The 72,089-nt window shown below is 40.1% G+C and overlaps 1 protein-coding gene across 3 annotated transcripts; it reads right to left on the bottom strand.

Annotated features, from left to right (window-relative positions):
* Positions 1-6,480: 6,480 nt before the first annotated feature.
* ICOS (inducible T cell costimulator) lies at positions 6,481-29,402 on the bottom strand. Of its 3 annotated transcripts, none has more exons than XM_022567482.3 (5): positions 29,301-29,402; positions 13,963-14,301; positions 13,137-13,243; positions 11,782-11,920; positions 6,481-9,451 (listed from the first exon to the last, which is right to left on the bottom strand). In XM_022567482.3, exons 1-5 carry the CDS (start codon positions 29,356-29,358, stop codon positions 9,411-9,413), a joined length of 684 nt encoding a protein of 227 aa, XP_022423190.1. In that variant the 5' UTR covers positions 29,359-29,402; the 3' UTR covers positions 6,481-9,410. The 3 variants fall into 3 exon arrangements, with proteins under 3 accessions (XP_022423190.1, XP_022423195.1, XP_022423192.1); XM_022567484.3 differs by having other exon boundaries at positions 7,086-9,451; positions 11,782-11,866; XM_022567487.3 differs by lacking the exon at positions 11,782-11,920.
* Positions 29,403-72,089: the final 42,687 nt, after the last annotated feature.

Raw genomic sequence — 72,089 nt, forward strand, 5'->3', positions numbered from 1 at the left:
ACTGACACTCTCTACTATACTACCTCCCATTCATACCCCAGTTAGACCTTAGGAAAGCCAACTCAAGGGGAAAACTTTGCAAAATAAAACAATATCTTTGTTTTATTGTTTGCAAAATAAAACAACATCCAGTATCTCTGTCTCACACTGATCCAGGATGGAGAGGACATAATAGAAATTAACATCACAGTGCTTGGAACTGTGTGATAGATCAGCTCCATCAAATAGATCAGTGTGGACCAATGGATGTCTCCTACCACCAGAAAGGATGGAGTAGGAAAGAAGATGGGTAAAAGATGAGGGTGTTAGTTAAGGACTCCCATATAAAATTTGAAACCAGAGTAGATTGAGAAAGGAGGATGAGTTAGTTCCCCCCAATATTTCCCATGTTATTTTTCTCTCATCCTTTGGGATTCATCATGAATTATATCAACCAAAACAGTGACTATCCTCCGAAAGGGAGGAGACCAGCTGTTGATCAAGGCAGTCTTGTTTCCACCTTCCACTCTCGACCACTGTGCCACCAGGGAAGCCCTCATTTCCCTTTTGAGTGTTATATTTCTGGTGCCCTAGAGATATGGTCTCAGAAATCAGGGATCTAGCCCTCATTTCCATTGACCTCTTCATTCAAAAACAGTTTTTGGCCAGACTTCTCATTTGTGGTTAGAAGGAGAAGGATCTTGGATGAAGAAGAGGGTTACACCAGTGTCTCTTGGGTCAAGGGCAGAGTGCGATATTGGGAGGACCCTGGCCCTGGAGGGCAGGCAAAGGACTTGGAGGTGGGGACAAGTCTTGGTGAAGAGGGAGGAGAATGAAAAGGAAACTGGAATTGACAAAATGGCCCCCATAGAGGCTCTCCACGGGCTGCGCACACATCCTCCTTCCTTGTCTTCTTCAGCCTCCCTCCAGGGGCGGAGAAGATGGGAGATAAGAGGGGTGAATTAATGTATAGGGAGAGGATATAGGGTCTATGAAATTGGGTTGTGTAAGATAAAGCAGGTGGGAAAACAGATAAGCAATGGTGTCAAAAATAAGAGGTGTAATTTCTAGTGCTTTCCTGATACTCACTAGGAATGTAACCGTGAGAAATCATTTTACTTCTTTAGCCCATCTACAAAGTTGGACTGTGGTTGCAGAGCCTGTGGAGATTCTGTGGTTGTTCTTTTTTTTTTTTGAGGAACGCTTCCACAATTTATTACAGAAAATGTACAGTGACTGAAGCACAGTGATGCAGCCCAGCCGGGGTCTGCCCCTGAGGAGGATGTAAAACGACACTGTTCTGCCCTCAATCCTTGGAGTCCCTACTTCATCCATAGGTGCCCCTTTATTGTATTGTAGTTTAGTGGTAAAAACTTGGGTCAAGAAGAGCTACATGAATATTTATGTTTAATTCTGTGGTTGTTCTGTTGAGCTTTATAAATACCTTTTCTTGCGATCAGATTTGATACCTCAGACCTGGCCTTCACACACATAAAATTGAATATTCTAGACATTTAAAAAATCTGGACAGTTGGATTTCTATAACATTGTGCTTAAAATCCAGAATTTTACATAAAGTTCCTTTAAGATGACAGAGTGGGATTAGGCAGGGAAGAGAAGGGTGGAGAGGCATTTTGGTTATTTTTAAATCACTCCTTTGTTCTTCACATACCAATAGGATTTACTTTCAAGGCACTGTTTGGGAAATGACAGACTGAATTCAAGCTTCAACTGGAAGGCAGTCAGTGGTTCCCATATTTCTCATGTTCATTCACTCGGGTTTCTTTATGTTAAAAGAGGAGTGCTTCCCAGAAATCGCCGTTTTTCTTGACTGTTGCTAGGAAATAAATTCAGACCACACAGCATTTACTATATACCGTGGGGTGGAGGAAAATATCGGTAGAAGATCCCTACCCTGATTTCCATTAGAGGGGAAAGTTTGACCCCAAACAATTTAATTAAGTCTAGCCCACTCCCCACATTAATAAAGTGAACAGACATTCAAAACTAATGCCAATTTCTTTTAGGATTCTGGCAGACCCTGCCAGAGGACACAAGAAAAAAAACTTTATTTCACAGTAATGAGGACACAGTGACACAAAGAACAGGACACAGTCCTGGCTCACTGAGGCAACTGTGCCTTTTCTTAACCTGAGTTTAAACTGCACTGACTCCCAAGTATAGTTTGTTCTTTGGGGATGTGCTTACTATAATGGACCAACGAGTAAACAAACCAGTAGGTCAGCAGTTCCTTTTGGTGAATGTAATGGAAAGGAAACTGGAATTGACAAAGCTGCGTTCACCATTGCCCACTGGACTGAAACCCATACTGGCCCGTCTTCCTTCCATCTCAACACCTGTTCTGCTAAGGGTAATGAGCCTCAACCATCCAGTGGGCTGAAGCCTGAAACCAATCACAACTCTAGGACTTAGACTTGGAACATGGTCCGCTGGATAGGGAAAGAATCTAGAGGAGGCAATAACTGGAGCTTTGTCAAAGAAGGACTTGGAGTCTTAGAATAGAGAAAGGGGTGAGGCATCCTAAATATAGAGACCCAAGTTGGGAGTGGAAGGAAAGTTTCATAAGGGGTTCCCCACCACCAACACCCTGATGGTTAGGGGACTATGGTAGACTGAATAATGGGCTATGAAAGGTATCCCAGTCCTAAGCCCTGGAATCTGTGATGGACTTTACGTGGCAAAAGAGACTTTGCAGACATTTGCAGATGCCATTAGGGAAGGATCTTGAGATGGGAAATTATCCTGGATCATCCAGGTGGGCCCTCAATGTAATCACAAGTGTCCTTATAAGAGAAAGGCAAAAGGAGATTCCACAACAATGAAACTACAGAAGCAGAGACTGGAGTGATGACGAACCAAAGATCACTGGCAGCCACCAGAAGCTTTGGAAAAGCAAGAAAATGGATTCTTCCCTGGAGCCTCCAGAGGACCAGCCTCGGTCCATACCTTGACTTTAGGCCAGCAGAACTGATTTTGGACTTCTGGCCTCCAGGACTGTAAGAGAATAAATCTGTGCTGTTTTAAGCCACCAAGTTCATTGGGATTTGTTACAGCAGCCCCAGGAAACCAATACAGGGACAAATGTGAACTAGGAAGAAAGAAAGAGCTATTTTTTCAGGCGCTGTGCATGGGAAAATGTGGGGAGGAGATGGAAGAGATGTGCAGCCTGCTTGGAGAGGGCTTTAGGAGAAAAAAGGAGGGGCTGCTGCTTCCAGAGCCACCTCCAGGCATGTAAGAGGCACCGATGAAAAGGACAAGGGTATTTTTAATGAACTTTTGCTGTGCTTTGTGAATGAAACCCATCCCTATTTGGGTATGTTCTCAAAAGACTGGGAAGTGGTATATTTTCAGTTAACATTTATTTATGATGGAATGTCATTTTTTTCAATTAATTCTGAGTAAGCTCAGAGATATCTGGGTTCTATACTGTGGATTTTAGGAGAACTTATCTGATGTTTTGGACTTAAAATGGGGGCTATTCAGCTGCATTTTGAATTTGTTGTCTCCCGAGCCTAGTTCAAGAGAGCATTTCACTATGACTTCCAAACTTAAGGGATAATAATTGAAAGGAGTGTCATGTCCATTAGACACGCTGCAGTCATTTTGGACTATGGCCATAAAGCCAAAAGGACATAGCAGAGAGAAACCATACTGAGGAGAAGTCACAAATAGGATTCAGTGTTTTGGTCAAAGAACCATACTTAGATGCCATTATACTCTTCATTTCCATGAAAATTAAAAATTCCTCGATACGAAATGAGATTCGTTTTTAACCCAACCTCAATGGAGACCCTTTCTTTCTTTCTTTCTTTCTTTCTTTCTTTGGCTGTGCCCTGTCTTAGTTGCGGCACCTGGGCTCTTCATTGCAGCATGCGGGATCTTTAGTTGCAGCATGCAGACTCTTAGTTGCAGTATTTGGGATCTAGTTCCCTGACCAGGGATCAAACCCAGGCCCCTGCATTGGGAGCGTGGAGTCTTAGTCACTGGACCACCAGGGAAGTCCTTGAATACCCTTCCTTAAGAAGATAGGTCAGTGGCAGACATCCTGGTTTGGTTGAAGGCTTTTGTCCAGCTCTACCGGCAGAGACCAGGTTCCTGGAGAATCTCCCTGACAATAGCTATTAGCTTCTTGAAAATGAAAAAATTCATAGGAAGCACTATGCTATGGAGACTTGGGGACAAAGGTTGATTTTTAGTCATGGTTAGAGCAGTCCCTGAAATGAGACAAGAATGAATAGACCTGGAAGACAAAGTGAGAGTCTGTAAGCGTTGCTTTTAAGGGTTATTTCTAGCTTTGATGATAGACCGTCTCACTGCCTTTAGATGGACTGTATGGCAAGGTGGAGAATAGCTTAGATTCATACATTGAGTCATAAATACTAATCAACAAGAGAGAAATAAAAGGTGGCATATAGTGAAAGACATCCAAAGGTAGCTTGCCTTTATGTAGGAAAGACTTGGTGAATTGTCTTCTTACGGAGAACATAGACCCTGGAAGGGGTATTAAATGTTGATACTGATGAGGTCAACCTCTTAGAAAATTTCAAATTTCCCAGTTCCTCATTTTCATAGAACAAAGGTTGACAAGCAAGTAGGCTGAGCATAGCCTATCTTCCATGGCACAAAGAAAAATCTTATCCACCCAGTACAAGAGAAAAATTTTTAAAGGGAGTAGGCTGGAAATGGGAAGAGGACTTGGATTACACAAAGCAGTGGTCCCGTCTCATAAAGAATGTGAATTTAGGGCTTCCCTGGTGACACAGTGGTTGAGAGTCCGCCTGCCGATGCAGGGGACACGGGTTCGTGCCCCGGTTCGGGAAGATCCCGCATGCCATGGAGCGGCTGGGCCGGTGAGCCATGGCCGCTGAGCCTGCGCGTCCGGAGCCTGTGCTCCACGACGGGAGAGGCCACAGCAGTGAGAGGCCCATGTACCGCAAAAAAAAAAAAAAAAAAAGAATGTGAATTCAGCAAAGAAAAACATGTAACCAGATGGAGAATTGTATTCATCAGAGTTCAAGATGACACTCTTAAGCAAGGAGGTCAGATCCTAGGAGGACCCTGTGTCCCGGGGCGCTGGACGCAAGAGAAAGGGGCCAGAAGGAGCGATAGGCAGCAACTTAGAAGCTAAGTGAAGAGGGTGATGACGGGATTTTCCCAAAGGTGTAGGCAGATTCAAGGAGCAAACAAGGGAGGATGAAGCACCAGGGACGAGCAACAGTGGGAAACCAGGCTCTCCCCTAGCGCTGGTAGGAAAAAAGGGTGTCTGAACTGGAGTTACTGGAGATATAAGGAAGTGAGACAGGGAAGGAGCAGCTGGCAATAAAGGGTATCAAACCAGTAATCACTGTAGGCAATCAGAACTTAACACGAAGGGCAAACTCTGGGAATCAGTACAAAACACAGGCCATAGGTTAGGCATCCCAGGCCAAGGGAACCACTGTGGCCCCCAGCTGAGGATGAATGAACCACCCAGCCTGGGCTGTTAGAGCCCAAACAGGGTAAAAAGGGCATACATGGCGTGGGAGCATGCAGAGTGGGGAGTCAGAGCCCTGGCAGAAAGAGGAAGCTATCATGGGGGGCAGGGGATGCCACCGAGATGGGAGATTGGTTTCATACTGAGGCATTGATCAAATAAGTGAACATATTAAGGATAATAAGAGGCAGGTTTCTCAATGTCATAAGAGGAACAAATAATAGAAAGGAATAAATCTAGAATGAACTCTGTAGTGTTGTATTAGAATTAAAGGCATAGGTATGAACTCATGGATTTCAACATATACAGATATAGGTACAGAAATCAATACAATTGTAAATGTGTATATGTATGCATATATATGTATATACATACACACATTTACATCTATACTTAAATATACATATTATATATACATGTATATTTAAATCCACATGCATACACATATGCACACACATTTACCTCTAAATTTGTGTGTGTGTGGATGTGTGTGTCCCAGTTCTGTCCACTGAGGATCCCGGAGCAGGGAAATCGCAATAGGAATGAGCATTTACTAATGCTTAAATCTTGGCTCCTAAAAACCATTGTTCACTCAAAGAAACCAGGACCCCTTCGGAAAACAACTGATTCCAGCACTGGGACAGGGAAAAACACGAGCTGAGCCTGGAGGATCTTGTTCTGCCAGAAAGCAAGGAAGTGCTGAAAGAATGATGGGGCCCTGGTCAAAGGATACCAGAGCCAGTTTGAATAGGCTCCTGCTGGCCAAGGATGGGACAGTTTAAGCATCAAAATGGATCATGGGCTCTAACTCCCAGGACAATGCTTGACAGTGAAAGGTGGATTTCTTTGTTCACAATTTTAGCATGATCTCCAAAAATAGCCTAGAACAATAACAAATGTTTGCCCTTTGAATAAAATAGGAAATCATACATACATATATATATATATATATATATATATATATATATGGACAAATGAATAATTTGACACTTTGCTGAGGAACGGATGACTCACAAAATTTCAAAGTACCTCCCTATAAACTGTTACTATAAAGAGGAATAGAGTTACTTTACAGAGGAGAAGCTTGACAGATACTAACTTAGTCAAGTGATCAAAATGAATGTTATCAGTAACATAACAAGTTGAGATTTTGAGCCACCTGATAAGATGTAATTAAAAGAAAGTAGCATCGTTTCTGTGTTATTTTGGCTAAAGATCAATAACTTGATTTTAATTATGGAGAAACATCAGACTGATACAAATCAAGGGACCTTCTGCAAAATAACTGCTTGTAATCTTCAAAAGAGCCAAGGCCATAAAAGCCTAGGCTGAGGAACTGTACAGACTGACATTCACAACAGAGATGTGATAACTAAATGCAAAGGGAGATTCTGGATGGAATCTTTCGCGTAAAATACATTATAAGGACACCTGGAAAAACTTGAATGAAGTCTGAGAATTAGGGGCAGCAACGTATCCATGTTAATTTTCTGATGTTAATGATTATATTGTGCTTATGGAGGAGAGTGTATTGTTTATAAGAAATATATACCAGTCAGAGGTGATAGGGCCTTTAGGTCAGAAATTTAGAAAAATAACAGTCCTTTTGCTGGCCTTCGAACTTTTTTATATTTGTAGTTGTCTCAAATTAAAAAACAAAAAAAAGGGCTTCCCTGGTGGCACAGTGGTTGAGAATCCGCCTGCCGATTCAGGGGACATGGGTTCGTGCCCCGGTCCGGGAAGACCCCACATGCCGCGGAGCGGCTGGGCCCGTGAGCCATGGCCGCTGAGCCTGCGCGTCCCGAGCCTGTGCTCCACAGCGGGAGAGGCCACAACAGTGAGAGGCCTGCGTACTGCAAAAAAAAAAAAAAAAAAAATGAAAAGAGGAACTGTTCCAAGCAGTGTCACGATCTTTAAGAACAAGGTCAAATTTGCAAGTGCTGGCTACAGTAATCATTTCCCTCCCCCAAGAAAACAGATCTTTTCAGCTGAATATCAAATGTTTATTCTTTAGTTTCCTACTACTACAAAAATGTCTTTCATAATTAGCTCCTCTTAAAACCAGTTTTTATTTCACAGAAATTGTATTCTTTAATAATTCACTTTGAAATGTACAGGGCTAAGGATGAGGATGCTTCAGGGCACAACTTGGACGATCAGGAGAAGCAGACCACACGAGAGTGGCCCTCCCCACTTGACACCCACGCAGAAACCTGCAAACAACTCAGAGAACACCTCTGCCAAGACAGCCAGGTTGCCCAAGTCAGCGAAACACCGTACTTGATTCAAATTACACGTTCAGTACTGTACTGTACATATCCAGCATTACACATGCTTAAAATAAGTATGTATAATGACATATCAGGCCTCAGTTTTAAAGTAAACTATAAGCAGGCAACTACAAGTTTTAAAACTACTAAATAATCCCTTTTTTACCTAAGTTGAAAATATTGTTGCATACACATTGGCTGCTTCAGAAGCCTTGGGTATGCAGACAGGAAGTGGAGAAAGTATTTCAGCTAAGAATAATCACATGTCACATGTACTTAAGAATCTTTCCAGCTAAACCAAATTCAAAGGAAGACTGCTTTGAAGGGCCAGGGTCGGTTTCCAGGCTGAATGGTTTCTAGGAGACGGAATCATACAGATGTTCCTTGACACGTCTGTGCTTCTTCACAGATCCTGGAGGAAAATGCAGGCAAACCCACTCTGATCCCCAGGGTGACTTCAGCCTTTGGGGGCAAGAGCACCTGTTTGTCCTGGCTAAGCGGAGTTTCTCAATTCTGGGAATTCCACCCAGGTCTGGATGGCTGCTCCGGGCTGATGGGGGCTGTTTCAACCTATAAAGCCCAGAGGCAGCGCGGCTATAGTTTGGCAGTGACCTCTAGGAACTGCAGGTTTCATGCTGAATAGATCATGGGTTCTATCTCCCAGGACAATGTTTGACAGTGAAAGATGGATTCCTTTGTTTGCTTGCAATTTTAGCATGATCTCCAAAACTAGCCTAGCTTGTAATTAATAGCACCATGAAAACACAGATAACAGCAGAAAAGAATACCAAAAAATGAAGTCACTTTTGATTCTGGGCAATGTTTCCTACTACTGGTGTCAATGAGTCAGCAAAGTAAATCATTTGAACTGAATTTGGGAAAATAAGATATCTTTCTGGAGCAAAAAATATGCTTATTTAGGGAGAATATAGGCAAGTTATATTCACTAGGCTGCAGCTATATATATGAAACTAAGCAGCAGAAGGAAAAAATGTAAACATAGCTCCCAACTCAGCATGTCTGTCAAGTACTTATGTGGAAGTATTTTTAAAAGGAAAATTGAGGGCAGAAGAAGGCACCTAAATTGCTTGTGCAGTGGTCAACTGGGGTTCAGAAGTTGGAGAAGAGTACTGTGTTCCACTGTATTAGTAGGCTATCCTTACATATCCACACCTCAGAGATAAAATTACTGCAGTTTTGAAGCATCTCCCTCTACTGCCTGATTATAAAATACTCCTCCCTACAGAAAGAAGAGGTAGTCTGTTAGTGAAATGCAGACAGACTCTGGCCCTCAGCTGTCCATTTGCTTTGCAGATTCCATACCCTTGACCTCTTTAAAACATTTTTATAGATGTGTTTGTTCTCCTGGCTGATGCATTGCTTAGAAGCAGATCTGAAGACAGGGTTTCCATCCCAGTGAGGTCTGTTTGTTGAGCACACACAAGCTGGGCTTTCTATAAAGCTAGTTGCGAGAGGGTATTTGTTTTGAGAGAACTCTAACGGTACTAAGGCAGTCTGTTAAAATCCCTATTGACTGATATAGTCACTGGTCCAGACGGAACAAAACATCACCAAAAGATGTACGTAGTCAAATCAAGTCAGACTCTCTGTGGTCCAGGAAATAGAGAATCTTGCTCTTCAAGTTGGAGGGAACTGGCCAGTGCGGCTCATGCCTGGGTGCCAGAGAGTTCCAAATTACGGGTCACATCTGTAACAAAAATTTAGCATAAATTCTTTAAAAGCTCTCCATGTGCCAATCCCCTTCAGCAAGGCTTCCCCTTTCCTCTGCCTCTTGTAAACACGCACACACACATGCACACACACACACACAGGCAAACACATACCCCGTCCAAACTCTTCTTTATGCTTCAAGACCGAGCACCAATTCCACGTTTTCCATGGAGTTTTACCCAGCCCACTCTTTTTTTTTTTTTTAATTCATTTATTTATTTATATTTTTGGCTGTGTTGGGTCTTCGTTTCTGTGCGAGGGCTTTCTCTAGTTGCGGCGAGCGGGGGCCACTCTTCATCACCATGCACGGGCCTCTCACTGTCGTGGCCTCTCTTGTTGCGGAGCACAGGCTCCAGACACACAGGCTCAGTAGTTGTGGCTCACGGGCCCAGTCGCTCCGTGGCATGTGGGATCTTCCCAGACCAGGGCTCGAACCCATGTCCCCTGCATTAGCAGGCAGACTCTCAACCACTGCGCCACCAGGGAAGCCCCCCAGCCCACTCTTGATCTTTTTGCAAACTTTGTCTGAACTCTACTGCTTTGCAATTAATTGAGGACTTTTAATGCTATCACGTGACTCCACCCTCCATGCAAACATATTACCTCTCCCAGTGACATTATAAACTGAAGACAAGGACTGTCTTAGGTCTTCCCTCCCTCTACCCAATACACATTACTCAGTACGGTGTTATTCACATAATAACAAATATTTGACAGAGGTGCTGAGTCATGCTCTGCCTGGAATTGTTTAGTGTAATGCTGTCGGAATACAGAAGAAAGACCCTGCCTACCCTCAAGAAGGTAGCCCTACACTAGAGCTACACTCTGGCCTACACTCTGGCCTACACTCTGGCCATTTTCAGTTACTATTTGTTTACATGTAATTGCAAGATATATGCTAGGCTTGGTAGATGGGGCATGAAACTACCCCCCTCTGATTTCAGCTGCACCACTTCTGAGTATGCTGACTATTCTAGCAAAATAGCCCCACCCTGCATTTCTCTGCTTTTCTGCCTCAGGGCTTTCTCTGAAGGCTTAAGAGCAGCCTCATGGCATGCACAGAGCAAGACTCAGGAACAAAGGAGATTAATGCATCCTACAGGCAACCCCAAGCCAGTGGGGATGGGAGCCGATGGATAAATGCCCCATTTGCCATCCTTCAGAAGAACGATTCTGGGAGACATCTGTATATTTCTCAGAAGTCCTGTGGCCTCTAGCTGAGATCTTAGTAATGCAACCTTCATCTGCTTTTCTGCCCTTCCCGTCTCCCTCTCCCTGTTCCCTCACCCCTTCTTCCTTCCAAATAAACTACTTGCATCCAAGTGTCTGTCTCAGGGTCTGCTTTCAGGGACCCAAATTAAGATAGACACATTATTACAAGCACAGAGATTGAGAGAAAAGATTTTTTTTTCCAATAGCAGAATAATGAAACACAAGCTCTTTGCTAGTGTCAAAGCTATGGTATCAACTCTCTGAAGAACCAAAGAATCACTGAACACCAGAAGAAACATCAATTTCTTTCATCTAAAAAAAATGAGGGCTAAAGGAGATTTAGCCCCTTCCCGCGCTTTAATTCCATGATTACAGGTGTTTTGTGCATCCCTTTTATACAAGTCCTTTACCACTGAGTGGTGGCAAAAATGCAGTGGCTTCTGTCTCATTATACACCTTCCATCACTGCAACCTCAAAGGCATAAGATTTACAAGAATGGATATTTCAGACTTTCTGGGATGGTCCTCAACTTAAGAACACTGCAGTTGACAACACTCACTCTGAATGAAAAAGGTCAAAGTCCCACCTAGCTGACTTCCACAGCCATCCAATTTCTCTAACCATGCACCTTTTTTACGGTGAAATAACAATATCTTCACCAATTTCTCCTTCTTCCCCTTGGGAATACCAGCCCAGATCTTTCTTCCAAATCTCAGTCGAAAACCTTCATATCTTTGTATCCCCCACAGTGCCTCACTCAGTAATTTACACTAAAATGATATTCAATAAATCTCATCTTATGACTTAATGAACTTTTTAACAAGGAAGACTTAGAATCACCCCAATTTTAAAAATATCGATTGGAAGATTGCCTTGATACCATAGGGGTTTATGAACTTTCTGGTTTTTTTAATAGTGGTTTACAAACATGTTTTCAATGAACTAGAGAGAGCATCAATTCAGTTAAAATGAAAATATGACTTTTTACAGAAAATACTAGAGACATTTTCCCTTCCTTTAAAATAAAAAATTAAAATTCTAGGCTTCATGTAAAGAACGCTCTTCCCTTCCCAAGCCCCCACGTGTCACTGTACCTGTGGGTCCAGGCTTTTTAGCAGCGTTCACAGCTGCCATGAACATGTATTCACTATTAGGGTCGTGCATGCTGGAAGGATACTTCTGCAAGAAAAGGCAGAAACGTGGTTTGTCATCTGCTCTTCCCCATCTCCATTCCTGTGGGGGATGTGTTTGTGTATTTGTTACTGTTTTCTATTCTTTGTTGAAGCAGTATGTGACAAAGTGTTATAATGTGACTTAGGCTCCTGACTTTAGGCTAAGTAGGAGAACAATATGAAAAGGGCTTTAAATAAAAACTCTTTCTGCTCAATGTCTTTTCTCATTTATGCCTTTACTGTTCCTTCCCCAGTAGACTTAGACCACGGGGCTTATCTTCCTCTCTTCCTTCTTTATCTCTCTTTTCAAATTCCCTTCTGACACAGATATACGCACTGTACGGCCAACCATCACACTATGGATATACTTGAGGATGCTAACACCCTTGCATAATATGCAAAATGGTATAGGTTCTTTGATTGAGAACCTGTTTTGTGATAGACTAAAGAGAATATCCCCCGGCACAGAGAGATTTTGGTTGTTATTGGTGTCGTTATTCTTTCATCTTTCTGCCTAGCTTTTCAGTGGTTTTCTTTAAAAGCAAGGAGTCCTAATAAGTTACCATGTAAAGAAGCTGACAGTTTCCTTCTCAACTACTGATGGTGCCCTACGAGACTTTCTCACTGATTGTTTTTTAATTGACTGGTTGAGGAAAATTTTGTTTCATCTGCCCTGACTTTGGAAACTTAGAATCAAATTTGCAGCCCACATGTAATAATTTTTAAAAGTCGGAAGCATCTATTTTTATCTTTTAACCCTCCTCCCTCCTCCCTGCCTTTTTGTCTTTCTGTGGCCCCAATTTCCTTATCTTTTTTGAATAATAATAATGACATATCTCTTTGTAAGCCACTGATTTCCTTTTGGAATGAAGTGGCTATAAAGTAAATAAGCTTCTGTTCCAAGTTAGTAGTTTAATTAGTAGGCATATCTGGAGGAAAAGAAATCATCTACCTGTTGATCAAATTACTCTGGCGAGAGCAATACATACTTTGATGAGTAAATAACTGCTCATATTCCTCAGTAAAGCCAGTGCAAGAAAAGATCAATGTTGCTCACCTTTTTTTTTTTTTTTTTTTTGCGGTACACGGGCCTCTCACTGCTGTGGCCTCTCCCGCTGCGGAGCACAGGCCCCGGACACGCAGGCCCAGCGGCCACGGCCCACGGGCGCAGCTGCTCCGCGGCACGTGGGATCCTCCCGGACCGGGACACAAACCCACGTCCCCTGCACTGGCAGGTGGACCCCCCACCACTGCGCCACCAGGGAAGCCCTGCTCACCTTTTTTGTAAGCCAACATGTAAGGACACATCCAAAAATGCACACTACAACAAAAGCCGCACATCCTATGGGTAACCAGAACTTCAGCTGGCAACAAACCTGTGATTCTGGGTTGGAAAAAAATTAAGGTGAGGAAAAACTCTCAGAATCAAATCTCCTCTGTCAGTGCTGAATCACAAGTTCACTTAACAAATTTAAAAGAGCTGTTTAAATTAAACAGCTTGCCATAAAGCTTGCCTTCATTACAATCATGAACTCCAGTAAACAGTAAATAAATAACATCATCTCAGTGTGATAGCAAGGATCCAGAAACTAAAAGCAAAAAGACTCTATGCACGTATATGTCTATAAATGTGGTTAATAGAAAAGACTTCACTATCTATGTTTTTGAAAAAGAATAAGTAGGAAAGTAAAGGTATAAAACTATTGTTTTCAATCATATCACTTAATTCCACAATTCCCAGCACAAAACCCAAACCTTAAACTTTAGGTGAATAGAAGCACAGCCATTAAGCCATGGGTTTGGATATTTCTCCGAATTTTTTTTCCTGATTTTCAATGACATGTGTGTTTTAGAGACAATGTAACCTATTTCTAACTCAGCAGTCTATATGATTAAATATCATATTACTGATTAATATAATTATTTTTGTTATTAATAAACATCCTTGTATTGATATATTTCATCATAAATTATTGCCATCAATTGCACCGAAATGAACTCCAACACAAGAGATATTTATTTGTTTAACTGTTTTCATTAGTGAGAAAAATTGTTAAAATGCCTATGTACTCTTAAGTCTAGAAGATTAAAACAATGTCTTACCGTAAATATTCAAATATTCTTTGCTTAGAATATCTACTTGAAAAGGAGGAGGATCAAAAATTGATAGTTTGCAGATGTAATAGCTGGCATGAGAACTGTCCAAGTTATACAGAAAAAAAGAGACACTGTTATTGGATAACTGAAATTGACAGACGTTCAGATTCGTGATGGACACCTTGTCTCCGCTTCCCTTTGTTTTAGTGAGATCACAGAGTATATTATTTCCTTTCAACAGCTGCATTTTAAACTGTTGGACAGTATCAGGGTATTTGCATAAAATTTGTACACCTCCATTGTGAAATATAAACATCTCAGACGTGGCAGAAGCATTGAATTCTCCTGGATAAAAAAAAAAAAAGCAAAAGTGACATTTTATGATTCTGTTGACCTAATCATTATATTTGAGCACAAAAGTCATCTCTTCTCTTCATAAAGTCACCTTTATTGCAACAAAATGAAGGAACTTCACAACCAAAAAATAGAACATGAAGGTAAAACTGTGTCTTGGGAAAAAACCTAACCGGAGACTTGTTTATCATATATGAATATATAATATGTAATATATTAAATAACATGTTTACATAGTATGAATCAAACAGAAATTGTTCCTGCCTTTGGGCAGATTTCATATTGGAGACAGATGATGGATAAATATGAAGTTATGCACCATAATTCATGCTAGGAATGAAGTACTATTCAAGTAAATGTAGATGGGTTCACATTTTGATTGGAGAATCAGATAATTAATGCCACTTGGAGAAAGTGACATTGAAAATTGAAATTGAAGGAGGATTAGCACTTTAGTCAAACAATGAGAGATTTGGGGAAAGACATAGTTTAGGGAAGAAACATTTTAAAGCACAAAACAGCTTAAACTAAAAATGAATGGTTATATAAGAGTATATATTTACACTATACCCTCCCGCTAGAGAGTGAAAGAACAGATGAATCATTTTCAAATGATAGAAACATGTCTTCTCTGAACCTCATCCATTGAGAACTGAATCAAAGTCTGATGATAAAGGTAAATACCCAGATCTTTGTTTACTTTTTCATTTTTTAAAATAAATTTTAGCTTATAGGAAACCAAGTTTGTTTTTACAAGTTACATGGGGATCACAGAAGAAGGAAACTGAAATGGATTTGGCCTGGTTGCAGATTCTGAGTTATTCAGTTATAAGTTCAAACAACTCTTTGCCTTCCTTTTTCTTTTTCTTTTTTCTTCTTCTTTTTTAATATGACTTTTAATAAGTCTCATGCTGAAATTGTTTGGGAAAAATTATTAGCATGACGGTTTTTAGCTTAAATTTTGAAATTCCTGTTTTTATTCTTGAGAAAACTATGTAACAAGTATAAAGAAGTTTTAAGGAAAAATATTACCTACTCCTCCTTTTCCAGTGAAATAGAAATACCATTTGTGCATTTTTGCTCTTTACCTTCCAGACATATACTTATTTTATATAGCAAACCTATTCCTTTCGTTCTTCTATTGGCAGCTAATGTTCTATCATAAACATTCCATTTTTTATGTAGTCATCATACTTATCCTTTTTAATGGCTATATAAAAGGGCATAATGTTCATCTATCATAACTTGTTAAAGCATTCTACCAATGTTGACTGTTGGGGTTATTTTCAGCATTTTGATTTTAGGGAAATATTTTGACATGTGGGCAGAATATTTAAAGACTCTGAAAACACTCTGTACCGCCATGTTGCTTTTGGAAAGAACGGTTCCACTTTGTAACAGGACTAGCATTTCCCTCCTGGGTTCACTTGTCATGGCTCTGCTTACAACAGTGCGTTCATTTTATTTAAAATTTACCAAAGCTACTTATTTTTCCTAGTACCTGTAGGCTTTAATTTATATCTCTCATATTGCTAGGGAATAGATTTTCAACTTGGGGATTTGACTGTGAAAACACAAGCTTTCTAGCTTTCAGTATGGTGGTCCAGATTATTCAAACTAATTCCCACACCAAAACAAACAAAAATGCTGAATGAAATGTCTAAAAATATTAATGTAAAGGATTGAAGAGCTGAAAAAAAGAAGAAATTACTAGATTAAATTTGAAGAACCAGAATCCAGAGAGATAAGCAAAGGTTAGAAGTTGCTTTTACTTCGAGAGCGTGTGCTGTTCTCCCAGATTCACACTTCTGTTTTCATGTCTCAACTCCCAGAGTCTGAAAACGAGAAATCTAGTAAAAGACATTCTCCTCAATAAGCTCCTCAAAATCCCAGAGGGCTACATCCTTGGAATACAGGTTAAACCAGAAGTAAACCAGCCTTCATGCAGATCATAGCCCACCTTCAAATCACTTCAGTGGTCCAGAAAATCTCAATAATTGAACTTTGTCTAAGGTGAATTTGGATTATTATTACCCCTAAGCTTTTGAAAGTAAAAATGCAAACTATTGCAGAAAGAAAAGGTTTACATCCTAGGCTTCAACTCATATCTACAAATAATAATTATAATGACAAGCATACCATAAAAAATAATCTGACATGCAAGGAAAGAAAACAACAACAGAAACAACAGACTCCAAAAACAAATACACAATTATATATTTAAATTATCAGATCCCCCAAATAAAACAATTGAGCCTTCTGTGTTTAAGGAAATAAAAGACAAACTTGTAATAATATCTATAGATCACAGGAAACTTAAAGAAAAAAAGTCGACTAATTTGAAAAAGAACCAACTAGAATTGGCAAAAAAAACCACACTGAGATTAGAAACTCAGGAGACAAGTTAAGAGCATATTAGATGGTTAAACAGAGCTGTTGAACTGGAAAATAAAACACAAGCAGATTTTTTAAAAATATGCACATCTAGACAAATCATAATAAAAATCCTAAAAACAGCCAGGGAAAAGAGACTGACTACCTTCTAAGAAGCAACTGTGAGACTGACAGGTGGTATCTCAACAACAACAGTAAAAGTCATGATACAGTGGAATTACACCTTATATCTTTAGAGTACTGAAAGAAACTGTCAACCTAAAACACATTGTCTAGGAGGCTAGAAAAGGTGTATGTAACTTGAGACTTTGATAAATGAAGTATGCATGTTGTGATTTCTTGCATAATGACTAAAAGAATAGAAACAGAATATATAACCCAAATGAATATCTCAAAATTCAGTATGATGCTTCTGTATAAAGGGGAAAAGGAATTGGAATCGGGAAGGAAAACACAGGGTGGAGAGGCTTCTGTGGGCTGACAATGTTTTACCTCTTGACCTGTGATCATTGTAGGAGTAAGGTAGTATGTTTTGTAACTATTGGTTAAATTGTACATTTATATTTTTTCACTTTTGTGAGTAGATGTTTTGTTCTAGAATAAAATAGTTTTCAAGTATAAAGAAGAAAAATAATGCTTGTTTCATTTAAAGAACTGAAGGTAAATATAAGCAAAAGGGAAAGGGGAAAAACTCATCACATGAGAGTAGGTGCAACCTACATTAGATTAAAGTGAAATATAATTTGCATGGGGACTTATTTGTCTGAAAGTAAATTATATTGCACTACTATTGCTTTGATGCTTGTCTTTACTGTCTGTTGCAGAAGATAAAATCAGTGAGCTGGTTCACAGTTCCTTTAGAAACGTTCAGAGCAAATTTCCCAAGGACTTTAGAATGGCAGCGTGTAAACCACAAAGAGATCTTGGAACAAAAGTGTCTGCGGCCACCTTGTGCACACACAGACATAGATGCATTGTCTTCTACTTCTGAAGATGATTTTGTCAGCAGCTTTTTCTCCTTTTGGGCCCACACTATGACCTATAACCCAATGCAAGATGAAATATAATGGTTGGCGGTGCAGGGTGATAGAAGTGCAATGCAGTGGTTCCCAAGGAAACCAGAGGAAAATTCTGGCTTTGCCATTAGCAAGTCTCTGTGACAAGGATACCTCTCGAGACTTTAGTCTCTTCAGCTGTGAAATAAGGAAGTAATACCAAGACATCTTAAAGTTCTTTCCAACATTTACTCTCTATGGATTCAGGATGAGAACATATCTAGATGAGACCATGAACAACTAAGAGAGCTACTAGTTTGCTGTTGGGTTCTCCAGAGGAGAAATCATGTTTCCATAATACTCTCTCTGCCCCAGCATCTTACTGGGCTTTTCCATGAAGTCAGGAGAAATGAAAATTAATGAGACAATCTTCCTGGGCCATAATAGCTTTTAGGTATGGCAAGGAAAACGCTCCAAGTTTTTCTTGAGCGACAGTGCCATTGACATCAGAGGAGTAACTGGAGATCCCAAAGTGTCATTTCTACTGGACACTCTTAGTTATTCATTTTACCTTTTTTAATCTAAAAACTACCTAGGTCACCTTTTTATTATTAAATGTGGTGACAAGAAGCCTGACTTAAGTGTCCACATACCCGATGCTTAAACTTTCCATCTGGAAAACGATTTGGCAATTCTTGGTCTTCTATTTGAATGTTTTCAACTAAAGGAATCAGATAGGGGATTTAATCAATTGCTCCATGACTACTTTGGCACCTGTAGAACAGATATGCTCAAATACCGAATCACAAAATCTCCTTAGTCTTTGATGATATTTGAAAAATAGTATCAAAAGGAGACCATCCCTATAATCATGACTAAAACATTTAATGGATAGACAGACAATTTAAGAAAAATCTGAATATGTTAGTTCCTTATAACTGCTGAAGCAGCTAGAATCTTTTCTGCACCTTCCCTGGATGTTCTTATCTCCAAGTCTAATATTCAGTCAGGAGTACTGGTACGATAGCATCATTTTTTACACCCTGTGTCTGCTTTGATTGGGTGTCAAATCTCTTTGGTCAGTTCCCCTGTCATACCAGTAGTTGAAAATTGCGACTATTCCCCTCATCAATCTCTTTCTTCTTGTTCTTTCTTCCCTTATATCAAGCTTAAAATCACTCCACATACCACTTTTTAATATAAAATTATCCTCCAAAATATCCTCTCACACTATCTTTGATATGTTCCTCACTCTCCCTACCATAAACATCTCCATTTCCAATCCCCATAAGCTCTCATATACAGTCTGTACATGTTTCAGACATCCTGTAAACACCCCTACCTTCACACTTGTGTTTCCTGTAACATGATTCAACTTCTGCCCAGCATCATACACAGCCAAGCCTAAACACACAAATCATACAGCAAGTCTGTCTGATGACCCAGACAGATTAGATTATTTGTCCGAGGTCACACAACTTCTTGGGCAGATGAAAGATTTGGGGTACAGTCTGAGGTTGAAGTGCCTCTAGCAACAACAAGAGGAAGTATAATGGAAGCAGGCAACCACATGAAGCTACAAAGTGGTCACTATAGACTGAGTCTTAGAGGATCACTGTTGAAATCCTTCTACAGGAAGAAAGTCTAATTTCCTGCCCCTCTCTTCTATTTCCAGTAGAATCTACCCATTTCTCCATCTAAGCTGCAACTGGTCCAAACCAGCATTATCTCTCTCTGGGATGACAAGAGCTTCCTAACTTTCTGCTCTCACTCGTGCCCATTCACCATCCACTCTCCTCAGGGAAACCAGAATAATCTTTATAATCAGATAGTATACTTGCCCTGTTTATAAAACATCCAGGGCCTTCCCATCTCATTTCAAAGAAAATCTAACTCTTTACGCTACTTTCCATGACTTGCGTGATCTACCCTATCCCGCTAACACCATTTTATACCAGTCACTCACCACACTGCAGTCACACTGTTCTCCTTTCTATTCCTCAAACACAAGAAGTTGGTCCCCGGCGCTTTGAATGTGTTGTTTCTTTGCCTGGAATGTTATCTCTGATTTTCACGTGGCTGCTTCTTACTTCTCCAGCAACCATTGACCACTCAATCCAAAACACACCACAAGTCATTTTCTAGCATATTACCTGAGGTTGCTGTCTGCTTTGTTTTCTTGTTTACTGTCTGGCTACCCCACTATAACATAAGCTTTAAAATGAGGGAGCTTGTTGATTTTATTCACAGATTCATCCCAAGTATCTACAATAGCACCTGGTAAGTAGTAAGTCACAATAAATATGTATTGGATGGTTGTATGGATGAATGGATATGTAGATCTCAGTGATGTTATAAATCTGGGGAGATAAAGCATAGACTATAGAATATAAGAATCAAAAGGGCTCTTAAAAATTATTCAGTTAAGCCTTTCATTTTAAATTGTACCCTTAAATTTATCAAGCTAAACTGGGGCCAGAAAACTGAGTATCTTTCCCAGGATTACATAGCTCATAGCTGGGACACGATCCCAGGGTTAGCTACGGCATGTTGCCTTTCTTCTGCAGACAAGTACATGTAAATATACAATCAAGTTCAAAAGACACCTCCTCAACTGGGATGTCAGGTTCTAATGAATATTATCTGGCTGAGCTATAAAGAAGCACATTCTTTAACTATTATAAATATCTACCAGGTTCATAAAGACTTGTTTAGATGGTTGACTATTCTCTTGGCTCTTTTGTGTCTATAGAAGGGAAGACATGTTTAAACCTGGTTATTATTTGTATCCTCTAAAGTGCAGAATCATTAAATTTGCCCAATGGATGTCCAGGACAGGTGCCTCTGAACCAATGATTGTTTTAATACATCCAGATGTTTCATAACCAGAGCATGTTAGTGATTTGCAATGGAAACACCATGCTATAAAATTTAGCATTTAATGCATTGCTAAAAACACAAACAGGAATATGTTCTCTTGAATCCTGGTGATGAGTCTAAAAATCTGAATATTCAGACTGCATTTTCGCTTTGCTACCATATCTGCTTACTTCTTGTTGGTGCTCCTAGGTTATTAGTACTCTGGAAAATAGCTGCTATATCTTAATCACATTGACTACCATGTCTAAAGGGTGCAATCTTTCCAATAGAGGTTCAAACCTGTTAACTGCTGCTATGATTTTTATAACATTACTGTTGATATCAGTAGACTAAGGTTTCAAGAGTAAAATCAGAATGTTTATATCAGATGATTTCTTTAGATCTTCAAAATTTTTAAAAGATAAAAGCATTTGCATATTCTTTGGGGGGAGCTGTTAAGAAAAAATCTCTGAAGAAAAGGGTCATTCAGCTGAGAATCGCATTATGATTCAGAAGTTTATTTACAAATTGATTCTTTTACGTCTAAACTATTTCATTTCTTCAGTGTAAGATTGTCTTGATAGAACCCATCCTGCCAGGACTCTTTATAAGCAATTGTATTATGCCTGGTTGAAAATCTTTTAGCAAAAACACTTAGAAAACCCACACAGTGAAGGGGATATTAGACCGATCAGCAATTTCGCTTTATTCTCCGTAACTCAGACTTCTAACCACAAACCTCCACAAAGGTCTGAGTGATCGAAAGATAAGAGTTCCTGAGTTTGCAATTATTGATAGTGTTTATTAAAAATATTTTCTGTAATCCAACAATGATAAGCTTTAGCTTAGCACAGCACATGAATGTGACATAAGAAGTGAAGTTCTAAAAATTGCAATGTTTATATTAGGGTTTTGTTACATTTGATCTTTTCCTAAGAAATTCTGGCATTTAAAAAATATGCTTTCTACCACTTTTTTTTTTTACCTCTCATAAAACCACTGTCATTTCTTATGCGTCTACTAGCTAAAACGTTTGGAATCCTGATTAGCAGATTTTTATATATGCATAATTTCTATATTTACATTATTATTCAAAGGCATCCATAATCTGAAGTAGTGATTGAAATCGGTAGCAAGGGTAGGCAAAATAAACCCAATCCCAAGTCTTAACATTTGCCGAAAAGGAAGTCAAAAAAACATGAAGAAAAAAAGTAAGGAGAAGGTTAAAAAGGCAAAAGACTCTGAGCACACCTGCACGTGCACACGCACGCAGACACACACACACACACAATGTGTGACTTTTTTATTCTCCAAGGAACTCTGTAGAGGAGGTAAAACAACCTTTGATGCTCTAAAATGCATAATTTTTTAAATGAATGATTGATTTTCTCCTTGTAAAAACTGATTTTCTTTGTGAAAATGGAAAAATCTCAAAGGTGTTGTAAAACTTTGTAGCGATATTTACAAAGTAATTAGAATAAACTCTACTCTCTACTCCAGTAACCCACACCTTCATCTCCAGCCCACTCTTTCCCTTGGCTTAGTCCCTTATTTCCAGTTTCCTTTCAATATCTCTATCTGGATGTGTCCCCTGACACATCAAGAGTAACATTTCCAAACTGAACTCAGCATTCACTCACCTAACCCAAGTCCTGTCCTTTAAGGCATCAGGACCTCAGAGTCTTCCTCATTACTCCCTCTCTCTGACTGTCCTGATCCAATTGGTCACCAAGTCCAGTTGACTCTAGCTCATGGATGGTTTTTCCCCATTCCTATTGCCAAACTAGGACTTTTTCACATCTTCCTTCATCTGTGGAAGCATCTTCTTGACTGGCCTTCTCAACAGCAGTCTCTCCCTCCAAATCCATTCTCCATGCTGCTTGCAAAATTGTGTTTCTAAAAAGCATTTCACTGCCCAGTTTGAAAATATTCACTACCTTCTTGCTTATGAGGTAAAAAAATAAATCAGTTTTCTTGGAATGACACAAAATCCTTTCACAATCTCAGGGACCATATAGCTTCAAGCTACGCCATACTTTTTGGCCATTACTTTCTCATTGTTACTTCTGTCCCCATAGACTAGAATATCCCATTACCCCTTTATTTGCTTAGAAATCCTCATTCATTCTTTAAGAACCACTTTAAAGAACCGCTTTGTCCCTGAGACCCCCAGACAAAGACTCCTATCTCAATGATTTCAATAAAGCTTTGTTTATACCAATATATTTATAATGTGTATAAGCTTAGATCATAATTATTTTTGTCTGTCTTCCTCATATAAACATAAACTTCACAAGGATAAAGACTGGATCATGGTCACAAATAATCCTAGGACCTGGAATATATTAGATGCTCAATAATAATAAATGAATGAATGAACAGAAGAATATCGAAGCTGAGCATGGTTGGTAAATGTCCTGCAACGAGGTGAGGAGGTGAGCAAGAAAAACAGAGCAGGGGATCCAATTTACCGGATAATGGAGGATGCTTGTTTCCAAGTCCAAAGGCAAAGTCTCACACTGAATGATGCCCAACCAATTGTCTGAAGCCCAATAGTTCTGGAGTTATATAAACATCTAAGCTTTCAAAAACTTCCAAATAATAATAATAATTGCAACTTACAAGCATTGCATGTTTCCCATGTATTAAGGTTTCCAATTCATTACATGCAATATATCATTTGATGTTCATAACAACATTTGACATCAGATTTTCTATTTTTATTCCTATTTTACAGATGAGGAAACCGAGGCTTGAGTAACTGGCCCCAGGTCATAGAGGCAAAATGTGGTGGAGCCATGATTTGAACCTAGACAATTTGACATCAGAGTCCACATTTCTAAGGAGCCACTTAGTCCAATGATCTAGTCCAACCCCTTAATTTTATAGAAGCTGAAGCACAGAAGCTAAAGAGACTTGCTAAGAAAAGAGAAGAAAAAGAAAAAGAAGCTTTTAACATTAAGCTAGATTTGGAAGTTATTTTCAAGTATTTCTTTTCCTTCAAGATGTATTGGGTGTATAATTGTCCCAAATACTTAAAGTAGTATTTACATTGGTGCCACATATGTATTCTATGACTGAAAATGTTATTAGGCACCAAAAAACATATAAAAATTATTTATTTGATGTGAAAATGCGTTGTTTAACATACCTGTTTCCCTAGACAGCCTCATTCATGGATCATTGTGTGTTGAGCTGCCCTGTGTACTTAAACCTGCAACAAAGTCTGGGTCCTTGCTCTGATGGGATCTAAATTCTTGATAAGTATTCTGTAAATTATCTGCCTGTAGAAATGTAAAAAGATGTATTGACATCTACAAGAAACTCTATTATAGTTAAATGAGAGCAAACAGGAACTACTAGGAGATTTTGCTTGTCTTAGTACAAAATGAACAAAACTTGAATTGGGAGTGCAGTAGAGGTTTTGTTTCTTGTTTTTTTCATGAATGAACTTTTTTCCGTGCTAAGCCCTAGGAGAGTGTAAATGTTGGCTATAAAAGTTTGATTTCTGGGGCTTCCCTGGTGGCGCAGTGGTTGAGAATCTGCCTGCTAATGCAGGGGACACGGGTTCGATCCCTGGTCTGGGAAGATCCCACATGCCGCGGAGCAACTAGGCCCGTGAGCCACAACTACTGAGCCTGCGCGTCTGGAGCCTGTGCTCCACAACAAGAGAGGCCATGACAGTGAGAGGCCCGCGCACCGCGATGAAGAGTAGCCCCTACTTGCCACAACTAGAGAAAGCCCTCGCACAGAAACGAAGACCCAACACAGCCAAAAATAAATTAATTAATTAATTAAAGTACCCTTAATTTTAAAAAAAAGTTTGATTTCTCATATTCAAAAAGGTTCCATTTAAGTGATTCTTTGTTGCTTGTTGGAAGTACCATGTCTATGGCAACACACTCAGAAAAACAAAAGACTCTTTCAGAATTAGTGGTTGACTGACTCAAAATTCTTGAGTCCATCACCTTCCTTTAAAGACAAACTGCTTCTTCTTAGCTTTTCCTCATGCAAAGTAGATGCAGCCATCAGTATGTTATACGAGAGCCAGAGGAGGTTCGTAGCCCAATTTCTGACTCTCTTTTTAAACTTGCCAATCTCAGTCTGTTTCAATCGACCATACAGGCCAAACTGGAAAAAAATTTCTTGTTGACCAACAGCTTTCATTTGTGTTACATGTTTTCTACATATTTAAGTTCCACTTTCCAAAGTATAATTCTGAATTTTCCTGAAAAGGTATTGAATGCCACATTCTTATTTTACTTAGAATGACGAAAACGTGTCATTTAGTAGACTCAATTTATTAGAAGAGCAGTAGCACAGAGATGCCATTTATGGAGTAAACGGGCTCTTTTCTTTGGGTATTGAAGGCTACAAATGATTGGTATATATATGTGTGTGTGTGTGTGTATACATATATATTTATATATGTATATGTATGTGTATGTATATACTGGGCTTTGAATTTGCAAAGCCCAGTACATCTTTTTATGTATAAAACTTATATTCTTAGGACAGGGAGACAGCATAAGCTGTGGGTTTTGCTCAGTTTACAACTGTGAATACTGAGGCCAATTATTTTTTACGTCAAACAAGTCTATGGATACACAGTGAGCAAAGCTCAGATGAGAATTGAGGTCCTCCCTACACACCTACATTTTGTTTCTACCAAGAATGGGAATATGCTGCTAGCAATTTTAAAACTACAATATTCCATTTCATCTGAGGGAGTTGTTAACAGCCATGGCAAGTTATGAAGTTCATTTTGCTCACTAATGATGAAAAAACAAGGATCTCGAGATCTTACATAAAAATAATAGGCATGTCTAAAAAGAAGGAAAAAAGACAAAGAAATAACTAAACAATTACTGGGAGAAAATATCCCCGAAATTAAAAAAACCCCAAAACACCTGAAGTCTGCAGATTGAAAAGGCTCACTCAATCTCAAGCAATGTTAATGGAAACACTCACAGAATTAGGCATATCCTAGTGGAATTCCCGAATTCGCTTGTTGAAATGAATAACAAGATTCTAGTGATACTTTGTAATCTACTTGGAAAGTAATGAGAGGCAGACTAACATGGAACTACTCACGTGCAACCCTAGAAGCCAGCATACAGCAAGTGAATACCCAGAGACTATTAAAAGAGTGCAATCCAGGAATCCTACTCCCAGAAAAGATGTTAGTCACCCATCAGAGTAAAGGAAGACATCTTTACCCATGCTGGAATTCAGAGTTTGAGGTATCTGAAGAAAATAATGGAAGTCTTCTGATCATTGGATAGGAACAAGGATGACAAGACAGGAGCAGATGGCAAGAGTGATGCTGCCGCTGAAAAAAGGTGAAGTGAGTGTAAAGAGTTCTTGAACCAGAAGAGAAACACTGTCAGAGGAAATTTAGCAATGATCTGCAACTACAAGTTTTCAGTTATTTCAACAAAACCCATGTATGGGGCAGGGGTTCACTAAGGGGAAAGCAAGAGAGTGAAAAGAGAACATTCCAAAGTTCTCACATCACTGTGGGGCATGGGAGGTGGGGTAAACACGTCAAGCAAGGCTACTGTCATTATTTACTTTATTACAATAATAAATGATATTCAATTAAGCTGCTCTGAACATGATAATGAATTAGTCAACTAGGACGTGTGGTCAACCTTCCAAATTACAGAGGGAAAGAGGGGAGTTAAAAGAAACTTCCTCACACCAACAAAAATAAAAGAGAATACCACAACCAAGGAAAATAGAAATAATATTGAAGGAGTGAAATCAATATAGGCTTCTTGTGCTGAGTGAGAATGCCCTGAATTCATCTATTGAAAGAAAAGATGGACAATGTGGATTTTAAAAATTCAGCATGAACACTGGAAGGAGGTGCTGGGAGGGGCTTAAATGTCAACTCAGCTCCGCAGGACTCTCCCTGAGCTCTGGGGAGGGGCAGTTGCTGGAAGCGCCAAAGGGCTGTTGTTTTTGGAGGCGATGGAGTTCAGGAATCACTGCTTCAATGCCTGGGTGACAAAATCAAGGCTCAAAATGAGCCTGAGGGTTACCCTTCCAGCTTCCACCCTGAACATATTATTAGACATGCACATTTATTAAACACCACCCAACCTTGGTCATTCCCACTCCACTGCTTTTAAAGTGGTCTTTCCCAAACCAGAATTCATCAGGTCACCCGCGTGGTCTCCATTGCCCATAATGTCTAGAAAGAGTGTCTTCTAAATGCAGACAGAGTGTCTCATTTTTCTCAGATCCTTTTACAATTAAGAGCCTCCTATTGTTCCAGAGTCATTAAAAGAAGATGACTTTGCTAAGTTTTACACTGAGATCAATAGAAGACTGAGAATCACCAAGATTTCTTTCCTCTTAACTCACCAACCGAATAACAAAACTGATGAGAATTTCTCTCCTTTGAGATTCATGTTATATCTCCACTACTTCAACATGGTGTGGAAAGAATGTGGATATTGGAATCAGACATATTTGAATTCTAATCTTGGTTCTGCCACTGATTACTAGGTAACCAAACACTTAGCCTTTCCTGGTCTGAGATTCTTCAAACATTAACTGAAAGTAAGAATGCCTACCTCTTCATGGGATGAGAAGGCCTACATAGTTGGGAGGATTAAAAATATGCCAAAGGAAAGGATCTGCACGAGCTTAGTTGACTTCAGTTTGGTTCTTTACTTTGCATTTAGAGCCTTTAAAATGGTAGTTGCTGGATACATGCATTATGGTGATATTTTGAATATGAAGATTGTTCAAGCAGTTTACTATCTCCATCTAGCCATTTGTGTGCCAGTTTTGCCACCTGTCAAATAGGATAACAGCTTGCCCATGGCATGGTTTTCTGTTGATGAGGGGGAATGTTGGTTTTATTCCATCAGAATCCAAGATAAATATCATTCCAGAAGTATAGTTCATTCATCAGCTTAATCTGCCAACTAGAAATAATTCCACCTAGGCTGGATCAGTCCTTCCACAGTGGTAACACCATTGCTAATTCAAATCTCCTGAGCATAATATCACCACCATAAGTGCCTAAATGGGTTTGGCATATTGGTTGCTTTTTAGCAGTACAAACCCTTCAATGACTTGAACCAATGTTCTTGGAAGAAAATCCACAGTCCTTCACACGGTGCATATGGTCTGAATGGTCTGGTCTCTGCTTTCCTTTCCTGCCTTATCTTGCACCATCCCCAACCCCTTTCCTCTCTGTACTCAGGCACATCCACTTTCTTCCAGCTTCCTGACTTACTTCATGCCTTCCTGCGACAGGTCCTTTGCACTTACTCTTTTCATGATATGGGATGTTCTTACCCACCATCCCACCATTCTCCCCATTTATTCCTATTTGTCCCCCAAGGCTTAGCTCAAGTGCCACTTCCACAAGAAAGACTTGGATGAACCCATCCCCCAACCACACCTCCACACCCACCAGTCTATGCAGGTTTCTTTGTTACATCCTCTGACAGAACTGAGTTCTGCCTGTAATTGTCATTCATTCATGGGATTATTTCATTAATGTCTCTCTCCCAGCCATTCAATTAGCTTCATGAGAGCAGGGGCTGACCTGGTTTTGCTTATCATTGTACACACATCAGCTGGCACAGTACCCCCTGCATGGCAAGTGCTTGGTGCTGAAAGAATGGATGAGTGAATGAATGAATGGTTATCAATTCCAAAGCTATTCCTTTGTTGCTCATGCAGCTAAAGGATTTCATTGGGTTGTATAAAAGCCATAGTTTCACAAGCAAGTGGCCCCAAACTGCCCTTGGGACCTTAAGTAGATTCTAATTCCTCATTCCTCTTTCCTCTTTATTTAAGAGCATTGGAGCCACCTTGAGCTACCACAGGATCAAATATTTGACCAATACATTTTTGTTTTTTAATTCTTTGGAAAGAAAAATAAAGTCTATTTTTGATACCACTGCAAAACTTATTTCTAAATAAAGTTACACCTACTAAAACTTCTGTCTGCACTTTTAGTGTGAGTAGAACTTCCCAAGGTAATATAATTTCACTTTGCTTTTTCTCAGCCTCAAGAACATGAGGCTCAGACTTAAAGATGAAACAAAAATAATAGAAAATGTACCAAGTAAGAAGCAGCAGAAATACATATTAATTTCATTGTAGGTAACATTATTTAAAGTATTCAAGTAGAGTGTGATATATACCATGTAAGAGAAAGAATTGAGGACTTCAGAATGATTTTTTTAATGTCTACAGAGGCTAGGGAGTGTTTTTACATCATCCACTACTCCGTAGCCTTTTAGAAGGACCTTGACATTAGTGTCAAAAAAAACTCTGTGGCAGCCAGGGCGTTTCTGACAAAAGACCACCCAGATAAGATTAAAATCGAAATCCTTCTTTTCAAAGCCCTTCCATCTTATTTTCTCCTTCAGAAAGAATCCCCAGTCCAAATGCCAGGACTACTTAATTTTCATTCTGTTGACACAAGTCATTTTGCCTTTCATCTCTCTCTGAGAACAGTAAGTCACTCTTCTACTTTATCCACTAAAAAGTAACTTCAAGCAGGTAATTTAAAGTTTTAATGATCCAACGAGGCATTTTTCTTCATCTTAAAACAGTGACATAAACGCCCTTGGCCATGGACTTGGGCTCTTCTCTGAAAACAAACAAACAAAAAAAACCTTTCTATTTGGTGCCTAACTTTTCCAATTGGTTTTTCTTAATGTTCACTTGAATTATAACTTAATAATAAATATTCAGTAGGTCACTTACCTGTTAGAACTTCAACTTGGAAGCAGAAGAGAAAGAAATACCAGAGATCTAACTTCATGTTTGCCAGAAACAAACACAATTTTCTCCTTCAGTGCTTAAAGCTGCCAGTGAATTCATGTCCTCTGCTGTTTTCTGTTTGCTGGAAAGGAAGTGGGTTTTTTTGGGGTTAATGTAGTGTCACACTTACCATCAAGGCAGGGTGATGTCTCTTAATTGATGTCAGTGGCTATATGGCATTATTGCTCATGGAGGTGAAGCTTAATCCATGGATTATTAATGATTTTGAAGACAGAGGAAAACTTTACCCTCATTTCAGTTCCATGAAAAGAAGTGAAAGAGACAATGCCTATTCTTTTCAGAACCACCCTATTCCTCTGAATCTATAGTTTTGGGCATAACATGATCTAAAATTAACCACATGATAAATAGCATGTATTTTGACACATTTCTATCTTATGCTATGTGCTCCAGAGAGAGAAAGCCTTTGAAATAAGTCAAGAAATAAAAGCAATTGCAACAGAACTTAAAATGATGATACTGAAAGAAGAGCAACATAGGAATCTAGGAAAGAATATTTACATGGCATTCATTGTAGATGGTAATTTTCCAAGTGTTAGAGTTGGTTTTAATCTAACTTAAACCTTGCCTTACATAGTACAGCAGAGTCTGTAGAAATCAGGGATTCTACACCTATAGCCTCAGATGAAAGCAAGAAAGCTGAAGAGCCTACCCATGGTCTCTCTATCCATGCAGGGAGATAGAGTAGACAAAAACAACAGTAATAATAATATAAATAATTATGTTTATATGTATATAAATGTTTTACATGAAATAATACATGTTAATGTAAAGCATACATAAAGTTAAATGTAAAATAATATGTATAAAATATGTGAATATAGCTAATATTATATTTATATTGTTTCACATTTATGTAGGTGGATTATTTGTATATGTTTATATGATGTCTTATACATGTATTAATTCATTTAATCCTCTTAACCATCCTATGAGATGGGGACTGCTAGTCTCCCCATTGTACAGATGAGGAAAACTGAGGCACAGAGTGGTAAGTTACCTGGCCCGAGTCACTTAGTTAGTAAGTGGCAGTGCTTGGATTTGGAGTGTGTGGCTCCAGAGTCCTCACTCTTAACCAAGCAGGTGAAACCAGTCATGCCAAGGCCTGCTGAGCCTACCGCTCAGAGGTCTGAACTGGCTTCCAGAATGCTGGATCCAGGCTGGGTTTCTGGGGAGTAACAGGGCAGGATAGATTCTCAGCCTGCAGAGCTGACATCTAGGTGAGAAGCTGGAATCAGCTGGGCAGGGCAACCAAGATGTCAGTCCAAAATGTCCAGGCTCTGAAGCAGAATCCAGGATGGTCCATAAAAAAGCAATTAAAGATACTGGAGAGTCAAGGGCTTCCAAAGGTAAGGTAGGAGACTGATCCTGCAGTGATTTCCAAGCTTCTGAGGCTTACCAGGTAACTTTTTTAGGGCTCCTGGGCCTCCATAGTGGATGTGAAAGAAACCATTTGAAGTGTAGAACCTGAGCAGTACAGACTGGGTCACGAGGTCCCCTGGGAACCTGCTACCCGTATTTCCTTCCTTTCCCTTCTACTCTGCCCTGACAGCATCAAGAGTCCCACTGACATTATACTGGAGTCCTTTCCCAGCAAAGACAGGCAGTAGAGAATAACTGACTTTTTCTAACCTAGTTGTGGCCTAGCTCTGGACCTGAGAATAAAGAGATTTTACTTCATTTGATAAAAGCTGCTACAAATTCTAGAGCTTGGCTGCAGTTATGCAGAGGAAAATGTGGGAGGGAATCTACTAATGAACATTTACTGAGTATGTACTGTGTGCCAGGTACCGCGCTTCACATGAATTGTCTCATTCAGTTCTCACAGCTACTCTCTGAAGTAAATCTCGTCATTATTCCCATTTCCCAGATGAGGAAACTGAGATTTAGAGAGATTAAATAGTAGCTCAGGATCACACAGCTGCTAAGTGATGGAGCCAGGTCAAACACAGACAATGGAACTCAGTGAATTCCATGCTCTTATACTCACAGGCGAGCCTTCATTTATCTGGCCAGAAATTACTGGTGACATGATTTTTTGGCCTCAGATTTTGGTGGAAGAAGAGCACTTAGTTCCTAGATGAAGCTCCCAAATATCTGAATGTAAAAGAGATTTCCTAATAAAATTTAGGTGCAATGATTCTATCTTGGGGGAGAAAAGTTACACAAATTATGGTTGAGTTCGCTTTAGTTCAATTGGATATGCGTGTTTTTGTTTGATAGGGATCTGTTTGAAAGTGATGTTGAAGTAGAGCAGGGCCTGTGTCTATGTAGATGGAGCCTTGTAGAAGGAGCCTTATGTCAAAGACCCTTCTAAGGGATCCTTCCCTTTCCTCCTTGTCTCAAAAATCTCGGTTCAGAATACAATTACTTGTGGTTTTGATTATTCAGAACTACTCTTCATGTGCCTGGAAAACAAACTGGGCAGAAATTTCCATTCACCCCACAGGAAGCCCTTTTTGTTTGCTTTTATTTTTTTCACTTTTTCATTCCGTGACTTAAGAGGGTTTTGATTTGTGTGTGCAGATGCCTAGGGTGAGGGTGGGAATGGAAAGTCTGCTACATTAAAGATGCTGTGTTTATTATTACTTGCTTTGCGGGCACCGGAGTTGGGGAGGCTAAGTGCTTGCTTGTTTGAAGTTCCACAGGTGAATATCTTTCTTCTGCTTCGCTTGAAACTTGTTGAGACCAATAATCACAGGTGTAGGAGAGCCCACACACCAAGGCCACTGAGTCCAAACAACAGGGCTAAAAGGACCCCCAAAGTATCTCTGCCTCAACTGAACTTGGCTTGCCCATCTGAAATAGAAAGGCATTGGAAGAGAAGCGTTCTTCCTAATAAAAATTACTTCTCCTCCTATGTCCCCAGTTGTTGTGTGACACCATCATCCAGTCAGCCAGGAACCTGTGTGTCAGCCCTCCTGGCTCCACTAGTTCACCAAGGAGCCCTATAATTCTACTTCCTCACTCTGCCAGGTCGTTTTTCTTCCCCTCTTGTCTCCAGCATCTTGCCCCTGCTCTTTCTGTCCCACTCTTGCCCAGTTTCAATCTGTCTCCACACTATAACCAGAGTAAGTCATCTTTGTAAAATGTAAATCTAATACATCTGCCCCCTGCTTCACACCCTCCCCCGGCCTCCTGCCAGATAGATAAGGCACCCAGACTCTTTACAAGACCCTTTACAAGAGGGTTCCCGTGAGCCCCGTCTCCTGCCTCATGTGTTCCTTCTCCTGCAACCACCAGGAGCCCTCCTCTTGTCCTCACTTCCCCTCCTCACCACCCAAGCCACCCTTCTTCTGCAGAAATCTTACCAGTCTTCAGGTCTTTGCTTACATGCCCACCAATTCATCGAAGAGGCCTTTCCTGATCCATTTACTCCATAGCTAGCGTCCATTGGGTGCCTTTTCCTCAACCCCATAAAGTCCCTCTGTATCCCCCATCCTAAAGTTCATCATGCTACTGCAATGGCCTGTTTGCTTCCTTACTGGGATGTGAGTAGCATTAGGAAAAAGACTGAAGATGCCTGTCTGTAGCCATGTCTTCACCGCCCCACACAGTGCCTGGAGCAGAGTAGATGCTCCATAAGTATTGGTTGAATGAGTGAGTGTTGGAAGAATCCTTGACTTTTGAAGGAACCATGTTACCTCAGGAACCATCACCAATTAACACTTTGCTCTTTGAATGGTTAATCTGAGGGCATAAAATAGTCAAATTTGTTTGTATTTCACATTGAAATTAATTCAATAATATAATCACTAATGATACTGATTTATCTCTTATCTGATCATTTGTCCATCCCTAATCATCAAACAAAAGAACATTCCATTTTAACAGCCAAATAATATTTTCTCATTTAAAAGTTATTAATCCATCCTTAAAGCCCAGAAAACTAATTGCACGTTTCCATTAATGGTGAAAAAAATCATAGTGTAAGATGTGACTATAAAGTGATATAACTGATATTTTTAACAAAAATACCTCAACTTGGTCACTTTGGCAACAAGGCCTCCATTCTAATGATGGTGCCATTGCTCCAAACATCACAAAGCACCTCTCTGGATCCCATTCCCTCCAGAATCTCCAGGGTTCTGGTTCCCTCAGTCCCACCTTTTACTCCTGCCTTTCAATATCTCTTTCCCTTCCATTTATAAACATGCTAGAAGCTCTTCAATCATTAACACATACAAACACATTTCTTCAGACCCTGCAACCCTGCTATCAACTTCCCTCTCCTTTCTTAGTAAAGAGAAGACCACCCTCAGTCTCTACCCTTCACTGCTTCCTAGATGTTCCTCAACCCACTGTATGTTGGTTTCTGTTTCTATCATTTCATTGGAACTGCCTTCCCTAAGCCCACCATGACCTCCACATTGCCAACTCCAACCAACACTCTCCATCCTTCCCTTCCTTGATTTCTCTGAATCCTTTGATGCTATGCTTACTTGGTGTTGATGTTACACTTACTCTATCTTGAAAACAGTACCACCCAGTCCTGATGGAATTATCAGAACTAAGAGCCATTCTGCTCCTTTAGGTTATTTTGCTGCCTCTACTGTGATCTATTCTGTGTTGAATAAGGTCTAACTCTCAGAAGGGAACCTTTATCCTCCTAATTTCAAACATTTCATCAAAGCCCCTCTGTGGTCTGCATCAGAGTGATTGGTCAGATCATTGCTCTCTCCTTTTTAACCTCCATCTCTCAGACCCCTTTTCTTCTTAGCCAGTTCTTCTAATTCCTCTCTCCTCCTAAATGTTGATGTTGACATTCCCCAGAATTTGAGCTTCATCCTCTGCTTTCTTCACTCTATATACTCCTCCTAAGTCATTAAGCAGATAATGCCGCTGTTAATTAAGAAATTAAATGGGCTAACATATAAGCACCATTTTTCTTGTGTGACTTTTTTCTTTTTTTTTGAGTGGCTTGACACAATAGAAATTTATTGGCTCACAGTTCCAGAGGCTAGAAGTCCAAAATCACGGTGTCAACAAGGCCACGTTCCCTCTGAGACTCTGCATAGAACACGTCTTTGCCTCTTCCTAGCTTCTGGTGGTTGCCTGCAATCCTTGGTGTTTCTTGGCTAGCAGCTGCATCCCTCCCGTCTCTATCCCTGTCCTCACGTGGCATTCTCACAGTGTGTTCTTACAGTGTGTTCGTGTGTGACCCTTAACCTGATTCTGAAAGCTTCCAAAAAAGATTTTGAACTATAATACAATTGTTGAAAGGAGTACATAACCTTTCCCGGAAGACTGAAACACAAAAGACTTGCAAACTCATATGCAAACAGGGGGCCAGGCAGATGAAAGAAACGAATGAAGTGGACCTGGTATAAGGCAACAGGGAGTGGTGGAAAGTGGGGCAAGTTGGAGAGCACACAGGAGAAGCAGCCATTCAGATCCAGCTGTACATTGCTACAAGGGAATACAACTCCAGTGTAGCCATATCTTCTGCTTTTTTCCAAATATATATGAAAGTCTAGTCTTTGTGGGAAAGGTCCCAATATTTAAATTTTACAACTTATTCAAAAAATTTAAAATACAGTCTGAGCGAGTACTCTGGGAGGCAAATAGAACATATCTGAAGATCCAGTTTGGCCTAACCTCTGCTTTAAAGGATAACGCTCATTTGGCACTATATACGTATGCATACAAAGTCAGAAGATCCTTGCTCAAGACCTGGATTCATCATTTACCAGCCATGTGGCCCTGAGCAAGATGCCTAGCCTCTCTGAGCAAAAGTTTACTCATTTAGAACCTTGGAGGATTCTTGCGAGGACCAAAAGGTAATGGGTATAAAATTTCTTAAGAACTGTTACATGATACCGAAAAGTATAGTCATTATAATTTTTAAATTTCATAACTTTTTCACAGTTTTTTGATATTTTTAAAATATATCATTATATTTTGACTCATCTTGAATTTTTATACACAAAATCTGGATTGGTGACCCTCTTTCAGAAAAAAAAAGACAATAGCATAATTGACCTTATCTGGATGGCTAACTCAGAGTAAGATTTTAACAACCTCTTCCAAGTAATTGATGTATTTTTAGGATATAAAATGATAAGTATAAGCTTGTGAAATTCATTTTATTTCAAAACTGTTCTTTTTTTTTTTTTTTCTTCTTTCTTTCTTTGCAAGCACCTTAAGGGCAAAGGTAGCAACTTCTCCAATTTCTATTAAGAACCTAAATGCTCTTCACCCAAGGGACTCAGGTAAGCTAGAACACAACACTGGAACTTGATAGAAATTACAGAGGTTAAGTCAAATTACATTAGGTTTCCTGCGTTGTGCTTTGTGTGAATGGATGACACCTACTGGCATAAACTGAAAAGTTGCTTTTTTTTTTTAAGAACAAAAGTAAATGTTCATCTTTTAAGCCAAAATAAAGAAAAGAAAAAACAAACCCAACATCCAGTAGAGTCCATGGAATCATGAGAAAATGTTCATGATAGAGTAAGTGAAAAAAGCAAGTCACATGTATTACATAGGTATAAGGTTAATGTTTAAATTTTTATATAAAAATTTATAAAGAAAAAATGTATAGGGGCTTGCCTGGTGGTGCAGTGGTTAAGAATCTGCCTGCCAGTGCCGGGGACACGGGTTCGTGCCCTGGTCGGGGAAGATCCCACATGCCACAGAGCAACTAAACCCATGCGCCACAACTACTGAGCCTGTGCTCTAGAGCCCACCAGCCACAACTACTGAGCCCAGGCACCACAACTACTGAAGCCCGCGTGCCTAGAGCCGGTGCTCAGCGACAAGAGAAGCCACTGCAATGAGAAGCCTGTGCACCGCAGAGAATAGTAACCCCAACTCGCCGCAACTAGAAAAATCTCGTGCACAGCAACGAAGGCCCAGTGCAGCCAAAAATAAATAAATACATAAACAAATTTATTAAAATATATATAGAGAGAGAAACTATACATTAAAAGTTGAAAGGATAGGCAGCAAAATATTAATTTGCTTGCATTACAAACGATTAGTTTTTCTGCACTTTTTCAAATTTCTCCTATGGCCATGTATCATTCTCATAACAGTAATAAACAAGCACAGTCTGTGTGTGTGTGCGTGTAATTGTTTTTTTCTTTCCTAAAACTTTTATGAAATTACCTTATGCATGAGGAACCCGAATACCTAAGGCACAAAGGACGAAAGTGATTACAAAGCTTAATAATGAACTTTAAATTTTGGCCAGGCAAGGCCTCTGATTTGTTTTTCTTTTTTAAAAATACCCATTGTCACCTAATTGTTTTTCCAAATGAACCTTATAGTCACTGTCAAATTTTTATAAGTTCTCCCTGTCTAACCTCCCCAACCCTCAAATTCCATTGGGATTTTGATTTAATACAGTATCTAGTGCCCAGACTTCTATGTTACTACTTCTGATCTCGGGAGCATCCTACAGCCTAGTAATTCAAAGCTTTCATAAACCATTTTATTTTAAAAGTCAAATGAAAGTTTAACAGATATAAAACTAATCTCATATCTTTATCAATGTTCATCTTTATTTCTTAATCACTATTTCATGTCTTGAGTAGACCTCTGTGGCTATAAGAAATTAACATGCGGTGAGTTTTTCCCATTCTTAAGAGCTGAACTACTTGAGAAGAGGGGCAAGGATCTTGCCAAAAGGCTAGCGGAGTCACCAAAAAGTAAATGAGCAACGATAACTAATATAGGCAAATGAGTAGCTGTTTGGGACTCATGATAGGTCAAGAAAAATCAGAGTTGGCTGAAAAGTTTAACGGAGAAGATAGGGCAGAATGTCTTGATGATTAAAGAAGGTAAAAGAGACAAGAGACAGAAAATATATTAATTCACATTTGTATGGCATGGGACAGTTTACATGATACCTACACATACATTTTATGTTAAAAACCAATGGCTTGCCCAGAACAGTTACTATCATTCCCATGTTGTAGGAATGGAGACCTGAGTCTCAGAAGTTAAATGTTTTGCCCAAATTTGCTAAGCCAGAGTCAAAACCCGACTCATATATGCTCACTTCTAGATTAGTGCTCTTATAAGTGTCTAGAAAGAACGAGAGAAACAAAAGTACTGGGCCTATAGAAGGTTATACTGGAGTCTTGGTTGTATTTCAGTCTCTCAGAGTTTAAGTTTTCCTATGCGTAAAGAATGCAGTTGTAGGGGCTTCCCTGGTGGCGCAGTGGTTGAGAGTCCGCCTGCAGTTGCAGGGGACACGGGTTCATGCCCCGGTCTGGGAAGATCCCACATGCTGCGGAACAGCTGGGCCCGTGGGCCATGGCCTCTGTGCCTGCGCGTCCGGAGCCTGTGCTCTGCAGCGGGAGAGGCCACAGCAGTGAGAGGCCCGCGTACCACAAAAAAAAAAGAAAAAAAAGAATGCAGTTGTAAATAATCTTGGACGCAGCCTCCCCTCACAAAAAACCATTGATTATTCTCTAGATTATAGATTCGCTGAAGTGTCCAGACCTATCTGATGTTAGCTCTTCATAAGTCATTTGACATAAAAATATAAGCAAAGTTTTCTCTGGTACGGTTGTAAAGCCATGAAAATTAATTTTGCATTTTATTATCAAAACTCCCAACTTAAATTCTTAGAATTGCATCATGAAAGTTATACTAGGTTTATTATCAAGACACTGTGGGCCCAGCGGAACCCCCAGCTCAGAGGATGAGCAGTTTCCTCAAATGGCATATTGAATAACCATCCCCAGGGAACAGGGGTGAGGACCATGAGGAAGTGGTCAGAGTGACACTAAAGTTCATCCAAAAGAATAAATATTTTATACTAGACCTGCCATATATTAAAACATATTGTAAAGTTATAATAATTAGATCCTTTTATACTGGCACAAAGGTGGACAATTCAATGGAGAGGAGTATATATCCAGAACTAGGCACCTGTGTATATAAAAATTTAATATATATTTAAAAGCAGAAAACATACTGAATAGACAAAAACAAATTATAAATAATTAATAAAAGTTCTGTTTTTGGTTTTTTTAAAATAAATTTATTTATTCATTTATTTAGTTTTGGCTGTGTTGGGTCTTCATTGCTGCACGCGGCAGGCAGGGAGCTACTCTTCGTTGCAGTGCACGGGATTCTCATTGCGGTGGCTTCTCTTGTTGTGGAGCACAGGCTCTAGGCACGCAGCCTCCAGTAGTTGTGGCACGTGGGCTCAGTAGTTGTGGCACACGGGCTTAGTTGCTCCACAGCATGTGGGATCTTCCCGGACCAGGGCTCGAACCGGTGTCCCCTGCATTGGCAGGCGGATTCTTAACCACTGCACCACCAGGGAAGCCCCTCTGTTTTTGTTTTTTAAAAAAAACATTATCTTGAGCAAGACTACCTTAGCATGAGAAAATGTTAGAAGAAAAGAAGAAAATACAGATACTGATGAGATTTTAATTTTGAAGAAAATACAACATCCAATATGGGTACCTTTTAAAAACATGGTTGAAATGGCCAGTTTTCTGGGATACAGAAAATTGAAACAAATAGAAAATTGAACATGCTTATAACCTTGGAAGAAAATGAAAATGGAACAAGAGACTAGCCCGTACAAAAGGGCTGAACCCAGACTATTCTACAAGCGAGTTCTTCAGTGACTTTCAAAAAGTAAATAACACTCACGCTCTGGACCTCTAGAGGTAAAGACTGATAGTGTTTCAGTTTATTTTGTAAAGCTGAGATAATGCTAGTAACAAAATCTAACAAAGTTGACTCAAAAAAGGTCCACAGACCAATCTCACTTATGAATATAGATACAAATATTCTAAGCTAAATACTAAAATATCTAACCCAGTGGTTTATTAAGGGAATAACCCACCAAATGGGATTTACTCCCTAAATGCAAGAATTGCTTAATATTAAGAAATCTAAATCTCAATAACTTAAAGGGGGAAAATATACAATCATCCCAATAGATGCTGAACAGAACTTCAATGAATTCATGATTTTTAAAAAGAAAAATCTGTAAATATATTAAAACTAGAAGGATACTTCTTAACCTAATGAAAAGTTTCTACCCCATGTTCCTAGACATTATCATCTTAATTACAAAAAGCTGAAGGAATCCCCTAAAGTTTGGAGGAAGACATTATGCCTGCTGTTTTTCAATATTTAGAAAGACATTTAAAGGAAATAAAGAGGATAAAGAATCTCCTTTTAAAAAGAGGAGAAACAATCACCAGATATTTGTTCTGATGTAATTGATTACCAAGAAAATCCAGGAGAATAAACTGAAAAGGTATTATGATTAATAAGAAAGTTTAGTAAGGCAGCCGAGAACAAAATAAACATAAGAAAACATATAGCTTTCTGTAAGTCAGGGGAAAAAAATGAATGGTTAGAAAACTTTAAGGAAAAAATAAAAATAAGTACACACAGTCTATATCCAGAAAGCTATGAAACTTACTAAAGGACATAACAAAAGATCCAAATTAATGGAAAGGCACATAATCCTTCTGAATGGGCAGACTCAATGTAATAAAAATATGAATTCTCTCAAATTAATTTATAAATGTAATGTTTTTCCAACCAAAACGTCAAGTGGATTTTCCAAGTGGAACACTTTACAAAAGGATCCCAGTATTTGGGGGGAATAATTTAGTTGAGAAAAACAAAATTAATTCACAATTGACTGAAATGTGGAGTGACAAGGGGGTTGAGCCCTAAGAATGGGTGTAAGAATTAGCCAAACTCAATACAAAATCCAAAAGCAAATCCACATAACTTAGGAATTTAGTAAAATGGTAAATACATAGAATTTCAAGTCAGTGAGTGAAATATGTATTTTTCAGTACAGAGGTAGGAATAATTAGCCAAAAATTCAGTTAAGAGCCCTAAGTCATAGAATAAGGCAAATAAAATTCCTGATTCAAAATTAAATGTAAAAAAACGAAATCATAAAAGAATTTGAAGAAAATTTAGATTAGAAAAGTATACCCTAACTGCTTGGAAAGATAAATTCCTGCACAGTTTTTTCTCAGGTATTCTCCTCATCTGTATTGTTATTCTTTAAAATCAATAATCAGGTGTTAGAAAAAATAATGACATTTTTGAAAAAATATATAGATGACTATTCGCCTGATCTCAGGGTGAAGAAAGTATTTTAAATTTAAAAACAGGGTTTCCCTGGTGGTGCAGTGGTTAAGAATCCGCCTGCCAATATAGGGGACACGGCTTCGTGTCCTGGTCCTGGAAGATCCCACATGCTGCGGAGCAACTAAGCGCATGAGCCACAACTACTGAGCCTGCACTCTAGAGCCCATGAGCTGCAACTACTGAGCCCACGTGCCGCAACTACTGAAGCCTGCGCACCTAGAGCCTGTGCTCCGCAACAAGAGAAGCCACCGCAATGAGAAGCACACGCACCACAACAAAGAGTAGCCCCTGCTCGCCGCAACTAGAGAAAGCCCGCACACAGCAATGAAGACCCAACATGGCCAAAAATAAAATAAATTAAATAAAGTTTTAAAAAGTCAATACTAAACCTAAAAACAAAGGAAAAATAAAACATAAAGGAAAAAAATCTTAATAAATTTAATTCATAAGAACTCACAAATTTTCATGCATCATAAATCTAAAAGTCAAACAGTGAAGGCAGGAAAACTATTTGCAATTTAAATGACAGCAAAAAGGCCAGTGTGATCAATATATAAAACTTCTTACAAGTCATCCCTAATTAGATGAACACTCTAACTTTAAAAGGCAGATAAGAGGCCTAAGTGGGCAATTCACAGAAGAAGAAAGGCAAAAGCCCAAAATCCACATTAAGAAAAACAAGTTCACGCTCACTAGTAAGCAAAGAGAAATGAGATACATGAAACCATGACATACTTTTTTGTCCTACCAAGTTTGCCAAGATATTTAAAAATAGTATTTAAAAGATATTAAATGATATCTTAAAGATATTAAGTAAAATCTAATGTTCAGTTTTGGTAAGAAAATGGGCATTTTTTTCACAACCGCTGGGAGTGAACATTGATACAACCTTCTGAAGGGCCATTTGATAATAGTATCAGAGGTCTTAAAGTGCGTTACACAGTCCCATGATCAACCAGCACCTTCTCAGGAGGCCTCTCCTTCCATTTTATCAGACATTTTGCAACAGGTCACAGCCCTCAGTGAAGCTCCAATGAACCCCAAATCCATATACAGATATGCATCCACATTATAAATTAAATTAGGTCTTCATAGCCATTTAAAATCATCCAAATGATTGAATGAATTTTATTCTTTCAATTATTTAGTGTTAGATGGAAAAAGCCTGAACAGAAATGTGGCAGAATACATACCTATTCCAGCTTTGAAAAATTTCTCTGGCAATAGCCTTGGAAACATATTTATGGCCTGAAAGAGAATAATAGTAAAACACACAGAAAATGTAATAAGAACGATTCTGCATATCCTTCCCAGACCGAGGGAAAGAGGCCTTGGAATACAGTTAATGTAGCTTAAAAATTTATAAGAAACCAGAATAGTTTCTAAGTGTGTTGTATCTTTCATTGCTCTAATAGCCTTGTCGCTATAAACGAAAACTAAAAATTATTGTTCTGTATTCCTCTGGATGGCTCATGTCTGAATTTTGCATTATTTCATCAAACAAGAGATATTCTTTATCATTGTTAGGTGGCTTCTATTCTCAAGAAAAAAAGTGTCAGCTGACAGCCTGTAAAGTATTTTATTTTTCTGCTGACAAATGTATTTTTAACAATGCTAACCTACCTGTCCCTCCCGTGCAACACTGGAGAACAGAAGTGAACCCATGCCATTTGATGATAAACAAGATGTGTAGAACCCAACATAAAGCAATATATTAGCCAGGAATTTCCATTATAAATGACAGAAACCCAAATGGTCTTAAGAAAAGAAAAAGAAGTGTGGCTTATATAAGAATTATAAGCCATAATGAAACTAAAGTAAGTCCAACAGAACTTTAGGTACAGCTAGATCCAAGAATCTATCTTTATTTGTATCCCCTTCCTGCTGTTTTCTGTGTTGGCTTCATTCTGAAGCAGGTTATTCTAAGGAACATTGGTGTTACATTCTCCCAGCCTTGCAAATGTGACAGCTTATAAAGGGTTTGCAGCATTAGCAGAAGCCCTACGTCTGATGCACTAGGCTGATACGGGGCACGTGCATGTTTTTGAAATAGTCCCTTTGGCAAAGGAGATGCAGAGCTCTGATTGGCTTGGTCATGTGCCTATCCCTGGAGCCCAGGGGCAAGGTCAGTCCCACCCCAATGACCTGAACTGAAAGTTGGAGGAAAGTGGCCCCTAAAGGCAAATCAAGGTACTGTTACTAGAAAAGAGGAAAAGGAATGTTGGTCAGACAAAAACAGCTGAAAGTCTGCACAGGCACAAACGGGAAAATGCTTCCTTCATCTTGATGCTGGGGGTAAAATAAATGTCCAAGGCACAGTGTGAAAACTCACTGTGGTAGGATGAATAATAAAACTTTTAGGAACTTCCCTGGTGGTGCAGTGGTTAAGAATCTGCCTGCCAATGAAGGGGACACGGGTTCGAGACCTGGTCCTGGAAGATCCCACGTGCCGCGGAGCAACTAAGCCTGTGAGCCACAACTACTGAAGCCCGCGTGCCTAGAGCCTGTGCTCTGCAACAAGAGAAGCCACCGCAATGAGAAGCCCGCGCACCGCAACAAAGAGTAGCCCCTGCTCGCCACAACTAGAGAAAGCCCGCATGCAGCAACGAAGACCCAACACAGCCAAAAATAAATAAATTTATTAAAAAAAAAAAAACGTTTAGATTAAATAATTGACAGTGATTAAGAGAAGCTTTTTCTTAGTCATTTCAACATTCAAAATAGAGAAGGAGAAAAATGGGGGCCTGGAATTAGCACTCATTGTTTGACTGTTCCAAGGCCTTGAATAGCTACCTCATGTGCAACAAGAAATGAAACACCTGGCGTGAGAAGAACCTTTTCCACCCTGCTCTGTACTTTGGGAGACTGACCCTACAGACCACATCAACTTCCTCAACCTCTGCCTTCCATGTGCTTCCAGCTGGGGGAGATTGTAGGGAGGAAAGTGAAGCTGAGTACTTATTCCCTAGACTGCTTCCCTTCAAAACCATAGCTTCTATCTGGGAGCCCTCTCACAGCTACCGCTATCCCTGGCTCTGCTGGGTTCTGGTAAGCACTCTTTCCCCTTGACCTTCAGATCTAGAGGTGGTAACGGCTTCCTGCTGTTGCTTGCCCTGGGATGTTTCTCCATCTCTTAAGGTTCCCTTTAACCCTGCTTACACCTTTGCAAATAGTCTCTTTATTAAACTTTCCTCAATTACTCTTGCTTGAGTTTATTGCCTATTTCCTTTGTGTGTATGCTGGGGGAGTTGGGGCGGGGGGGGGGTTGATGCCACCACTGATCCGAGAAACAATTTTATAAATAGGTGAATTTAGTAGGTGTCTAGCTACCTATTGTTATTTCAGGGGTGAGACGAGGAAAATCTCACCTCCCCCCCCATACCACCTATTGATGTACTCATTGATAGGTGAATTTCCTTTAAGTGGACACAAAGCCTTTCACTACATTATTCTGGAGAGGACATAATGTGCAAATTGCCCTGAGTTAAAATTGCTTCGCTGTATCAGATTCTTTCTCGAGAGAGAGCCTAGCATTGATGGTGGAGGGAGACAGAAGGGTGAGGCAGAGAATTAGGATAACGAAGGTGCTGACAACACAGTGGAGAAAGGATCCAGGAAAAAAAAAAAAAAAGACTGTGTATACCAAAGATAGACTTTTTCAACTTGTAATTTTGAAGGCTAGCTCTAAAGCAAAGGATCTCTTCTCTAACAGCCTGGAATAAATGAGGTTATCCAGAGTTAGGGGTTGGATTGTGTCTCCCTTATAAATCATGTGTTGAATTACTACCCCCAACACCCCTGAACATGACTGTATTTGGAGATAGGACCTTTAGAGAGGTAATTAAGGTAAACAGAGGTCAGATGGGTGGGTCTTAACCCAGTATGACCAGTGTTCTTATAAGGAGAGGAGATTAGGACAGTGACATGCACAAAGGAAATAGGCTGTGAAGACATAGGGAAAAAAACAGCCATCTATCAGCCAAGGAGAGAAACCTGGAATAGATCCTTACCTCATGGCCCTCAGATGGAGCCAACCCTCCCAATACCTTGATCTTGGATTTCTAACCTCCAGAATTATGAGAAATTTCTGTTGTTTAAGCCATCCAATCTATGGCCCTTTGTTAAGGCAGCCCTAGCAAACTAATACACGCACCCCCAAGGCTCCTAAAGTAAAGACTTGCAGGGGGAAAAAACATCTCCTCCACTACACCAAGAAAACCAGATCAAACCATTGTTTTAGTATCATGAAACTGCAACTTACATATATAGACCGTAAGGTGACTTAGCCATTGTGTTACCTATCTGTCCATAGATATATGCTACCAGAGCCATCATTTGGGGCAACAGAATTGTCAGTGCATTTATTTGCCAGACATTTTGGGGAATTAGCCTGTGGCTGCACTACTGCCCAACCTATCAAATATTGGGATAAATCTCCATTTCTATGTGAGGACTTGGCATTTTAGTACTTAATGTGTTATCTCTTCTCACACAATGATATTAGGCAAAAATATACTGGATAAAGAGGTGTCGGAATTCAAATGATACGAAGAGTAAGAAATAAAATAAGGTTAGGTAAAATCCCTGGATTGCAGAGGTCAGCACCTACCCAATCGCTAGGTGTTGCTACTCCAACGAAGGGTATTTATAAAGCCTCTTCTGAGACTGCCGAGTCTCCTTGAGGCCATACCCTCACCTAACCCAACTCCATTACTTTGCAGGATTTGCTTGCTAGGGACTAGTGGCCTATTTAGTTTGTTGCTGGCCACCTACTATATATGAACAAGGCGAAGTCTAAACAGCAATGGAGGGCAAAGCAAAGAGAGAGCCCCAGGCAATCCCATTTATTTTTTTCTCTCTATAGGACTAAATGCTTCCAGGATGCCCCCTACTTCTATTGCAATTATTAAGAAGTAATAAAATTCTCTTTTGAAATTTGTGCTTGGGAACCCATTGCCTTAGAAATGAATGTAAAAGCATCAGGTAGGTTTGGAACTGATTAAAAAACAAACTCAAAGAAAATCAAAACCAAATTGCTGAAGTTTTAGAGATCTCAGCCTCAAAAATTGAATGTCATGTGTGACAGAAACCCCAGTAATGGAGTCATTTGTTCTATAACGTCTCATCTTAGTTTCGAGTTTCAGAGCTGTTCATTTTTATTTAATTTAGTGAGGCTCACTGTTCTTCACAATAGTTTATACGAGTGAGTTTTTTCATCCAAATATATAAAATTAGAACTTCTGCTGCATTCTCAAACGTGATGTTTATTACACGCCAGTGCCCAGGAATTTTTCCAGTGGAATACAACTTGATTTCAGAACAGAAAAACTGGATTTCCTTCACAGACTGTTATTGGCTCCAAACTCTGTTGGAGCAACACAGCTTCACCCAGAAGGCCCAGGGCTTGGTGCAGGGATTAAGAGCTGGGCTTCTGGAGCCAGGCCTTCTGGGTTTGAACCCAAGCTCCCCACCTTAGTAGCTGCAGGCTCACTGGGCAAGTGCCTGAACTTCTGAGTTCAGTTTTCTCATCTGTAAAATGAAAATAATAATGACAATACCTGCCTCCTTAGTTTGATGTGGTAATTAAATTAACACAATAAACGTATTTCCATCTAATATCTTTTGTTTGCTCAATAAGGATTAGCTGCAGCTGGTGTTAAGCACAGAGAAACAGCTTGTGACTCTCGCCTCTTTTCCACACTGCTCAGGTCGGCCTCCTGTTTCAGTCAAACAGCCAATGGAAGGACCAAGGGTGCCTGTGTGAATTGCACAGTGACCCCGTGGTTAGCTGGTAGATGCCTCAAGCTGTCTTTTAGGGCTCCTGAACCAGGCCTGTGGTGATGGTGGTGAGGTTTTGTGGCTCAAGCTTTCTTGGTGGGTTTTGCTCTGAAGATGCAGAGGTTGTTTAATTACCACTAAAAAGAACCACTTCAAACTTTTTCTTGCTTGACCTATAAGATTTAGCCAAAATTTAAAGCTATTCCTTATTATGTGTACTCCAAGCTGAATATAGAAAGAAGACAACTAACGTGAAATATGAAATGTGAGAAAGGAAGAGAGGTGTGAAGAAAGCTAAATGCAGAATTTGAATTTGAGTTTATTTTCAGGTCTGAGGTGGAAAGTTTTCTTATATTATCTCATAGTGGGAAAAAGTCCCTTGTCCCATCAGACTCCATCCATAACAATGATGGACGAGAAGGAAATAGTAATTACTTTCCCCAAAATAATTTCCAAGTTGACTGCCTTGTTGGATATATCTAGTTTCACTTTCGCAGTGTTTTCCCTAAATACCCCCAGAATTTAATGCAATAATACCAGTTCTTTAAGGTCGTCAATTATCCAAGCCCGATCCATTTTGATGTCCAAACTGTGCCTAAAATAGATAAAACAGTGTGCTCCATAACCTCGAAAACCCACCTGTCTGGCCCAAGGAAGTCTAGGGTGACTGCATGATGGGCAATGCTGTCATTGGGGCATAGTGCCCTCCAGGTGTCCAGAATTGGAACCCAGAAATTGTTAAAGTAACCTTAAAGGGATTCAAAATATCCAGGGAAATTTCTGTGTGTACGTTGGTCTTCTTTTGAAGATATCAGAGGAAGCCAAAAGCAGCACCCTGATTGGTCAGAGGGCAGTACATGCCCCATCAGAGGTGGGTAGTGATTGGTGGGTGAGGACAGCCGAAACTTTGGTGAGAGATGAGAGGAAAGCGTGAGAGGGAGTGGCAAAAGGACTCGAGGGTTGAGAAGTAAAGTGAAAGGGAAGGGAGAGACAACAGCTAGAGGAAGAGAGGACTGTGAGAAGGAAAGCAGTCTTTCTAGGGAAAGATTTAACAAGGGAACTGATTTATTGAGAACATCCCACTCCACCTCGGCAGGCTTAATTGGTTTCTTAAAGGCTTCTGTAAGAGGGCACCTCTGAAACTAAGCATTGAGCTACAAGCTCCCCAAATTTTAAACCTTCTTGTAGTCACCAGATGATTTTTGGTTTCGTTTTTGCTTTGGGGTTTTATTTCTGTTTTCATTTTTTCCCAGTGCCACTTGGGCTATGATTACCTTAATATTTGTATTTTTACTAAATTTGTCCTTTTATTTATAGCTTTATTTTAAAATTAAAGGAATTTCATATCAGTAATTAAATGGAAAGCCATAAATAAAAGATGATGACAAAAATAAATAAAATAGAAACAATGCAGTAAATTCTAGCCAGAGAGTGAGAGTGTGTTCGAGATTGGCAAAGGTTAGGGAAGTGGTAAAGATATAAGAGGACTGCATGAGACTTGTTCTTAAATGTAATCAAAAAGAATGAAAGAGGGCTTCCCTGGTGGCGCAGTGGTTGAGAGTCTGCTTGCCGATGAGGGAAACACGGGTTCGTGCCCCGGTCCGGGAAGATCCCACATGCCGCGGAACGGCTGGGCCAGTGAGCCATGGCCGCTGAGCCTGCGCGTCCGGAGCCTGTGCTCCGCAACGGGAGAGGCCACAACAGTGAGAGGCCCACGTAACGCAAAAAAAAAAAAAAAAAAGAATGAAAGAGAACTGAAATGAGAAAAAATATTCTCACTTTGTATGTCAATGTGATTTTTTGTCATGTCCAAGTTCTATCTGAACTCACTTTTTTTTCTTATACCCCCTAAAGTTAGTGGTATCCACTAGCTTTGAAAACCACTGTGGCTGTGAGCATTTTATTTTCTAGAAGGGACCTTGCTCTTTATAAATTAATACATTTTCTCCTTAGAATAGTCATCAGTGTCACCAGACTTTAGTTAACCTGAGCCCCCTTCTAGGAGTTAATCACCTCTGGGAGTTCTAAAAGTTTATAAGAGGAAGTCCAGGATCGGAGCTGGGAGAAGCACCACCCCAGAGAACCACTGCCAAGTAGTCACTGGGACACTGGATGACATCCCATCACTGCATTCACCCCTGCACTGTCCAATATGGCAGCCTCCAGACACACTTGGCTACTGAGTACTTGAAAATTGCTAGTCCAACTTGGAGATGCACCTCAGTGTAAAATACACACCAAATTTTTTAGGACAGTAACCAAAAAGAGGTAAAATCTCATTAAAATAATTCTACAATGAATACATGTTGAAATGATAATACTTTGGATATATTGGGTTAAATCAAAATGTTGCTAATACTAAATTCACTTGTTTCTTTTTAACTTTTAAATTATTTTATTTTGAAGCAGTTTTAGGCTTACAGAAAAGTTGCACAGCTGTACGGAGTTCCCGTATATTCTTCACCTAGCTTCCTCTCAAGTCAGTGTCTTCTATAACCACAGTACAATTATCAAAAGCAATAAATTAGTATTGATACAGTACCATGAACTAAACTGCGAACTGTACTCAATTTTCACTTTTTTCCACTGATATCCTCTTTTGTTGTTGTCCCTGGATCCAATCCAAGATACAACATCAGGTTTAGTTCCCTTAGTCTCTGACATCAGTTCATTCAAATTCCACAGCTCAAGATTTACCAACTGTAAACTCTGTTTTAACTTTTTTTCTACATGACATAGAGTGGGAGAATTGACCTTTATTTAAGCTTCCATACACTGTGCTAAGATTTTAACACACATTATCTCATTAAATGCTCATAGAAGTTCTATTATACAGATAAGAAAATTGAGGCTCGAGAAAATAACAACTGGCAGAGGCTGGGAGTCACATATTTGCCTATCTTCCCATTATATTCACATATGCTCCAGTTAGCTCAACTGCCTAAGTGTTTTATTTTATCAACTTTTTAATGTTTTAATAATTTTGAAAAATTGGTTCTCTACTGTAGGGATTCTATCCATCATCAGGTTTTATGATGACTGGTAATGACCCTGATGTTCAAAATGGAGCTAGCTCCCTGTGGTTGAATACAGAATCCATTGTGTTCATCAATACCCACTCCAGTGGCTGAATGACAGACTCTTCCTTAATAAAGGAGTAGAACTTGGCACCACTTCCTGGGGCTGTGCTTCTTAAGTGAAGACAGGCAGAGTGTGGTCCAAATGGAATATTCCAAGGACACCCGAGACCAAAGCAGAGAAATGTAGTTGTTTCTATTTGTTCAATTTGGCTGCCTTTAAAAAAAGGTAATTAGGTGATTTTTTAAAGTCCGGTGTAATTAAACATACTTGGATCAGTTGTGGGTGGCTGATATTATTAGGTATTAAAAAGAAAATATTTCCAAGGGTGTCCTACTTTGACATCGCAAGAAGTCTCAGAGACTTCTACAATTCCCAAATATAGCCGCTAGGGGGTGCTGCTGAATCATACTTAACTAGCAAAACCCACAGCTGTATAAATGCTTTTGTTCCTTTGCTGCAACCAAAAAAAAAAAAATCAGGAACAATTTCCACAGGTTTGCGTGCAATTCAGTGTAACATTTTGTTTGTTTGTTTGCTTTTGTTTTGTTGTTTTAACAGTTTGCAGTACAGGCCTATAGAGCAACTGCAATGAATTCCTGTATTGCCAACAGATGCAAGTAAGTCTCAGCCAGATGGCCAGATTGATGTGGTGATACCTGCGCTTGAATTGTTCTCTTAAAAGAATTTTGTATTTGCATTGAAGGAGATGACTGCCTGAAAACCTGTGCATGTTTTGTCGTGCTTTGCTTTGGGGCGTGAGGGGGTGTGGCAGGGTAGTGGGAACGCTTCCACACACAGAGATTTGAGAAGGAAACTGAGACGTCCTTGGAGGATTGCGATATCCCAGTGAAGGCAAGAAAACCAACTGAAATTGCTATGCATCCCGTCAGGCTCATCTTGGTCCGTTACTACCTCCTCTAACTGTAAACGCACTTCATAGTGCTTGCCTGACCAGCGGTAGATCTGCACCCCACAAAACAAGATGAGTAACTTGAAACAAAATTCGTATTCCCACATGCAGGGAGAAAACAAAAGGAAGGGCAAAGGCTGAGAACAGAGCATGACCCCAGCGCCCGCTGGGATATGCCATGAACCAGTGAAGGGACAGTCAGGACTCAGGCATGCCCCAACTCACTGAGAACATACACTCTGGAAGTTCACTGGCAGGCCCACGTTTAGAGTTGAGAAAAGTATGAAGGACAGTTAGAGTCCTTAGGCTGCTAATCAAAGCACATGCAATCCGTAGGCTAGACCGTATCAGGAGCAGAGGGAAGCAGCCTGCACTGAGCACTTACTGTATGCACCACCAACCATACCTTTCCCTATTTTATTCTCAAAGCCGGGCCATGGGGCTGCAGAATAGTTGCTGTGGAACAAACAACTACCCAGGGCCCCTTAGCAAATGCTCAGGCACTGGCTGAGTTACAAATCCTCTGGCTAAAGGCCATGAGTGTCAAAAGGGAAAGAAAGGGCGTTCTCTCCCTGTACCGGGCATGAAATTAAGTAACACTTGTTTAGAGCTTATTATTTGCCAGGTCCATGTTTAGTGCTTTATATTTATGATATCATTTGGTTCTCACAGTAGTCCTGGGAGGAAGGAATAATTATCCTCATGTTTAGATGGGAATACTTGTGCCAGAAAAGTTACTTAACCTACCCAAGGGCATGCAATTAATAACTAGCAGAGGCAAGACTAAAAATGTAACATTTGTTTAAATTGGAGGGATTTCCATGAAGTATTATTGAATAAAAAAAAAGCCAAAGCCAAAAATTACCTAAAATATACGTATGTAAAGAATTACATTAACATGGAAAAAACATAGGAGGAAACATCTGAGGTTGTTAATCTAGGTTATAAGAGAATATGTGTAGTGTTAATGTTATTTTTACTTATGAATGTGATTTCTAATTTATTAAAAGGCTTTGAGACACATGTTTGTAAATAATGAAAGAAAATGTCCAAATGTTCACTTTACAGAATTGTAAATGTTTAATTAAAATTAACGTTGTGAAGTAGGTTATATATATATACAAGAGAGTGTATAAATATAAACAATCATACTAAGTTGAACACCCATGTACCAACCACATAGGTCACAAAATAGAATATTACCAATACGTACCTTGAAACCTCCTTGTACGACTCTCCCCAATCAAATCTATGCACGTAAACCTCCTCAAGGTAATAATTATCTTTTAAATCATTCATATTTTCTCCTTTTAATTTTATCACCTATATATGTAACCCCAAACAATAAATGACTTCCCTTTTCCTTTGTTCAAATTGTATATAAAATGGATCATACTGTATGTAAAAAAAAAAAGAAAAGAGAGAGAGAATATGTGGTCAGGATGTAAAAAGTACATACATCACACATTTTTCCCATATGTGAAAATTATGCATGTGTGTGAGGATATGTACATATAGTTATGCAATTTATACAGAAGTTAAAATAAATAAAAATAAAATAATTTAAATACATTAATAGGTATTTAATAAAAGTCAACAGTCATTTTTAGTTAAAGCTCTTAGAGCACCTTATTGTTATGGATGTGTCTTTCTAATTCTGGGATATTAACAGAAATCAAAAGAATTATATTTCAGTTTAAAATTCTGGGTGTATTCAAGTTAAAGTCAGGAACAAGACTAGGAATCCAACTATTATTCTCTATCATTCAACATTGTTATACAAGTTCTAGTTCATGCAATAAGACAAGAAAAGGAATTAAGAAGGTGAAAGCATTAGAAAGGAAGACACAAAATTGCATGTGCAAATGATTCTGTTATAAAAGAAAAAATATATATACATCAACACAACAATGCCTTTACACAACATAGAACCAATCCTAGATACCACTTTTCAACTGGCAAAAATTAACATTGGTGCCATTTTAACTCCTTTACTACCTATCACCTACTAGTTTCTACCCCTCCAAGTCTTAGTGCTATTATGTTTCTCTAAGCCTTAAAATTACCCTCTTCTTCCTTTCCTCCTTAGTAGAAGAAAATGACCCCCCACATACAAACTAATTCACACTAAAATGGGAATGACCACTAAAATTCCATTTTATTGCCTTTGTGCCTTTGTCAAAGACCAGTTAACTATATTTATGTGGGTCAATTTCTGGACTCTCTATTCTGTTCCATTGATCTATTTGTCTATTATTTCACCAACACCACAATGTTTTGGTTACAGTAGCTTTATAATGTCTTGAAGTCAGGTCATCTCTGTCCACCAACTCTGTTCTTCAATACTGAGGTGGCTATTATAGGTCTTTTGCCTCTCCACAATAACTTTAAAGTCAGTTTGTCCACATCCATAAAATAACTTTCTCAGACGTTGATTGGAATTTTGTTGAATCTATGTATCATATTGGGAAGAACTGGTATCTTTTTTTTAATTGAAGTATAGTTACTGTACAATATTATGTAAGTTACAGGTGTACAGCATAGTGATTCACAATTTTTAAAGGTTATACTCCATTCATAGTTATTATAAAATATTGGCTATATTCAAGAGCTCATGTCTTGACAATATTGAGTCTTTTTATCCATGAATATGGATTATCTCTCTGTTTATTTAGTTCTTCTTTGGTATCTTCATCATATAGTTTTGTAGTTTTCCTCGTGTACATCTTGTACATATTTTGTTAGACCTATATGGACGTATTTCATTTCTGAGGGTGCTAATTTAAATAATAATATGTCCCCCTGCACTATGAATTTTTCCAATGCCTCTCATTTTTTTTCTCCCCTTAGGTGGGACAGGATGGGGGAAGGGGGTAGGATTGGGTGTTTCCTTCCCCTACATGGAAGGCTAGAGCAGACTGAAGTTGGGTATTTCTCTTCCCTCAGGTAGGTTATGCTCTGATAAATCTCGAGCAGATTAAGCTCTGGTAACATAGTTTCTTCTGAGAACAGGAGAACAGAATGCTCTCACATATTTCAAACTGGTTCTTTTACCTCTCCTTCTAGAAGCACAAGATTTTTCTCCAAGATCCACCGTGAGACCTGGTAGAACTCCTAGAGTTAAAACACAAAAGTGTGCGGGTTTCCCAATGACTGGGTCTCTCTGAAGTTTTTAACTCTCACAGTTGTCTATTGTCTACACTGAGTGTCCAGGAATTTGTCAATTACAGCTCAGGTTTTCCTACCCTGGCACTGGCTTCTGCAGAGGTTTCTGCTTGGAGGTTTCTACTCTGGTTAGTTGTGATTCCCTGTATCTGCCTGCCTGTCATTCTAATTTTAGGAATAGCAGTTGGCCCTGTGATCTTACCTCTCTGACAAACTCAAGAGATCTGTTGATTTTTCAGTTTGCTCAGCTTTTTCCTTGTATTCAGGATGGTATGGTGACTTCTAAGCTGCTTACATGCTGGACCAGTAACTGGAACTGGACCAGTCTGTTTCTTTGTATTTTAAAGGAAAATGCTTGTTAAACTAAATAAGGCACTAATTAATAGAATTCCAGTCAATGAAATAAAACAAATATTAAACCATACAGGTAAATGTCAGTTTGGACACCATTGTATTTGTCAAGGTTCTCCAGAAAAACCAGACCAACAGTGTGTGAGAGTGTATGTGTGTGCGTGTGTATTATATGGAATTGGCTCACACAATTCTGGGAGCTGACAAGCCCTAGGATCTCCATTTGGCAAGCTGGAGACCCAGGAGAGCTCACGGGATAGCTCCATTCCAAGTTCAAAGACCTGAGATCCAGGGAAACTAATGGTATAATTCTGTTTTGAAGGCCAACAGGTTCTACGCCAAGGAAGAGCTGATGTTTCAGTTCAAGTCTAAAGACTGGAAAAATTGATGTCCTAGTTCAAAAGCACCCAGGCAAGTGAGAGGAATTCCCTCTTACTCATGGGAAGCTTAGCCCTTCTGTTCTATTCAGCTCTTCAACTGATTGAATGAGGCCCACTCACATTAGGGAGGGCAATCTGCTTTCCTCAGTTTACCAATTTAAATGTTAACCTCATCCAAAAACACCCTCACAGACACACCCAGAATAACATTTGTCCCAGTGTCTTAGCACCTGTGGCCCAGTCAAGCTGACACATAAATTAATCATCAGAACCATATGGGAATAGGCAGGACTGTCCTTGCTAAGAATCTAGCTTCAGAATTGGTCCCACCTTGTTCCTGCTTTTATAATACCTGCCCTTCCTGTGCCGCTGAAACCACAGATTATTTAATAGCTCCAGGTGGTTTTTAAAGTGGGCTCTAGGGCAGCAACAAAAACAGCACGGGACTCTCAGCTCTAGAAATGGGAGAGGGATTGACAACACTGGCTGCTGTGAAAGCAAATCATTTCTCTGCAGAAACACAGGTGAAATCAGACCCAAGAAGTAAGGACTATGTGGAACATCAGCATGGTAAGGGTATACACATATTCATGCATATACACACACTTATGTACATGTGTCTTTACACATAATACAAAAAATTACAAGTATTAAGGGCCAAGCATGTAGCAAAAGGAAATTTAAAAATTAAAATCAGATTCTAACTGTCCAGAGAGAGGGAAAGAAATATATTCCTCACAAAAGGAATGAGAACATCAGATGGCATCAGACTTCTATGCCAATGAAGATATGCCATCAAAGTTCGGAAAGAAAATTATTTTCAACTTACATATCCTTAATCAAATGTGAGAGCAAAATAAAAACTTTTTCAGACTTGCAAGGAATAGAGTTTTTGCCTTCCAAACACCGTTTCTTAAGAAGGTACTTGAGGATATAATTTAGAGAATAAAGGTATGGCCTCAATTTCTTCAGAGAAAAAATGAGGGCCAAAACCAGGCCTTTCATTCTTGAATCTGCTCACCACAGAGCCCAGTGCTCGGACATAGGTGCCAGGGTCCCTGGAGGTGAGGGGTGGTGGAGGGATTGGGACAGATCCCAGCTCCCCCCACCCACCCCCGCCTCTGTGAGAGAAGCTTCACTTGGAACCGTTGCTTCTTGGACTGAGTTTCTATGGAAGGGTTCATTTGAAGAAAGAGTTGTGCAGCTTTGGGTCATTCAGAAGCTTCTAGACTGGACAATCTCAAAAGTCCCCCAGACTCCAACACTCCACAAGTCTGTGAACACAGGCAAGTCTGATCAATCAACATTTGTTGAACTGCACGGTGCCAGAGCTCCATTTTGTAAACTAAATAGTAGCACACTTCATCAAAAATAAAAAGGCTTTCAGAGATTTCTCTCACTCTGCTTGATTCTTTCTCTTCAGAGTTTGTTTTTTCAGAACAGAAATCTGAGGAAGACAGTCTGGCGTTGTGGAAAGAACAATAGGCTAGAAATCAGGAAATCTGGCTCTGATCCTAATTTCATTACCTCAAGCAAGATGGTTAACCTCTGTGGGCCTTTACTCCTATCATTGCATAAATAGAGAGTTGGAGAACATTTTTTAGCTCAAAAAGAACAGAGTGCCATTCAGAGCAAGAGAACCATTGCTGTGATGTGAGGTCCAATGTTATAAAACTACATGACGTTTTAGATAGTGATATTTATTTCACTATTCTGAAGACAAGGGAAAAGAACACTCCAGGATCACCAAAACTTTTGTTGGCTTTGCCTGCAGAAGGTTGACCAGGTTTTATCGTTATGAACAAGATAATCATAAAATAATTGAAGTCAACAGAACATTATTGGAATTGACATATGTACATTAATATGTATAAAATAGATAACTAATAAGAACCTGCTGTATAAAAAAAAATTCAAATAAAAAAGAAAGAAGACATTGGACAAACAAACAAAAAAACCCAGAACATTAAAAATGAAGTCATTCAAACTATGGGTATTATACTTTTTTGTCTCTTTTCTGGTCAAAGTACATTTTTGAAAGCCCATGGGTCAGAGTCTATTTATACACCTTACGTAAAGAACTTGGAAAGTTCACGAGCACACACAGTGCAGTAAGAATCATACAGGAATTTGGGGTAGGTCATCAAAATGTTTTGTAATCAGATAGCTTGCGGGAGAGAACCCTAGAAACCTAGTAAACATAGCTAATGTAACTGAAACCTGCTTTTCCCAGATTCTCAAAGTTCACAAAGTAAATTTTCAAAAATAAATAAAAATTGGGGAACCTCATTAGCTTTTCACTCTGCCAAGTAATAGCACTGAGTAAATAAAATTGTAAAAACAGCAAAGATCCTAGTATAAACTACCATGACAAAGTCATAGAAAGAAAGGGACACATCTGACACCAAAAAATTAAGAAGACTATATTCTTAAGATAAGGACAATTCTTTAAATGGAATTAAAGCTGTGCTATATCAGTCATACTTTGTTTTCATCTTACTACAGTCCAGTGAAATTTTATCAAAGAAAAGCACTCCTCCTCCTAGTGCTGGCATTTGAAAACCACCAGACTTCTCCACTGTGAGCATGAAATTAAACAGGAGAGCCCAAGATGCAACCAGCAGAGGGTGCTTTCACAGTGCTGCATAGGAAACACCTGGCACGTGTAACGCTACAGAGCCTTCTTAATTTGAACCCCCATCAGAAAGTGACTGTATTTTCCAAAAGAAGCAAACCGCTAACCTTCACCATACTTTAGATACAACTGTTGATCTTGTATCCTGCACCCTTGCTGACTTTGTGTATTAGCGCTAATAGTTTTTTGGTGGACTCTAGGTTTTTCTACGTATATGATCATTTCATACACAAATGAAAGAGTTTTATTTCTTCCTTTCCAATCTAGGGGCTTATATTTCTTTTTCTTGCTTAACTTCCCTAGCTAGAACCTCCAGTACAGTGTTGATTAGAAGTGGCAAGAAGAGACATCCCTGTCTTGCTTCTGTTTTCAGAGAAAAAGCTTTCAGTTTTTCACTATTAAGTATGATGTTAGCTAGGGTTTTTAGAGATGACCTTTATCAGGTTGAGAGAGTTTCCTTCTATTTCTAGTTTTGTGAGTGTTTTCATCATGAAAGAGTACTAGATTTTGTCAAATGCTTTTTCTGCATCTATTGAAATGATCTTTTATTCCATTAATATGGTGCATTATACATTGATTTTTGTATGTTGAACCAAATTTGCATTCCTGGGACAAATTTGATTTAGTCCCAGTGTATAACTCTTCATATATGTTGATGGATTTAGTTACTATTTTGTTGAGGATGTCTGCATCTATATTTATAAGGGATATTGGTCTGTAGTTTTCTTTTCTTCTGATGTCCTTGCCTGGTTTTGGTATTAGGGTAATACTATCCTCATAAAATGAGTTAGGAGGAAATCTTCTCTGGGGAGATACTGATGTAAGAGGCAATGGACAGAAGCAACAAAAAGAGCTCAAAAGGTGATAGAAAAATAAAGAGAAGCTGTGCCTTATTAAACAAATAACTGACAACAGGCATTTTGTAGACTATACTATAAACAAATGTGCTTTCAGAAAATAAGAATCTTACACAATTGGTAGATACAAGATACAAGCTAGACCCAAGGAAATAACCATTGTAGCACTGAAAATGACCAGCATGACCGGATACCTAATTCTTAATGGAGCAAAACTTAAGTTTAATATTAAATTATTCATTGAATATAATTATGCTTAACTGTACAGGAAAACAATTTATAAAGTTTCCAGTCCATAGTCACAGTTCAGTTGTTTTCAATCAGTCTTTGTGACAGAGTTTGCTAATTGTCCCCTAGCATCTTGTCCCTTTTCCTTTTTTCATAATAGAAAAATTTAGCTGGACATATAACTCTGCCACCAAAGCCTACATCTCTCAGCTACCTTTGTACCTAGATGTGGTCATGACCTAGATGTGGTCATGTCACCAGGTTTTGGCCAGTAGGAAATGAGGGAAGGTGATGTGCAATTTATAAGTCATATCCTTAAAAATATAGGAATATCTTCTTCCCTATTCCTTATTCCCGTCTGTTGGAATGTAGAAGTCAAGGTGGAAGTTAAAGCAGCTTTCACAGATCACAATATGGAAGCCATGTGTTGAGCATGGCAGAGCAAGAAGGACCCCAGATCCACAACTTCACTGATCTTCTTGAATCCTTTCACTCAGACCATTAAGTAAGAGAGAAATAATTTTCCATCTTGTTTGACCCACTGCTATTTTGGCCTTTGTTATAGCAGCCAAATTAGTATCCTAAGTAATACAATCTTTGTCTAAAATTCCAGGTTTAAAAACAAAAACAAAAACCTCAAGATATTGTTAAAGACATTTTTACCTAACACGCTGCGGCTTTCAATTTTAGTCACAATTTTGGTATCACACAACAAATGAGCAAAAAGACCAGATAAGTAATATCCTTTACAGAACATTGTCTTAATGGGGCTTTTTTCCCCAGCCATTTGTTTCTCTCTTTTCACTCTCTCTTGAACACAATTCCGTCAACTCCTTTCTCCTACTCCTCCAGCAAAATCACTTTTATCGGGATCAACAATGACCTCCGCATAATGAGATTCTATGGTTAATTCTCAGTATCAGAATATCAGTGTATATTCCCCTCTTTGAAAAACTTCACTCAGTTTACAGAACACCTCCCTGTCTTGGACTTCCTCCATCCTCACCAGCTGCTCTGTGTCTGTCTCTTCCTCATCTCTCTTACCACATATTATTAGAGTGCCCTTCAGTCCTCGGAAATCTCTTTTCTATCTACATTCGCTTTCTTGGTGATCTTATCCAGTGTCATAGCTTTAAATACCATCTAGATACTGCAACTCCTAAACTTTCTCTCCAGCCTACTAGAGTATAAGCCTTATGAGGGCAGGAATCCTTGTCTGCTTCTTTCCTGGTGCATCTTCAGAGCCTAGAACCGGACTGGCTACATCTCAGTGCAGCAAACAGAGTTGTTGAGTGAATAAATAAGTAACTAGAAGCTGCTTTGCTTTATCAATAATCTCTTTAAAGCACTTAATATTTACTTTTCCCTTGAAAGTCTTAGTAGAGGACAAGGAAAACCATACCCTCGCTCAGCATGCTGAGCATAGGCAGAATAAATTTCAACTATGAATTTCTGGTGGCACAGCCAGGCTGTTTCACCCTCACTTCTTGACCAGTACGCAGAGGCTGTAATAACAATGTCCTCAGCTGGTATTAAGAATTTATAGCACTGCAGAACACGAGCTGATATGACAACGTCAATAATAGGCTTAAAGAAAAAGTGCTCATTAGTATTCAGCTCTTCATGTCTGTGAATGCTAATCCCCAATACAAACTCTTCTAGGGTCGTAAACAATGCTCGAAGACCAGCACTTTCAAAGGGTGATTACAGGATCTTCTTGGCTTTTGGGTATATTTAACAACCAATTACACTCAGTGGGTTACTTAGGGACCCAGAAAAGAGCACATGTGTCTAATTAGAGATATTATCAGTTATATGCAGGCTCACTTAGTCCTAATACAACCTGTGTTTACCCAAAACTGAACCAGGAACTACAATTAGCTTTTCCCTCTAAAAACCATTCTAACAGTGTGTACACGTTTAAGTTCCTGGATGTTTGTCGAATGTTCTCTGAGTGAGCAGCTCAAGGTGGGTGTCTCTGTGTATGTCTTTCTATGTCAGTGTGTGAGTGTGTGTCTGAGACAGCGTGTCTGTGTCTGTGGTCTAAAAATACTCTGTGCAGATCTCCGGAAGAAAGAGAAGAGCTGACTATTACCTGAAAATCTGTTGCTAAGCAGAGAAACAGAACATTCAGGAGAGAAAATACTTTCCATCGGGGAACCTAAATTCTCTTCAGAGCTTGTATTTGACGGCTCATTGCTAATGCTTCCATTTGGCAGTGGAGACCTATCTCCTGCATCCAAGAGGAGTGGAGAGGCTAAGAAGAGGTAGTGCTGTGCACCCAACTGGCTGCCTACACAACCAACCTCCATTTCCCCCTCTTCCTTCTAACAGAACTCAGTTTTTGTTCAGATGTCCAACCCTGCCCTTCAGGCAACTCAGGGGAATGTTGACCCCATTCTCAGGTCTAGAACTAGATCTTGACTCATCTAAGCTGAGGACCAGCAAACTTTTATTATAAGAGCCAGATAATAAATATTTTAGAGTTTCAGCTACCTAAGTGTCTGTCACATAGTCTTTGGTTTTTGGTTTTGTTTTTTATAACCCTTTACACATGTAAAAACCTTTTTTTTAGGTCATGCGTCATTCAAACACAGGCCACAGGCTGGATTTGACTCATAGGCTATAGTTTGCCAATTCCTTGTCAAACCCGTCATAATAGCTTCATTCCCCTTATCAATTGATGCTTTAGAAGAGGGCATGTGATGTAATTCTAGCCAATGAGATATAAGGGAAAATCTGTTGAAGGCTCTGGAGAGAAGTCTCCTCGTCTCTCTGGCCCCCAAGAAACTACTTCAGCCATCTTGCCATATGGACTAACACAAAGAGGAAGCAGAGTCAGGGGGCCACAGGGAAGTGAAACCAGACACTTAATTGCATCCCACCTGAAGCCCATCCCACCTCTGGACTTATTGCTACATGGGGTAATAACTTTCATCACCGTTGAAGCTAATGTGAATCAGTATTTTCAGTTACCTATAACCCAAAGCCCAAATTCTAGTTGATCCAGATGGTAATGAGTCCAGGGCAGATGAGAGGAGGAAAAAGAGAATAGCTGGGAAGATAAGATCGCAGAACATGTTTCCTCAGATCCCTGAATACCCTGTCCTTCCCTTGATCCTCTTCAACTCCCTCTCAGATTTCAAATATAAAGGTGTCTGAATGAGTATTAATTATTCTAGTTTTAAAAACCATAAGACTTTAGAGGGAAAAGAGACATTAGAGATAATCTACCACAATTCCTTCATTCAGTGGATGAGAAAATGGAGCTCAAAGAGAAGTAATTTGTCCCTAATTACACAGCTACTTGGTGGCAGAGATGGAATTAGACACTGGGTCTCAAATCCAAGTCTAGATACTAAAACAAGTGATCCAAAGTCTACACACTAGGATACACGGTCTCCCAACAGTGCTTTTCATGAAAACCTAGAAATCAAGACTTCCCTTTGAACATCAAGAGATTTTGTTACATCCAGGCATAAAATCATTACATCTGTGTATTAGTCAGTGTTCTTCAGAGAAATATAACCAATAAGATGAGAGAGAAAGATTATAAGGAGTTGACTCATGCCAGTCTGGAGGCTGACAAGTCCCAGGATCTGCCATCAGCAGGCTGGAGACCCAGAAGAACCAATGTTTCATTTTGAGTCTGAAGGCAGGAAAAAAACACTGTCACAGTTCAAAGGCAATCAGGCAGGAGGAGTTATTTCTTCACAGGAGGGTCAGCCATTTTGTTCTATTCAGGTCTTCAACTGGTTGGATGAGGCCCACCCATATTAGAGAGGGCAATCTGCTTTATTCAGCCTACCAACTTAAATGTCAGTTACATCCAGAAACACCCTCACACACACCCAGAGTAAAGTTTGACCAAATATCTGGGCACTCCATGGCCCGGTCAAATTGACCCAAAATTAACCATCACAATCTGTCATCACTGGGTTTCTGGGTCTGGGTAAAAGGGAGGCAGAGTTGCACATACAGCCCCTAACACATCTATCTTTGACAAGTGTCCCTGGCTTAGAAGCTATGAAGGATTGCAGTGCCAGGAAAAGAAGAGGTACCAAGGTCTCCTTTCTGAGCCTGTTCTTTTGGATTTGGGGAAGAAGATGGATAAACCCTGTTTACAGTAGCATTTGAAATGTCAATCCTGACATTTAAAAATGAAATGGAGGGGCTTCCCTGGTGGCGCAGTGGTTGGGAGTCCACCTGCAGATGCGGGGGACCGGGTTCGTGCCCCGGTCCAGGAGGATCCCGCATGCCGTGGAGCAGCTGGGCCCGTGAGCCATGGCTGCTGGGCCTGCGCATGCAGAGCCTGTGCTCCGCAACGGAAGAGGCCATGGCAGTGAGTGGCCCACATACCGCAAAAAAAGAGAAAAAAAAATTAAATGGAAAAAAGAATAAAAAGGTATGATATAGCTTAGAGAAATTTACACAAGTCATAGAGGGAATTTTGGAAAGGCAGAGGGTGTTATGAGAATAGCACTGTGTCTCTGTGGTTTTTCTAGAAAGCAAGGGTCCCCCAGTTTTGATGAGAAGGAGGCACTTATCATTCCTCCAGAGTCTTGTGCTCACCAGTGCAGTGGAGCAGGGAGGGGAAAAAGCCGTAATAGAAAATAGAGTGGAGGAAGGGGCTCTTCCTTACTAATTGCAATTTTGGCCAGTTACAGAGCTCTCTGCTCGTAATTATAAAGATCTTAGGGCCCCATTATGAAAAGATTAAAGGCCTATGGTTGGGGTTAATTATCATTGACACCTAACACCCTGTAAATGTTCAAAAATCAAGATAACAGGAAGAAAAAATAAGAAGGTGCTCTATGGAAGCCACATAGAGTAATAAGTTTACGAAAAATTAGAAGAAATGTCAGCACTTTCTAATGGGAAGTGAAAGACAGATGAAAAACTTACTATTGAAAGAAATCAAGAGAGGCCCCATGGAAATGAAGGTTCTATTCACGGCCTTCAATAAAATTTCCTCTGAACCTTTTGAGTGATGAACAGGGATTATTTTTAGGTAAAGTACATTTTGCAATTTCTTTGCCTAGGCTGCAAATTTAGTGAATTTTCAGGCCATCAAACAGATTACAAGGCATAAAGAGCCCAGTCGGAGGCAGGAAAGAGGCTTGGCTATTGTTTGAGGATGTGATTCTATGGCTCATGCCAACACTGATGTTAGGGAGAACACCCAATAAGACCACAAGTGTTACACACCTGAGCAGCAATATCCTGTTTTTAAAAAATTAAAGAGAGGTTGGTTAATTACCATACTTTGGAGATCAAATCTGGTTACACCCTTCTAGGCTGACAATCTTCCTACTAAAAAATGCACCTGGAAACTTCCCCAAAAAGGTGCATGTAACCCCCATCCTATCTGAGAATTCAACTTTTCACCTTCTGCCACATCAGAAAAAAGGGGGAGAAAGGGTATCTGATTTTCCAGGCCCGCAGAAATGGCCCCTTGTTTGCCTGACCCCCTCAGAACTGTGGCAAAGGGTCAAAGATTGGAAGCAACATATCTGGAACTGGGCTATAAATGAAATGAAAGAGACAGAAGTAAAAATGTCCAGTATCTGCTTACTGTCCAGGCCATTACCAAGGAACTGAGTTATTATCAGCTCAGCAGTGTTAGTTTTTCAAGATTCTCTCCTCCAGAGCAATCTCATCACCACCATAACTGGCACACAGCTCTTGGGACCCACAGGAGCTAACCACAGGCCCGAAGTAAGGGCAAGAGAATGGTAGGGGCTGGGGGGAAGTGCATAAATCTTAGTTGATGGTTTCCAAGCCAGATTATTCCATTAAAATTGATATACTATATATTTTAACCTCAGGGAATAAGGGTTTAGGGTTTTCTGGGGGGAGGGTTGTTTGTTTGTTTTTTAACAAGAATTAAATGCTGTGGTGTTTGGAGACGTGATTGTATAAATTGTATATGAGAAAATAAATCTCTTGTGTTTCGACTGCTTAAAATACTTAAAACTACTGGCAAGGCCAAAGACATTAGTACATGGAAACCTCACAAAAGGAAAGTGGGGCTCAAAGAAATGAATAAAACTGTCGAGCAGTAAGTTTGAGGCCTGGCTGGGTGGTAAGGCTGCCCTTCTGATTCCAGAGGATTTGCTCCTTCCACTTACCATTGCTTCAGAATTGAGACAGGGGACAGGAGAGGCAGAACAAAATACAGGAAACTTAAAGAGACATTTGTTTCTTTTCATTTGTTTCGCTTTTTCCCTATAACTTTTTAAGTCTCCTGGACACTAGGAAAGTGCCAGACATTTTGTAAATAATAACAGACAATATGCACATTTGTAAGCAATCTTGTGCTAATGATAACCTACTTTTTTTTTTTTTTTTTTTTTTTTGCTGTACGCGGGGCTCTCACTGCTGTGTCCTCACCCGTTGCGGAGCACAGGCTCCGGACACGCAGGCTCAGTGGCCATGGCTCACAGGCCCAGCTGCTCCGCGGCATGTGGGATCCTCCCAGACCAGGGCACGAACCCGTGTCCCCTGCATCGGCAGGCGGACTCTCAACCACTGAGCCACCAGGGAAGCCCGATATCCTACATTTTTTAACAACCCCTAAAATAGCTGCTGATCTATCAAGTTTTCTTTCCCCCCTACCCAGGGTAAAAAGTACAGAGAAAATAAAGCTATAGCTCTCTTTTGCTTTACTAATAAATGTGCTCCATTAAAGAGGACTTGGAAACAGTGTTGGTCCCAAATCCCAGGGGTTTTCACTGTAGCCAGTGAGAGACAGTCTGATGAGGAAAGACATATAGAAGAGGCTGAGTCCACAATCCTTCACAGGAAGGGAGTTATGTGCAGTCTCTGCTTTGGACAGTCTAAGTCCAGCATGTTCGCTTCCTGAGTCCACACCAGTTCTGAAAGGGACAAGAGGAGGTATCTGATTCTTGACCAGCAAAGTTCAGATGATGGGCGAGGGCATGGCGTTTTCTGCCAGAAAGACAAACATGTTCATTAACAAAGGTGGCCAAGAAGACCTTGGGGTCATCAGGTATTTGGAGGGATATAGGAAAAGGCTGTTCAGGAAAAGGAAATTGAGGCAATATATCCCTGTGTCCGCATGAGACAGGGACGCTTTTCCCACAGCCAATGTCCTCGTGTATCATGGTTCGGAACACAAAGCATTCTAGGTACTAGGGAGAATGTAACCACTGTGATCTGGTTCCTCCTCTTGGCAGACTACTCTCATTTTAGGGAACTTGCTTACACTAGAAATATGGAGGCTTTCTACTCACATTCCGTAGAAATGGTGTGAAAAGGGTGGATCACATCCTCAGCTAAGCCAGAGCCCTGGTCAGAAAAGGGGTGGTCCCTGGAGCAGAGGGACCAGAAAGCAGTATGAGAGTCCCCAGCCTCAGTGACCCAGAGCAAAGACACAGGGTCTCAGAAAGTTCACCTGGCTCCAAAGTGACTGTGTCCGTCCCAGTTCTTGCTGAGCAATCTCCAAATTCCTGAGTCTTCCTGATTCATAGCCATCAGCCTTTCCCTGACCAATACATTTTTTTTTTTTTTTTGGCCTGAATTCCCTCTGAGTTCGAGTGCCCATTCCTTAGTTCTCAGCATCCCTCTTTTGATAAGTCCCATTTCTAAAGCCTAATATACCAGAATGGTGGTGCCCCACTTGACCCTATCACATCACAATAGATCACCGAAAGAATTCTTTATGTTCAGTGTTTCTGGTGCTGTGAAATGAGATTGTTATCTTCTTCCTCAGTCATCCAAGTTCACATTTGAAAATGAATTCCTTTAAGAGGGATTCTGGAAGCAGGAGGAAAAAACACAGAAGTTTTTCCCTGCCCTAGTTTTATTCCACAATTGGCCATGACAAGAAATATTCAGTTGCACATAGCAGCTTGTTCTCATTGAGCCCTTTATCTGTGGTTCTTAACCCTGGCTACACATTATAATCACCAGGGGAGCTTTCTAAAAACGAATGGCTGTGTCCCAGCCCTGGTGGTTCTGATTCAAATGATTTGAGCTGGAACCCAAGCAACGATAGTTTTTAAAAGATCCCCCGAGATGATGATTGTAATGAACAGCTCAGGCTGAGAACCACTGCTAACTTCATGAACAGTGCCTGACTGTAGCCATTTTTACGAGTCAGAATTCTATGTTCATCTCAGAGGAAAGTGGCTCAGAGGAGATATTTCCTTGGTTCATGAGCTGCTCTTGCCTGTCACGTACATTTTCTTCATAATTGACTTAGACATGCCATGACTCATTTCAAAAGTCAAAAAAGCCCAAATTCCATTTTAGGTAGATCTGAACAATTACAGCAGTCTTCATGCTCTTGCATTTGAAAAGTGCATTCTACTTTACAGATCATTTTCTTGACAGTATCTCATTCCATCCTCACCACAGTCCTAGGGTAAACAAGTCAGATGTTATTCTCCCATTTTAAAGAAGAGGAAATCAATACTTAAGGAGAGGGAGTGATTTGCTCAGGATCACACTGAAGGAAAATGGCAGAACTGGGTCTAGAACCAGGTCTCGTATCTCAATCTGGTCTTCTTTGCACCCCCAAGGCTGCCTACAGTCAAGTTTTGCCTACCCAATCCTATTGACCCGGTATTACGACCTGCATTTATTTGCCACCTAAAGTACTTTCTTTTTTTTGTTTTTTTTGTTTTTTGCGGTACGTGGGCCTCTCACTGTTACGGCCTCTCCCGTTGCGGAGCACAGGCTCCGGACGCGCAGGCCCAGCGGTCATGGCTCACGGGCCCAGCCGCTCTGCGGCATGTGGGATCCTCCTGGACTGGGGCACGAACCCGTGTCCCCTGCATCGGCAGGCGGACTCTCAACCACTGCGCCACCAGGGAAGCCCCTAAAGTGCTTTCTTAATCCCAAGGTGCCTGCGAATCACCTGGGGGTCGTGTTAAAAATGCAAAATCTGAGTCACTGGGTTTGGGGTGGGAACGAAGAGTCTGCATTTCTAACCTGCCCCCAGTGGCACCGATGCTGCTGGGAACGATACTTTGAGTAGCAAAGTCATAACAAAATCACAACATACATTCCTTCAAATAATACTGAAGAAAATAACTAAACTGAGCTGCACTCCTCTACTGGATGCTCATGAGACAACACACATTTATTGAAGCAAATCATCCAGACCCTTAGCAGTTCTCTCTCTGGCTAGAATATGTGTTATTCTTTTGGCAGCCAAATCATCATTGTGCTCATGTCTGGAATCGTATCAACAGCTGGAGTTGCAGCAGCCACTGGCTATAATTTCTCTTTCTCTCTCCCTCTCTCTCTCTGCTCTGCTCTGCTTCCAATTCTCAGGCCAGCAGGATAGGTCCACTGGGGCCAGAGGGCCATCTGGCTATGCAGCTGTCCTGGGCTTCTGAGTCTGAGAGCATAATGATAATTCACTGCACGCCACCCAAGTCCTTAGATGACACCTTCGGTTCCTGGAAATAGACTACCAGGAAGAGTTATATTGACAAAGGGTTTTGTCTTGAAATCCACTCACATGATATTTTATTGGCGTTGATGGAGATGTCCTTTTTCAGTTTGTTCTTATCCTTAAAGTAACTGAATTGTTAAATACCTTTGCGATACATAAGAATGTCCTGGAGAGCACAAAGAACAAGGACCCAAAGACTTAGGATTAGTTCTTTTCTTGCCATGGACTAGAAAACTTGGAGCAAATGTTATTAGCTTTCCAGCCTTTAGAAAATTAAGTGATAAAACTATAGGCTCTCCAACAATCTTTCCTAGCACTAATACTCTTTGAGACAGTGGTTCTATCTTCACAAAATAGTAGGAGAAATGATTGTAGAGAAATTTTCTCTCTCTTCCTTCTACTTACTCATTCCTCTCCCCCAAAGTCTTCCTACATTACAATTGCCCCACAGGCCATTTGATGATTGCCCGCTATACTATGGAGCCATCCCATATTAAACAGTCATTTTTAAGAATGACCCATTTGTATGTCATCCAATTTTAAAAGGTACCACTGAGCATGTGCAGCTATGTCTTAACACGCAGAGAACCGCCCCCTCAATCCCCTGTGAGTTGGATTATTTCTTCCTAGTCCCCTTTTCCTCTCCTTTTACATCGCCTGCCATTTTGATGAATGTGTACATTTACATTCATAGGGGTTTTAAAGAATAATATTTTGAAATAGTAATTTATTCCCTTTCACTTCTTCTCTCTACTCCCTCCACCCGCCCCCCCCCCCAATGTTCTCATAGCTTGCTTCTGCTCTTATTTGCCTCAAGGAAAGAATGTGCCAGAGAAAAAGGCAAAACTACTCCCACTGGCCTTTCTGCTTTTTTTTAAACAAAAGTCCTCAGGATACAGGAGGCTCTCAAAGAAGCGTGAACTGAGGATTTCCCTCAGCCCCGAAAGAGACTCCCGCAGAGATCAAGGGAGAGAGAGATAGGTCAGGGAGCAGAGGGTACCTATGCCTCGTTCCCTGGAGACACCACCTGGAAAACATCGATACCACAGAGAAGGCTGGGAATGGCTGTAGGGTACACACAGACCATTGAGACCAGAAACAGCCTCATCCAAGACCCCCCTGCCCAAGCTGCGCATGGCTGTGGCTGAGACCCACCATACCTGAAGGGTGAAGAAGACAAAAAACAAAAAGAAAGAAAGAAACTGGACAGGTGTGGAAAGACCTGATATCAGTCTACCCCAGTGTCTTAATATTGCACAAGGTCCAGAAGTGTGACACAATCCTGGGGAGAGATGGGGAAACCCCAGGAGGGACTGAGGTTAAGATTTCTTTCCACTAGCCTAGCAGAATGAAGCTTGCAGTCAGAAATCAAAATCTGAAATTGAGTTACTAAAATTAAGAAAATGAACTGAAATATATATTATCCCTCCCTAAAATTCATAACTGCTCTCCATCCAAAAAGTGTTGTGTTGCATTGCCTTGCATGATCAACTCCAGTAGGAATCGACACTTCAAAATACTAGGGAGTCTAAAATACTATTCATTCAGTATTCCTTGGGAGCTAAGCATCCTTGAAGCGTCTGGAGCCATGCATGGCATACAGCAGTCTCTATGAATACCGTTTGCTGGCTGACTGGTTGTCTGAATGACCCGCATATTTAATGAAACACTGAAACAACTCCCTTTCTTTATTTTAGTGTGCTAGTTTGAATAGCGAAAGGCAGAAAACTATTTGAATCAGTAAAATGTGACCTAAGACAGGGCCCTTAATAATAGCTTTTACCAGATCCCGTTTCCTCAGATTACTCCAAAGATCCAGCCTGCACGAATTCCATCCTTTCCACCAGAGAGCTGACCCTGGAAGGCAGACTGCTGCCATACGTGCTTTTACAAGGACTGTAAAGGCGTTAAGAGTTTTGAAGCTCCAGGACCACTGTGAAATCTGGGATGCTATGTTTTGATGTGTGAAGTTCACCTCTGGCAGCTGTGCTATAACCAGACATGCCCGGGTGTTAACTGAAATTGAAAATAGCCTTTCAACAGCCCTAGGTCCTCATTATTTTTAACATTATAGTTCGTGCTGCTAAAAATATTCCTAAACCTTTCCCTTTTGATAATTTGGAAGGGGAGGTGTTATATTAAGAAATAGATGAATAATAACCACTTCCTACTGGAAGTACGGGATAAACCCTAACGAAGGCATCAGGCTCCCTCTGAGAGGCAGCCGTATAGGATTCTGTTTGTTGCTGCAGAGGTCTCTCTCCCCCTGGCTAAGACACACTTCAAACAACAGCTTCTGCATTTCTTCTCATCTGAAAGTGACATGATTTCACATCTCACTTTAACAGTGACTGCTCAAAAGTACTAACTTACCACCCACAAATCCTGTTTTGTTGCTTTCTTTCTCTTAAAAAAGATTTTTTTTTTAAACGGGGCTTGGAAATTTAAGTATATAAGAAAACAGGGAAGAGATATGATTTTAATGCTCAGTCACAAATGGCAGGGTTGTGATCCTGGTTCTTATTTCAACGTCAATCTTACTCCTGATAAGAATGACTTCCTTACTGACGTTTTCCATCATAGCTCTATTTTTAGCTCCCTGCCCAGATGATTTTACTGGGTACCGTACACATTAAACTCAAAGCAAAAAGAATGAAGTGGTAAGATCAATTTTTTTTTCTTTCTTTTTTTTTTGCAGTATGTGGGCCTCTCACTGTTGTGGCCTCTCCCGTTGTGGAGCACAGGCGCTCCGGACGCACAGGCTCAGCGGCCATGGCTCACGGGCCCAGCCACTCAGCGGCATGTGGGATCCTCCCAGATCGGGGCACGAACCTGTGTCCCCTGCATTGGCAGGTGGACTCTCAACCACTGTGCCACCAGGGAAGCCTGATAAGATCAATTTTTACTATCCACATCTAGAAGAATGCCAAGGACTCTGCAGACACTAAATAATTGACAAGAATCTCATCTCTAAGTTTTCAAGACAGCGACTATAAAAGGAAAAACCACAGACCCAAGATTTTCTAACAAGTCAGAAACCTGAATCTAGGTTATAGGCAAGGATAGAAACATTCTCAGCCTACTTAGCCTAGATACTCTTCCACAAGCTTAGTTAGGTCACTTGAAATATGCCCCCTTCCCTAAACCCCACCCAGTCACACAGGTCTTCACTGTCTTTGTGATGCCTGCTCCCCAATTCTAATCTTATGGATGAAGGTAATAATAGTTCCTACTTCATCGTAGGAAGAAAAACTAAATAATTCAACTTTAAGGGTTTAAAACAGTTTGGGTGCATAGCCAGCTCTAAATATTTGTAATTATTATCCCTGAAGACTCTGAAGGGTGTTTCCTAAACACACACAAACACAAAGTTATCACTTGCCAATGTTATAGAAATGCCATTTTCATTGTACACATCCTGATAATTCTAGAACCTGTGCGTTAATTACGTAGCCTTTGTCAGGGTCTTCTCTTAGAGTGCTAAGTCCGCCATCATTTTTCCTGAAGTTCCTTGGACAGGGCAGCCTTTGTGATCACCCACCTCAGAGTTTCCTTATCACACAGTCAATAAGACACTCAGAGACATCATAACTGAATCTAAGCTTAGCCCCTTTGACCTAGAAGCCATCCCTCCATTCTCGGTCTGAGAAAGTCCTTTCTGCCAACCTACCAGCAACAGGAGAGAATGTTGATTCTGCAGCTGTACAGAGACAGTTCGGGGCTCTTCAACTAGATACATAATCAATGAGGGATGGCTGAAGAGGATTTTTCAGGTGTAACTCTGCTGGAGAAGCTGCACTGGGGAATCTCAGAGCATGGCTGAATCTCAACAACATTGACTAGTGTTCATCTCCTGTCCTCCCACTTTGCCCTCTTCTCAAGCACTAGGACTTGAAGCCAAACAGGCTACCAAGGGTCATGACAGCATAACCCTATAGAAAGAAGGCTATAATTCCTAGTCAAAGGTTGTTAGGACAAACAGAAAATTTGTAAAGTTGGGGCAGATATCACAGCTCCAGAGTGACTACAGAATCAAGCTATTACTCAAAACTGGCTGCTAAGACAATGAATGGATATCCCATAGGTTCCCAGTCGAGCTTTGCACAGGCTTCCAAGGGTTCCAACCAACAGGCAGCCCAATCCATTTTTTGACAAATGTTCAACAGTATTCTTTTTGCGTGACCTATCCCTCGGCCTTTCCTGATCTCGAAATCACAGCAGTTCACCTGATAGCTCTGGACTTGGACTAGATACAGTAGTTTAGGGCTGAAAACATTTACTTAATTCTGGCTTCTTATGCAGCCGCAAATTACCGAATGATCTGCGCCTGCTCACTCCCCTCGACAGTCCTCACCCCACCAGCCCCCATCTTAGTTCTTCTCTTTCATCTCACAAAATCTCATGCCTTTGCTGCTTCTCTGTCCTTCCCAGATCTGTCTTAACTTACTGGCTGTGTGGAGGTAAATGATCAGATTTTGTGCAAGCTTCAAGGAGAGATGCTACCAAGAATATGTCTGTGCCATGTATTCTTATTATGCATGATGTGCACTTGCCCTGGTAGCACTGTGCTAGGTACTCCAGGAGATACAGCAGAAATGCAAGGCAGAGGCTTGACCTCAGGAAGCTTATAAATATTAACCTCCTCTAATAAACAGCACCTCCCACTCACTCTACTATGTTCTAAGAAAATGGTTAGTAAATTCCATGTGTGGAAAATGATGTTATGGTGTAATAGGGTGAGAGTAAATGGATGCTAAATAAATTCCCTATATTCCCAACCCCAACCCAGCAAAAGCATTAAGTAACTC

The sequence above is a fragment of the Delphinapterus leucas genome, chromosome 8, assembly GCF_059928025.1.
Source record: "Delphinapterus leucas isolate spDelLeu-1000000601 "Yukka" chromosome 8, BTC_Dleu_Yukka2, whole genome shotgun sequence".
Classification (NCBI taxonomy): domain Eukaryota; kingdom Metazoa; phylum Chordata; class Mammalia; order Artiodactyla; family Monodontidae; genus Delphinapterus; species Delphinapterus leucas.

Bases quoted from the DNA above. Each gene is read 5' to 3' on its own strand.
- ICOS (XM_022567482.3), bottom strand. From the start codon at position 29,358: ATGAAGTTAGATCTCTGGTATTTCTTTCTCTTCTGCTTCCAAGTTGAA. The intron at 14,302-29,300 runs GTAAGTGACCTA...TTTTTTATCCAG, and splicing joins CCAAGTTGAAGTTCTAACAG to GAGAATTCAATGCTTCTGCC. The intron at 13,244-13,962 runs GTAAGACATTGT...TTTCCAACCCAG, and splicing joins AGAATATTTGAATATTTACG to AATCACAGGTTTGTTGCCAG.